Source organism: Cornus florida, unplaced genomic scaffold (assembly GCF_030987335.1).
Source record: "Cornus florida cultivar Cherokee Brave unplaced genomic scaffold, ASM3098733v1 CherokeeBrave_3.0.0_Hap2_Chr10, whole genome shotgun sequence".
Taxonomy (NCBI): domain Eukaryota; kingdom Viridiplantae; phylum Streptophyta; class Magnoliopsida; order Cornales; family Cornaceae; genus Cornus; species Cornus florida.
The window spans coordinates 84,203,293-84,275,381 of record NW_026775580.1 but is presented as its reverse complement, the minus strand read 5'-3'; the positions used below and the strand labels follow the sequence as shown (position 1 = coordinate 84,275,381).

General features: G+C 36.6%; 3 protein-coding genes across 3 annotated transcripts in view; 1 reads left to right on the top strand and 2 right to left on the bottom strand.

Moving 5' to 3' along the window:
- LOC132278027 (protein ALP1-like) overlaps positions 1-332 on the bottom strand; it is a 1,260-nt gene extending 928 nt beyond the window's left edge. The window contains exon 1 of the mRNA XM_059779859.1: positions 1-332. This exon is cut by the window's left edge and continues 401 nt beyond it. Within this exon, the coding sequence (XP_059635842.1) occupies positions 1-332 (332 nt within the window).
- A 443-nt stretch (positions 333-775) lies between these two features.
- On the bottom strand, positions 776-1,807 carry LOC132278025 (uncharacterized). Its single transcript, XM_059779858.1, has 2 exons — positions 1,430-1,807; positions 776-1,342 (listed from the first exon to the last, which is right to left on the bottom strand). The coding sequence occupies exons 1-2, from the start codon at positions 1,805-1,807 to the stop codon at positions 776-778; spliced, it is 945 nt and encodes a 314-aa protein (XP_059635841.1).
- Positions 1,808-16,083: 14,276 nt separating this feature from the next.
- On the top strand, positions 16,084-64,687 carry LOC132279493 (calcium-transporting ATPase 10, plasma membrane-type-like). Its single transcript, XM_059781481.1, has 34 exons — positions 16,084-16,590; positions 17,771-17,887; positions 17,970-18,009; positions 19,288-19,397; positions 19,508-19,639; positions 19,775-19,864; positions 26,134-26,194; positions 27,849-27,919; positions 27,999-28,082; positions 28,171-28,248; positions 28,324-28,395; positions 28,616-28,699; positions 28,813-28,895; positions 28,994-29,084; positions 29,184-29,239; positions 41,028-41,070; positions 41,229-41,312; positions 42,427-42,564; positions 44,821-44,886; positions 45,011-45,109; positions 51,744-51,854; positions 52,256-52,426; positions 53,430-53,489; positions 57,870-58,034; positions 58,184-58,300; positions 58,862-58,960; positions 59,596-59,733; positions 59,875-59,975; positions 62,484-62,529; positions 62,729-62,863; positions 63,632-63,739; positions 63,815-63,906; positions 64,303-64,442; positions 64,583-64,687. The coding sequence occupies exons 1-34, from the start codon at positions 16,588-16,590 to the stop codon at positions 64,615-64,617; spliced, it is 3,120 nt and encodes a 1,039-aa protein (XP_059637464.1). The 5' UTR covers positions 16,084-16,587; the 3' UTR covers positions 64,618-64,687.
- The last annotated feature ends 7,402 nt before the right edge of the window (positions 64,688-72,089 follow it).

The window sequence follows — 72,089 nt, the reverse complement described above, 5'->3', positions numbered from 1 at the left end:
TTCCTTTGATTATGAGATAAAGTGAGCAAAAAGATTGCCACTTGTTCATAAACAGTTAAAAATTTAGAATCCTTCAGCCCTATACCTTTCAGGGTACTACACAATGTTCTGAAAACTTCAGGGTACATCCTAAAATTTTCATAACATCTTTCTCTATGGCCGTTTAAAATCTCCATAACATATGTTTCCCCTTGTAAAATGGAATCCCTACAACGCCTCTTTTGATAGAAGTTCTGCTCTTCTAAAAGAGCAGCAAATATTAAGACACTCTCATTATCCTCCTCATCGTTATATAATTGAATTATTCTTCTTATATTGTTCCACATATCCATTACCCTAATTAAAGATTTAATACAAGCAAAACATTTAAGTTAATAAGCAAATCAATTAAATAATAAACAAAACATTTAAATAATAAAACTAACATTTAAATAATGGTATTAAAGTATTTGAGTACTAACAGACATCCAAGAAATAAAATTATTTAAGTTATTATAGCCATCCAAATGTAAGATAATAAAAGTATTTAAGTTATTACAACAATCCAGATGTGAGATAATAAAAATATTTAAGTTATTACAGTAATCCAAATGTGAGATAATAAAAGTATTTAAGTTATTACAGTCATCCAGATGTGAGATAATAAAAATATTTAAGTTATTACAGTCATCCAAATGTGAGATAATAAAAGTATTTAAGTTATTACAGTCATCCAAATGTGAGATAGTAATAAGTTAAACGATGACACAAAACACAATCATCCATAAAGAAAAACTCAAACATTCAATGCCCAACCAATTCTTACATCCTCAGGTGCCGAAAGAAAAAATTTCTGCCACTTCTCAGAATCATGTAATAACTTCGATACCTTAGCGAATTGGGCTATCTCAATTCTAGGTATTTTTTGTAAAAGGAGCATGGAGGCATCAAACATTTTATAATCTCTATCATTTTTTAAGGGAGAGAGAGCTTCATCATCTCCTTTCTCACATGAAGATACACGAGTAGAAGTAAAAGATGCTTTAGCTGCTTTCTCTATTGCAGCTTCCATTCTCTCAGCTCTCCTCTCAGAATTCTCATTCATGTTTGACAAGAGTGCAGCTATACCAGGAGATAAAACATCTCTTTTGGCTTTCTTACCTTTACGTAAAGGTGGGGGACTGACCTCACAACCCTCTTCCTCATCATCGTCATCATTGGGAGTGGGCAAAATGATTGTGGGTGGTGCTGTAGTGGATGGGTGGGCATGCATCCCTTTTGCATATGTGTCCCCAAATATAGTCGACATCTTGTCAAAATACTTACATCCATACTTTTTATACTTATTTGCATTCGTAACAACCTACAAATTTTGTTATAATATTAACCACATAACCAATAATATACAAGATTTTATTATTTATTTAGGACTAATAATTAAATTACTAACCTTGCACAACCTGTCCCATCTCTCTTCCTCAACTATAACCATGCCCGTCTCATTGTTATATCCCACGCCAGTCTCCGATAATAATTTCTTAAACTCAGTATAAATTTTCCTCAAACCACTAAACTTATTCCGAAGTTGGGTTAAACCAAATTTTTTCCCCGTTTGAACATTCATTTGTTTGACTAAATTACTCCAACCACTTTTACTAAATGTTGTGCCACTACGATTATTAGCTTTAACTTCTTCCACCATAATATTCACGAATTTTTCAATGAGTGACTCATACCATAACAATTTTCCATCGTTCGTAACTTCAAACACTTCTTCAATTGTGAGAGAATCACCGCATTGTTCCACATTCTCAACATTCATATCCATCTAACATATTAATAACAACACTAAGATTAATAACAAAAAAATAATAATTTTAAATTAGGAAAAACTATTGATGGTATTAAAGTTACTCTATCACAACTACTGATTCATGAATGTTTATACTATTACAATATGTTTATTCCCCTTTTATACATTTGCTAGAAAGAGCTATGATTTTAAGTTTTACTTAGTTCCTAGGAAACGTACATATAGTTAATATGGCATAAGTGCTGGAAAGCCCTACGAGAAGTTCACACATTTAATAAAGAATACTGAATCAAAATATAAAAAATAAAAAACAAGAAGAGAAAGGAGAAATTGGTGATAAATGTTATAATATTAGGTATTTTACTAAAGGAAAATATGGTCATTTCATTGTAATAGCAATTGTATATATATACACATATGTGATAGGAGAAGGGAAACACTCTTACTCACAAAATTTCACTAATAATTGAAACCCTGACTCAAACTAATAAATTAAGAATGAACCAAAAGTATAAAAATAAAACTGGAGAAAAAAATTACAATCCAAAGTAAACTTACAAAGAGTAAAATAAAAACAAAAGAAAAAATAATAATAATAATGCTTCTAAAAAGAAAAAGTAAAGAGAGTGTTTAATGTAAGAGGTTAAAAATTGAGTGAAAATTAAAGTTTTGAATTAAAAATGGCCATATATAACGTACCTTTTGAACGAGAGTGTTTGGACGTAAAAAGTTAAAAATTTGGAGTGAAGATGAGAGTTTTGAGATTTTGATGTCCAAAATTTGAAACTTTGAATGAAAATGAGAGTTTTGAACTAAAAATAACCTTATTGAAGGTAACTTATCAAAGAACGAGAGTTTTTTTATGTAAAAAGTTTAAAACACGAAATGAAATTGAGAGTTTAGAATTAAAAATGAACTTATTAAAAAACTTGGAAGTAACGAGAGTGTTTTGAAGTAAAAAGTTAAAAACTTGGAGTAAAATTGATAGTTTTGAGTTAAAAATGGCCATATTCAAGTGAGCTTTGAAGTAACGAGAGTGTTTTGAAGTAAAAAGTTAAAAACTTGGAGTAAAAAGTTAGAAGCTTGGAATGAAAATGAGTGTTTTGAATTAAAAATGGCCTTATCCAAGGTACCTTTTGAAGGAATGAGAGTGTTTTGATATAAAAAAGAGAGAAACATAGAGTGAAAATGTATGTCTTGAATTAAAAATTACCTTATTCAAGGTATCTTTGAGGAAGCAAGAGTGTATTGATATAAAAAGTAATAAATTTTGAGTGAAAATTAGAGTTTTGAGTTAAAAATGACCATATGCAAGGAACAAGAGTGCACAGATATAGCATTTGTTTTCTTTTCCCACTGCTTAAGGGATTCATAATGGTCAATTACAGTCACAAGTAAATCAATTAAGAAATAATTCATGAAAGGAAATGCGGAAAAGAAATTTGAAACTAATGGTATATAATATTTTCACAAACCCCATGTGTATAAGATTTCTGACCATTAGAGGGCATAATCAATGTATATATTTAAATAAACAAATGAAATACAATTTATCCATATGGATAACAGCTCCTTTTTTTTCAGAACACATGCTACTAGTACTCGACTTTGACCAAAAATAGCTTCAACACTAATTCAACGCAGAAAAACTCAAAACATTTACAAATGAATAAACCTATGTGGAAGTTTCCAAATATAATCTAGTTATAGCTTCACAATTCCCCATAAGCATAGCTAAGGAAAGATTCATTAACATATATAGAACTAAAAAAATAATTTGCCAAATTTAACATACCAAACTTCAATTTTTTTCTCGCTGAAAGAGTATATAACATATATAGAACTAAAAAAATAATTCACATCCAGTCTAATCAATAAGCATAACTAAGGAAAGATTCATTAAAATATATGAATACAAAGGGCAATAAATAGCAGAGACCCATTTTAATTTGAATTAGTGGGTTATAAAATAATAATTGTAAAGAACCCAAAAAAAAAAATCAAATGAAGGAGGATTAGAGAACATCGAGACCTTATAGGGGTAGTGCCAACAACAAGAGCTGAAGCATGAGAGTGGCGATACGAAGAGCTGTGTCGAAGCTTGAGGCAGTGTTTCACAAATGGGTTTGATGTGCTTGTGATGGATTTCAAATGAGAAGGCAGAGAAATGGTCACCACTGAACTCTCACCATCATCATCATCATCATAAGCATTAGGGCTCCTAGGAAGTTGAGTTCTTGTTTGGGAAAATGGCAATTTGGTCTGTGAATTTGATGCTTTGATGAGTGGCAGATGAATGGTTGATACCCAGGAAGTGTTCGCACATTGCATTCTTCTTCTCACACACACTTCTTAGAATTCACTCGGTGTCCCTTTTTTCTTCCGTTTCTTTTATGAAGTAACGAGAGAGTTTTGATGTATAAAGTTAGAAACTTGGAGTAAAATTAAGAGTTTTGAGTTAAAAATGACCTTATTCAAGGTAGCTTGGAAGGAACGAGGTGTTTTGAAAGTAAACAGTTAAACTCTTGGAAAGAAAATGAGAATTTCGAGTTAACAATGACTTTGTTAAAGACGCATTTGAAGGAATGAGAGTGTCTAATGTAAAATTTTCAAAACTTTTAGTGAAAATGAGAGATTTGAATTAAAAATGACCTTATGCAAGGTCCCTTTTGAAGTAAAAAAGTGTTTTGATGTGAAAAAAGAGAAACCTTGAGTGAAAATGAATGTTTAGAAATAAAAAGGGCCTTACTCAAGGTATCTTTGAGTATGCAAGAGTGTTTTGATGTAAAAAGTTAGATATTTTAGGTGAAAATGAGATTTTAGACTTAAAAATGACCTTTTTTAAAGACACAATTAAAGGAATGAGTGTGTTTAATGTAAAAAGTTCAAAAATTCGATTGAAAATGAGAGGTTTGAGTTAAAAATAACCTTATACATGGTACCTCTTGAAGAAAATAGAGTGTTTTGATGTAAAAAGTTAGAAACTTGGAGAGAAGATAAGAGGCTTTAGTAGAAAATGACCTTATTCAAGGTACCTTTGAAGGAACGAAAGAATTTCAATGTAAAAAGTTTCAAACTTTGAGTCAAAATGAGATTTTATAGTTGAAAATGACCTTGTTAAAGATACTTTGAAGGAATGAGAGTGTCTAATGTAAAAGGTTAAAAACTTTGAGTGAAAATGATAGCTTTAAGTTAAAAATGACCAAATGCAAGGTACCTTTGGAAGGAACGAGAGGAACTTTGACTAAAATCGAGACTTTTGAGTTAAAAATTACCTTATTCAAGGTACCTTTTGAAGGAATGATTGGTTTCATGTAAAAAAGAGACACACTTTGAGTGAGAATGAAAGTTTTAAGTTTAAAATGACCTTATTAAAGGTAGATTTGAGGAAACCATAGTGTTTTGATGTAAAACGTTAGAAATTTTAAGTGAAAGTGAGAATTTAAAGTTAAAAATTACCTTATTCAAGGTACGTTTGAAAGAACAAGAGTGTTAAAAGTAAAAAGTTAGAAACTTTGGATGAAAGTGAGTTTTAAGATAAAAATGACCTTATTCAACTTATTAAAAAAAAAAAAAAAGAGAGACCTTGTTCAGAGTACCTTTTGAAGTGTCTAAAGTGTTTTAATGTGACAAGTTAGAAACTTACCGTGAAAATGAGAGTAATGACTTTATTCAAGGTACCTTTATAGAAACAAGAGTGTTTTGATGTAAATGTAATAAACTAGGAGTGAAAATGAGATATTTGAGTTAAAAATAACCATATTCAAGGTACCTTTGTAGGACGAGAATGTGTTCATATAAAAAGTTAGAATCTTTGAGTGAAAACGAGTGTTTTTGGTTAAAAATGACCTTCTTCAAGGTACCTTTAAAGGAAATATAGTGTTTTGATGTAAAAACTTACAAACTTCGAGTGAAATTTAGTGTTTTGAATTCAAAATGACCTACAAGAGTTTTTTTACATAAAAAGTGTTAAACTTTTAATCAAAATGAGAGTTTTGATTTAATACCTTTTGAAGTAACGAGAGTGTTTTGATGAGATGAAATAAAAATGAGATGAATGACTAATATAAGACGACTTTCAATCAAAGGAGAAAGAAAAAAAAATTCTATTCTGTAAGACTATAATTTATATAAACAGCATAACCAACTTTCATTTGGTAAAACCGTGTATTTAGTACATGGAAATGCTAAAGTTCAGACATGCAACTTATATGCAATCACTTGAAACAGAGTTATAAATTGCATGTAAATTATTGAGCGAGATGTTGAACCTTTTGATTGCTGCATGAATTTGAGGTGCTAGATACAAATTTGCCTGAAAGAGTAGCCAAAATATATTTTAGGAAATAATATATGCATAACAAAAGTAATTTGTAAGCACGTGTACTGCATTTAATAAGGGTCCAAGGTGCTATGCCACATATAACTCTGATCAAGGCCGAGATAACCGTAATTATTAATGCAAACAATTCTGATTCCTTGTCTAACATGCTTTGTGATGCCCTAAAATTATAAAAACAAAACAATATAAAATAAATAAATAAATAAATAAAGACATTGCACCTCTTTGAAAATAATTACATCATAAAATATTGAAGTACACTTAGCTACCTATCTAAGCTACAATACAAGTGTACAAGCAAACAAAGTGGATCAATCCATATTATATACATCTGCACTCTAATTCACTACTCAAGCGAATTTTTTTTCCCTAAAACAGTTTTCTATTGAGTTGAAGTTCTTGAATTAGCAATTTAAATAATTTGAATGCAATGATTCACATTATAATCGTATTTTCAGAGCTTCATCCTGATCTTTCAGTTAGTCTTAAACGAGCACTAGCTCTTTGAACCACGTCCATCTAACCTGGCTCAATTCTTACAAATCTCCTGTTCCAGGTTATTCTTTTGCCCTTGATCTTGATTCTCAATTCATATAAGCTCTATCGCAGCAATTTTGCTCATTTTTGCTTACAAAACGTCCTAAAATTTTGGGTTCAGCTTTTCCATCTAAAAAGGGGAAAACCCAGTATTCATTATGTGTCTCATATGTCCTTATGAGTTCATCCTTATGGATTCAAACTCAACAATGCAATCGGATTTTGGATGCAAGAATGCAAGTGAACAACTTTACAAGACATCACCAATGTCAAATTTTCATATCTAGATATATAACATATTAAAACAAATGACCTCCGTATTAATTATTATATAATCTGAGTGATGAAAATATCAATTTGAGTTGCATTAGCCAAAAGTACAACACCATTATTATTTATTTTAAATTTCTTTCAGTTAATCATCTAAAATACGTGAAACATAATTCTTATTGTTATTCTCATTAAAGAGGATCATAATATATGCAGTGATCTTTCATACAACAACTTTACAATTGATCAATCAGGACCATCTCCAACATGTCAATTACAGAAAGTGTAAGATTACTCGCAAGTTCTTACTTTTAAATCATTATTATTTTTCTTCAAACCAGCCTAACTTTTCACTCCGTTTATTTTCTTCAGAAACTTGTTCAGCAGCTCTTTAGCGGGCAACACATCGTAAATTTCTAAAGCATTAGAAGAATTTCCATCATAAAATTCTCCATCATTTGCATTAAGTTACTGAGTACATGCTTCAATTTATTATATTAATTGAAATAGTACCAAACAAAAAGCAAAGAAAGCATCAAGTAATTAGTAGAAATAAAAACAACAAATCTGGAAAACTAGTTCAAGAAGACAAAGAAAGAGAAAAGAAACAGAAAATACCCTAAAAATAATAAAAGACTACGATATGATCAAGCCTGCACAGCTGTACAGAAATGGGTTGATAATCAAGGAAGAGAACGATAACTCTACATGAACAACGGCTTAGAGAGGGAGAGAAATGAGGAGAGAGTGGCGGGTAGGGCGGTGGAATCCTAGGGTTTTGATAAGATAAACACTACAAAATATACAAAAATGGGTTGATGATCAAGAAAGAGAACCATACCTCTACAAACTCTGGTGATAATAGGTTTTGATTCTTGCAGACAGATAGATAAACTGAAATAAATGGGTTCTGAACTTCTGATTCTTGTAGATTTGGGCAAGTTCAGAGTAGAGAACGAGAATAGAGATGGAGGCGATTGGAAATCGCCCTTGAATCGTAGAGAGCGTATCGGGTGAGGAGAGAGAAAATTTGTGCAAAAATAACCTAAAATGTTTGTATAGCTGAAACAAATTGGGCCGACTGTTTCATCCGCTACAGTGCTTTTTATTGGGCTACAGTGTTGAAACAAGAAAAAACACCAATTTGGTGTTTCACTGTTGGGCCAAAATTTGGTACTGTTTAAAACATTGTTTTTTACTGTTTAAAACAAAACAAGTGCTACCAAACATGTTTTTGGGCCTGAAATGAAGCTCTGCAACAAAAACACCAAAGTAAAACACCAACCAAACAGGCCCTAAGTTTTTCGATCTGCACTATCAACTTTGTGCTTGGTGAAAGCAGAATCGTCACAAGGCGATCATTGCGGGCGACAAAGATAAATGTATGAAGGAAAAGAGAGAAAATAAGAATAATAAATTGCGTGGAGAATAATCTGCTAAGGTGTAATTTCGTCCAAAAATTTGCTTCAAAAAATCACTTAAACGAACATCAATTAAAAATATAAAAATAATAATAATAATAATAATAATAATAAACTCTTTTGGAATAGTCTAGATGAATTTTTCATCAAAAATATTTATAAGAGAAATTTTTCGCAAGTAATTAATAGGTGGAGTTTTTTTTTTTTTAAAAGAATCCATTGATTTGCCTTTTATTTATTTAATTCTTTTTAAGAAGGCTGTCCCCTTTGTAGCAAGTCTCCATAAGCCACTTGGGGAGATCGATACCACTGTTGCATTATAAAATCTGTTAATATTTGGTAGTGTAAGTATTGTAATGTGACTTAGATTTAATCTAATGTCATTATAGAAGAAGGGGTACACAAAATCTCTTGAGCAAAAGGATCATGATTCAAATATAAATTATCTTTCATTTTCTTGAAATTAAAAGATTCAATTTATAAAAAAAAGCAGTTAGTATTTCAAAACTCCATTAAAAACACCCGTGTTTTACATTGATTTCCTTGCACTTTCTTGAAATTAAAAGATTCAATTTCTAAATAGAATGAATGTGTTTCGTATTTCCTGGGCAATACAATTTTTTTTAATGAATGTGTTTCGTATTTCCTAGGCAATACAATTTAAAAAAAAAAAAAAATTTATTTATACTTCTTACTTATTTTAACAAAATAGTAGTGGTCCCACTTATTACTACTGTAACTGGTCAGTTACCGCAGTTTCCTGGAAGTTTCGTGATCTGCAGTTTCATGGAAGTTTCGTGATAGAAGAAAAGAAAACGCGTTTTCATTGCTGTCTCAGCTCTACACTATAAATATTCACACAATCTCTTTGTCAATTACATCAAGAGGAAATGGATAGAAGGACTTCTCTCCAAAACATACGTTGCATTCGTTTGCCTACCTTTGAGATCTATTTGTATACATTTGAGATGATCAATCTATTTGTATACATTTGAGATCTAAGGAGGCGTTCCTTTTTAGCCAGATCGAACTCAAGGGTGAAATCAAATTCATGATAGTACGTGGTCAAACCTGGTGAACCGGACCGGGGACGGGTGGGTAATTGTCCCAAAACTTAATTGCATTTTTGGTAGTTTATAACGCGTGCGCAAAAATATTTGTTAATGAGAGACAGTTCCGGTATCCGGTCAGTTTAGACCGCGATTGCGATCTCAGTCGCAATCGATAGTGCGAACCGCGGCGGAATACACACTGGTGGGGTTGATTTTAGGGGTGGAGACGGCGGTGGTTTTAGTGGTGAATACGGTGGTTGTGGTTCGTGCCGAAATACACTGATGGTGGTGGTACGTTGTCGTCGAGGTGTGAATGGAGGTAGTTGTGGCGGTGTTGGAGTGGTGGTGGTATGCAGACGTTTGCAACGTCCTTGATTCACTAGATCAGAAAACTGCTCACTCACGTCTGAGTTGTTACTTGATTCTTTCCAGTTAGTTGGAACACAAATAAAATAAATTAACAAAATAACATTTTAGGGTAGAATGGGGCAACGAGATCTGGTGGTGGTGGTGGTGGTGGTGGAAGTGGAAGGTGAAGGTGGCAGGAAGCGTAGATGGAAGGTGGAGGCAGTGATGGTGATAACGGTAATGGTGGTGTTGGAAGGCGTTGCTGGTGGACGGGGTGTGGTGGCGGCAATAACGGTGGTGAAAGGCGGTAGAAGTGGTGGTGGTAGAAGGCGTTGTGGGTGGATATGGTGGAAGCCGGTGGCAGTGGCGGCGGCGGCAAAAGTCGGTGGAGGTGGCGGAAGGTCGCTGCGGTGGTGATTGAGAGAGCAGTGTGGTGGTAGAGGTGGCAACCACGATGGCAGTGGTACGAAGGAGTGGTGGTGTTTTTTTTTTAAAAAAAAAATTTTGATTTGGAAATGGAATTATCAGAATTTTCAGTTCCACTCAACAGTCAACACCCACCTTTATCTCTCAACAATAAATCGTATATACACTAATAAATATATATATATATATATATATATATATATATCCACCTTAAAACGTTGAATGATTCAATTTCGTCGAATATTAATAGATATTTATCTATATATCCAAATCATATATTTTTTATTTTTTTTATTTTTAAACACATGATCCAAATCATATGGCATATGGGTACCCTACCTTTTACCCTAGTAGAGATCTCTAATATCTATCGTCATGATACAGTGCTATATATATTGAGAGAGTTATATAGCTTTATACGTAGAGTATAGAATTAGAGGTCTTTGTACTAATTTTTTCCGACCAGACACAATGATCGAAGATTCGAATCTAATGCTCTATAAGTTCTAAGAATGTCCACGCCAGTTTGTCATGGATAGTGCTTGGAATCCAATTTGGAATTAAATAAATTGAATTAAAAAAAGTCAAATTTAAAAAAAAAAAAAAAAAAAATTGCACCGATTTGGATTACAGATTAGGGCTCTCAGTGAATTACATTTCTTTTTTTAAGGGAGTGATATTGAACTTTAGGGCCAATATTGTCTTTTCACACTCGACAAGAGCAGACAGTCATTTTGAAGTCGCCAAATCTCAAGGTAGGAAGTCAGAAAGCATCACACTTCACCTATTGTGATGCATCGAACACCTAAGGTGCCGTGTCAGACATAAATTGTGTGTCGGATAAAGAAAAATACTTACTATTTATTTTGTACACTTTCAACATATAATAAGTAATTTTGTAATTATTTTTTTAAATAATAGGATTCAATACAATTAAAAATATATTATGAGTTAAGTAAAAAAAAAAAACATAAAATTTTAAAAATAAAAATAACAAACATTTAGCTCTAAGATTTAAATTAGTAAGTTCAAAGATAAAATGAGTGAAAAATATTATTTAATATATAATAATATATATTTTTTGTACTCCTGGCGCAATTTTTTGTATTTTTCTTTGTAAATTTGCCGTATATTGAGTAATAACTACCAAAAAAAATGTTTTAATTGTGTATAATTTGACAAAGCAGAATAATTTAACTTTAAGTTCAGACCAAAATTTGACCCTGAAACTGTGTTCTCTCTCTGCTGCAGTTTTCTTTTGAAAAAGAATGAGTGAACAAATCAAGGGCTGGCCGCCACATCAAAATATTGACATTGAGGCAGGAGGCAGCAGCTTCCGCACCGTTGGTGACCACGATGAGATTTCTTCTTGCCCTTTCGACATTTTCAGGACAAAGTATGCCACACGCGACCGGTTAAAAAGATGGAGGGTATGTTTAATTTCATTATAAATTTTTATTTTTCTATAGGGCTGTTTTTGTGATGTGTGTCATTTTAAATTAACATAGGGATAATAATGTGAATATAATGTTACTCCGTATTTTGTTTGACCTCCTTGATTACAATAGGAAACAAGTAGTCCGTTGTTGAATATTCTCACGTGGGTGGTACTTACCAAGAAACTCAGCACAATAATTTGGAAGTACTTGAACTCCCGCGCTAGATTCGCCTTGGGCAAAAACGACCCCCACGCTTAATCTTTTACACTATATGGTTCTTAACTAATTATATTTGTTAAAATACTCTATTTTTGTAGGTGGTGTAATCTTGTTAATATTAAGTTATAATGCAATTTTAAAAAAGTAAATAAAAATACATATGATTGCATTATATTCTTAAGATCAGAATAGAGTCATTTTTAATTGTCCTATCCCCACAAATAGAGCCGTTGAAGAGACCCAATAGGAGAAGACAAGTGTTGAATATCAACAATCTCTTTATTTTCTACAGAACCTACGGACAATGATATCAATAAAATATTCAATGACTCATATGTCTGTCATGCAACAAAGTGGGGTTGGGACAGGATCCCATTTTAAGCACAGCTCTCCCATATTTATAAAAAACTGTTTATTAAACGCGCAAGGAGGGATGGGTTTAGGAGATTATTTTTGTAATAGTATTAGAATTTTGTAATTGTATTGGAATGAAGATAAATAATAAAATAAAATTTTAACTATAGTAATAATTATTTATTCTTATGTAAATAGAACAATATTCAAATTTTTAATTAGGATTTATGATTTAATATTATTGTAAGAACATCATAATAATAAGTAAAGATTCTCAAATAAAAAAAATTAAATATAAAATATATTATAAGGACAAAAGTATAATTTAGTAGTATAAATAAATAAATAAATATATATATATATATATATGTGTGTGTGTGTGTACACGTGTCCCAAAACTAATTTTTAATCTTAATTCTCATGCTCGCCCTTAATAGCTTTTAACTACCCTATAACATCTCTACAGGAGGAAAGGCCAATAGCCCACGAATATGGTGTCATCCCTAATCATTAAGTATACGAACTAATGAAAATTCTTTGTTTTTCTTGATAAACAAGAAATAACAAATCAGCATTGGTTGGGTAATGTATTCCCAATGTTAGGGGATTGAATACTTTCTCATCCGTATTCGTTGTGTTTTTAATAGAAAAAATTATGAATACATAAACTCAGGGACTCCATTTTACGATCACATTAAGTCAGATACAACTTGTGCAGGATGAAGATGAATTTGTGAGCTAATTTTTTTTCACCTCTTGTCTTACAAATGTTTATTACTATGATTAACATGAACAAAAAAAGTTTAAAATTTGTTACCACTTCTACCAATCAAACTGCCTTCCGTGTAGGACATGAAACGATGAAAAAAAAAAAACGCCAAATTTGGCGGTTGAAAAAAAATATATAAAAAATTGTAAAGTATTAGAAATTTTTTTTTTTTTAGGGTAAATTGCACTCACAAGCTTTTTCTCACACAGCCGACAATCAATGCACTTATTTACATTGATATCCTTGAGATTTCAAAATCATATTTATTTTTGATTATTTTATTAAGTTAATTTACAATCTATCAAACCTATTAATGGACAAACCACCTTAATCCACTCCATATATTTCTTCTCTGTAATCCCCCCTCTCTCAACCACCACCAACACGCACATGCAACCACAACCACCACCACCGCAGCCACTAATAAAAAAACAAGCCAAACCCAAAAAAAAAAAAAAACACATAACTCACTCTCTCTGTTCGATTCTCTCTTCCAAAAAAGACAACCTTTTTTCTTTTTTATTCACCACCAACTACGGCCTACACCCACGCCGCCGCCTCATCCCACCGGAAATACACAGAAAGGGTATGAGAAAGAAAGGGATTGGAGATCACGACTATCTCTAATCATCATCCAACCAATAATTTCATCTCAATTGCTTGGAAGCGCACTACCGAAAATTTCGCTGCTTCAAATCATTCCCGACGACAACATCGCACAACAGGTCCAACCTAGTGACTTCCTTTGCCTTTGCCTTTGCCTTTGCCGTCGATATCCCCAGCTAAGTCATTTCAAACCCCAAGACCACAACGTTGGTCCCAAGTGACCTCTGTAGGGGTTCTTTTTGATCAAACAATAAAATATCTTCATAATTGGAATATAGGACATAAAATGTGAAGGAAACAGAGGAGATGCTTAGTGTAGGAGGAGGAGAAGAAGACCAACTAACAAGATTTTTGATGGTGGTATAGTAAGTATACAGATTCTTATGACAGCTCCTTCTTCTGAGGGTTGGTTTATTCTTTCATAAGACAATGCTATTTATAGGCCCGGATTCCATTGGTCATTATCTAATGGTCTCCTCCATGCATGGTTTCTCACATGCATCACCTCCAATCTAGATTTCATGGGTAATCCCGGAGGTTTAAGAGTCTGAAGGGTCTAATCCCCTCATCGAGCCTTGCATTACATTGCTGTGTCATTCCTCCATTAATCAAGGGCATTAAATGTTGCTTGGCCGCCGGTTGGTGAACCTGACACAGATTCAAATGTGATTTTAAGGTTTGCTGTCATAATATGTATAATTCCATCATCTTGTTAATTGGGCCTTGCTAAGAGCGAAGGCACCTCTTGACTTCTCATCCACTAATCCAAGATCCTCCTAAGTTACCCAAATTTAGATCCTTTATAGCTGCGAAGATCCTACCTTCTCTTCGCGCTTATGTGTGAACTTTGCCAGCGAGCCCCTTAAGGCTCTGTTCTTTCGCGATGATGTTACAGGCTTAAAGTGCTCGAGGATTGGTCCTCCGAGACTTGGTGGGCCTGGCTTGAGGCCAGGCTTAGAGTGCTTGAGAGTTAGCTTCTCGAGGTTTGATGGGCCTAGCTCGATGCCAAGGCTTAGGGTGCTCGAGGGTTAGCTTCTCGAGACTTGATGGGCCTGGCTCGATGCCAGGGCTTAGGGTGCTCGAGGGTTAGTTTCTCGAAGCTTGATGGGCCTGTAGCGATGCTAAGGCTTAGAGTGCTCAAGGTTAGACTCTTGAGGCTTGATGGGCCTGGAGCAATACCAGGGCTTAGAGTGCTCGAGGGTTAGCTTCTCGAGGCTTAATGGCCTGTAGCGATGCCAGGACTTACTATGCTCAAGGTTAGACTCTTGAGGCTTGATGGGTCTGGAGTAATGCCAGGACTTAATATGCTTGATAATTGGTCTCTTAAGACTTTTAACTTTTCAAATTGCCACGGGGGATTTGGTTGGGATCGTGTTGACTTGTCAACATGCTATGTCAGCTTTCAATAGATGACACCCACAACCTCTTTTGCCTTTGTCGTCAACAGTACGGGTAAAACTGTTGCTAGATTAGAGCTTCGTTGAGAAGAAGTTGATGGAGAAGCTAAATATCACCGCTCATGATGGCCCGAGCAAGTTATTGGACCACCCGCTTTAAGTTTTGAAGTCATTTGAGCGGTTCGCCATCAATGGAGAGCTGAACTTGGACCTAACGTACTTCGATCTGATGGCTTATTCTTCTCTCTGGTTTGCGGCCCGCTGTTGGAACTTGGACTTGTTGTTGAACCGACTGGGTCTGAAGAACCAGGAGTGGTAAAGCTGTCCATTCCTTGATTCTCGCAGCGTTCATGTCTCGTTTGGGTTCACGGCGAAGATACAGTTGGCGACGACGGTGTAAAGGTGTTCATAACCCCGATCAAAGAGAATTTGTAGTGGTTCAAGGTCTGCCACAACAAAGCATGGTTGTGGCATTTAGGACAGTGGTGGTGTGTATAAATGTATTGTGTATATATCTGCATGTTATGATATTTTGGAGAAAGAATGAAAAATGGAAGTTATTTTGGTCCTTCAAAATTTAGTTTACAAATTTATACTTTTTATGTATTATTTGACCAAGTTAAAAGGTTAAATGATCATTTTTTTGTTTTTTTGGATGTAAGAGGTCCAGAGGGGTGTGTACGTAAATAGTACAAAGGGCATTGAGTGATATTGACAAAAAATTCAGAAAATATGAGAGTAATTTATTCATTTTTTAAGACAATAGGACGTTTCTTTAACTTTGAAAGAAAATAATAGAAAAGCGTTATCAGATAATCTTTTATAATTTTTATATTTATCTAAAAACAGATATTTTTATAATTAAATTTCTAAATAATCAGTTTTTACAATTTTCTGTTTTGTTAATTTATCCATTTTTTAAGACAATAGGACGTTTCTTTAACTATGAAAGAAAATAATACAAAAGCGATATCAGATAATCTTTTATAATTTTTATATTTATCTAAAAACAGATATTTTTATAATTAAATTTCTAAATAATCAGTTTTTACAATTTTCTGTTTTGTTTCATAGTTACTTATATTTTTAAAAATTCAAGACTTTGACTCGGTAAAATGGACAATTTTCCCTAATTACACATCTTCTGCTCCGTCCGGCGACCTCCAACGCCGTTCTTGTCGGCGCGGTCATGTGAAGTTCTGGTTCACCATGACGGCGCTTTTGAGGTCGTGGGCGTGCTCGGAAAGCGATACTTGTTAGGATACTCATTGAGATCGTCAAGGGTTTCATCAATTGTCTCGAGACAATCGTGAAGCGTGGTCTTTTCGCCCTTCGTGAGGTTCTTCAAAGTATGAGCTTCTGTATTCTGAAGAAGTTGTGCTCTACGGCGGTGATGATGGCGATGGTTATATGGCGGATAAGCATAATTCGGGGTAGAATGTGGAGCTACACGAGGATTTGACAATGGAATGAGTTGGAGAGGCTTCGATGTCTTCGGCATCGGAGTTTTTCAACAATGCCAATCAAGGCGACGACGAGGAGGACGGATGGAAGGAACTGGGTGATTTAAGTGAGGATAGAGAATGGGAAGGAAAGGGCGACGAGATGTTTGGATATGGTAGGGGTTTTTATCAGTAGTGAGCGGAAGGAGTGTTTCATGTCTTGTTATTGATTCAGTGATTTCTTCATGCAAATTTAAATACTTTTCAAGCCATGCAATTAGGTGAAATGCGCACTCTTGCTTTCTTTTGCATTTTATTTGCCTAGGTTTGCAAGAATTGACTATTATATTGCTATATTGAATTGATGGGAAGCCATTAAAATTCTATATTAGCCTATATTGAATTGATGGGAAGCACCATTAAAATTCTCTATTAAGCTGCTGGCCCACTTTCATTGATTAATTTCTATGGTACTTTGATGCCAGGCGTAAAGATCATATAGTATGCACTTCAAATGCCTTCCAAAACTCTGTGGGAACCCTTGCCATTTTATTCTTGGAACTACTATTATAATGTGAATGTCAATGAATTGCATTATTTGAGATGCCATTAACATTTCAGCCTCGACAAGTTGATACTAAGTCGTCTTGTTTGGGGACATCACACAATTCACGTAGATTTCAAATTCCTTAGCTGCTAGATTTGCTTACTTAGCATCAATGTGTTTTTTTTGGTATCAATGTGGTCCTCTGGAGTCATATTTGCTATTCTATTAAGTGAAAACTCCATGTCTTTTTTTTTTTTCCTAATTTTTCGGCATGTCTTTTTCTAAAATGATGCATGCTTTGCAATGTGAGAGATACTCTATTAATATCAGAAGAGATTGTGAGAAACAATTTAATTCATAGAAGAAAATGTATGATTAAGTTTAGGAATATGCACAGTGTAGTCCACCATCTAGTTCCATATCTTGGTGGTAGATTACATTCACAAAACTTAGTTAGTTCATCTAGGTGATTTAGTTTGGTGAAACTTGTTAATCTTTAATTTTCTACTTGTATGCCTAGTTTTAGATGCGTGCTGCTGATGTACAGCGTACACGACTCTCAAATTTGTAAAGCATATGATAGCGACCAGATGTCTCTGATTCCATTATTTAGGCATGTAAGTTTTGGCACTAGTTATGTAGCTGTTATTATGCCAGAAAAGCCTAATCTACTTGTATTTATCTTGTATTTCTTATTTCTTATTTGTTTTTATAAACAGAATTTTTTTTCATGCTAATTTGTTCATTTTGTTGCTATCTAATATAGCCCTAATTTTTGGACTAACTGAAATGAATGCTCTCTTTTTTAGCAAGTGGAGCTTGTGTTAAATGCTTCTCGTCGATTTCGATATACCTTGGAATTGAATAAGGAAGAAGAGAAGCAACAAACAATAAGGAAGATTAGAGCACATGCAAAAGTCATACGAGTAATATTGTCTGTAAATGAATTTCCTTAAATATTTTTAGTTATTTGATCAAATTTTTAATCTATGATTCTTGCTCTGTTAGGCGGTTTATCTTTTCCAAGCAGCTGAGAAACAAGTAAATGGTACTGCCCTTTCTTTCCTTTCTTGTGTTTAATTTTCTCCAATTTTTATCTAATTACCTACAATGTGGCATGGTAAGTGTAGGATTCGGAAAACAATAGGTTGTCTTTACCCTTCAATAGCATTTCCTTACTAGAATGGTATTCTTATTTGAGTAATTCTTTCTTTATATATCTGTTTGCGTTACTGATAGGAAAAGGATATGCATTTTTTTTTTTCAATTATGGTCTTTAACCTTTCTATGCTTTATTGATTTCCCTTTTTGGCTTCAATTAACTTTTTCAATAAACTTTAACTCTTACTTATTCACAACCCTTGAGTTTCTGCAACTTCAAACTCGTTTGTTTGTATTGAATCAATTACTTCTTACCTATGTTGGACCTATTCTCTGGTTTCCTCTGTTTTTTTATTGTCTTAGCTCTATTATATTTGAATTTGGATTTACCCAGGACCCTTAAGGTTATGCAACTCTCTAAAATTGCTGATTCACATTGGGCCAAAAATTTGCACCCCTGTGAACCTCTATCTCCATTTATTATTATTAATATTTTTTGGTGTGTTTTTTGATTGTTCAAAGCATGTCAATAGACTCAATACTGCTATTCATTCTTTAGTTAGTCCTAGAAATATTTTAATAGTGAGTACTCTTAAATTGCTGTCATTTTTATTTGATTGCCAAATATTGTTGCATAACATTGTTTTAAAAGCTAAGTGGAATGGTGAACCAATTTTTGTAACTGACCGTAATAGTTGGGAAAAGGCTTTGCTTAATTGATAAAGGAGGCCGATTATTTGGATGATCTGTGTGGTCCAATTAGATAGTTAGTGTTGAAAGAGTACGGAAATTTGAAGTTTTGTGAAAAGTTAATTACGTTTTAGAAATCGAATATAATTCTGTTGCAATGTTTTTGATATTGAATTCTTTCGGCACAAAAGAACAGATGTGTTTTTACGTATATATTTCTAGAAACTTCAAGCAAATTTTGCCTTCACATACAATTGTGTGTATTTCACTAAATATTATGTTATTTACTACTTCTAATCTTTTTGAATAGAAAACAACTTGGTGTAGTTGTCGGGCTGTTGAGGCTGATCCTCTAAAATATACTGTCACATGATTTTTAGATGTAACAAGGTCACATTTTGCTTCCATTTATGATGGAAATCTTAAAGCATCGTCTTATGGAGCTTCTAATCAGTCTATTGTCTTTTCCTATGACTATAAACATGTTAGTTGCTTACATGCTTCTGTGGATTTACTTGGTTCATCTTGGTATCAGGAACTCCAAAGTTACCTCCAATTCCAACCGGTCATTATGATATTGGACAAGAGGCACTTGCATCATTGACAAGAAAACATGATTTGTCCGCTTTGCAGCAATATGGAGGGGCAAGTCTAATTGCAGCTCATTTATATATGTGTATTGTAAGTTTTCTTTATACTAATTGTCCTTTAGTTCTAGATCATCATTCTGCATCCTGGCTGCGTTTCTACATCAGGTAAAAGGACTGGAAGATAAGTTAAAGACAAATCTAGAAAAGGGAATCCCTGGTCATGACGATGATATATTAGAGAGAAAAGAAGTATTTGGATCCAACACATATCCTCGGGAAAAAGGACGGAGTTTTTGGGTATGTATTGCAATTAATTTTGACTTTTGGGCATTATCTTCTTCCTACTGATTTTTTAATTAAGTAATATGTGCCATCTTTTTGTAATGGAAAAAAGGTACAATGAAATTCATTTTGCTGTTAAATGTTCTGTAGAGGTTTCTTTGGGAAGCTTGCCATGATACAACCCTGATTATTTTGATGATTGCCGGAGCTGTTTCTTTAGGGCTTGGTGTAAAGACACAGGTGAGATGAAGTCGAGATTAGTCATTACGAGTATTTATTGTTGTAGTATGTTATGTCCTAGAGTTGCCTTCATCATGGTGTTGCCTGTGGATTGTGCATAAATTGTAAAGTTTGGCCCTTTGCAATTCCTTACAAAACCACCATACAATTAATTTGTTACATCACTCAAAAAATTGAATTCATTTAAGACAAGACCATTTAATCTCTTAACATATTTACATGCACCACACTTGCTATTTCCTACTTGCTAAAATATTCCCACTACCGATATAAGTATACAAGATTTTGGGTTTTGGCTTACTCAAACTGAGAGTCAAGAGCTATATTTATATACAAGAATAGGGTACAAAGAAAGAAAACCAAATCAAAGAAAAATAGGAAATATGCCAAAATCTACTTGATCCCATGATAATAGGGATCTTACGTAAAACACCTAGCTGAAAACAACTAATAAAAAAAAATAATAATACAGATATTTCAACACTCTCCCTCAAGCTGGGCTGAAGATCTTAATCAAGCCCAGCTTGGTAATCGAGGAATGAAGCAAAGATGGACCAACAGATTTGGTGAACACATTTGCCGATTGATTAGAGGACCGAACAAAGCACGGCTTGATAATTCCTGAACGAACCTTCTCTATGATAAAACAAATGTCCACCTCTAATCAAGTTTAGTCCTCTCATGAAGAACAAAATCTGAAGCAAGCATGATGGCTGACTTATTTTTACAGAACAAGTCTGAGGATTGTTTTTCACTTAGCCCTAGCTCCTCCAAGAAAGATCGAAGCCAGAGAATCTCACAAGTACCCTGGCTATGGCACGATACTTAGCCTCTGCTGAAGATCTCGAAACTACAGGTTGCTTCTTACTTTTCCAGGATATAAAATGATTTCCATAGAAAGTACAGAAGCCAGATGTAAGGTGGGTTCCGGCCGAATCAGTGGGATAGAGGTTTCACCGGAAGCGGCCGTCAGTCTTTTTTGCAGAGTTGGGATCAGAGAAGGCATCGCGGTGAGATTCACGTGCAGCATACGCGCGGGTGGGGGAGGAACCTTATCCATACACGTGGTTGGCGTCCAGGACATGGCCGTTATAAGACTAATCCAGCTGTTCCCACGATCTTTTCAAATTCTGCTCTAAATTCAGTTTCATTCGCTTGGGCTAGGAAGGGTCCAAAGCCTTCTCGTGATGATGGGCCTGGTCTTGGGCCGCGGAGTGGGGCTTCGGTTGTTAAAGGGACTAAGGAGGTTTCTAAATTTTCTGGTGGGCTGAGTGAGGGGACTAAGGTTTGTGGGTTGGATGGAGGTCTTATTTCTCAGTCACTTAATAATGTTTCTGTTGACGGGATTTCTGGGTCGACGAGTGGGCTGGACTCAGTCCCTTCTTGCTCTGGGGTTGCGTTGAGCAACAGATTTGGGCTGTTAGCTTTGTCTTCCTCAGTGGACGGAAGATGCTCTCAGCCATCTGGTTCTCTCAGCGCGAGCGTCAGAGAGGAACGGCGAGGTAAGTCTGCGCATTACCATCGTCTGTCTAAGAAGAAAGTCCTCCTTCCTGCGCTTCGTAAGAGGTGGAGTCGAAATGGGTGTTGTCTTCGCAACTGGGTTCTGATCCGGGTAAGTCAATAGCTTTTTCTGGGTCTTCTTCTCTCCGTGATTTCTCTTCTTCCCCTTCTCCTTCTGTTGGGGGTTCGAGTAGTTCGTTGGGGTTGGAGAAGGGTGGGGTGGTCACTGTGTCCAATTCCTTGGCTCCGGTTGGTAAAAGTGACTCGGTGTTTGAGTCAGATGTTGGTCACGACGGCGGATCTGCGAATGGGCTTGGCCTCGCTCGTTTTTCAGAGTTTTTTGGTGAGGGTGTTACGGTCTGCGTGGGACGGAATGTTAGGGTGAAGATTAATGAGGCTTCTGCCACTGTTCTGTTGAAGGAGATTCGGGATCTTTTGGCATCCAAATCTGTCCAGTTTGAGGAGGAACTTGATTCACTGTTGACTGATTGCTCCCTTTCCTCTTCTGTCCTTGATGATTGTGAGGGTGATGCTGGCTCTGCACATGATGGGGATTTGGGTTTAGTTTAATGGAATAACATTGAGCAAGCAGTGAACTTGGCTGTCCCTTTGGCTGTTGTTCGTCCGGAGGAGGATTGGATGAGAGGTTCTTTTGTTTCTGAAGAGGTGAATGATGTGGAGGAGGAGTGGGTGAGGGAGAATGGGATGGAAGTGGGCTCACTGCTGGGAGTTTCTTTCGAGGGCAGGGAGGATGAGGCAATGCAGTTGTTCCCGGGAGTTCTCAATTCTCAACTCAGGGAGAGGGTGGGAGGCAGGGACAGAAGTCAGGAAGGGGTGGGTGATTCGGTGTTCCATAATCCTACTGGTTTTATCACTTACGAAAGGAGGAACAGGGGATCCAGGGAGAGTGATGGTGGTAGGAGGGGTGGTTTCTCTAATTCTGTTGTTTTCCCATGAAGCTACAAATTCTTTCATGGAATGTCTGGGGTCTTAATGACTCGGTCAGAAGAAAAGTGGTGAAGTCGGTCATTCGTAAAGGGGGAGGTCATGTGGTGTGTTTGCAAGAAACCAAACTCGCTTCGACGTCGGATAGGTTGGTGCGTAGTCTTTGGGTTGGAAGATTTGTGGAGTGGGTTGTTTTGGATGCTGTTGGCTCTTTGGGTGGCATTTTGATCATGTGGGATAACAGATGGGTGTCTAAGGTGGATTCTCATGTTGGGAGATTCTCTGTCTCCTGCGTGTTTTCTTTGGTGGAGGATGGTTTTCCTTGGGTTTTTTCTGGTGTTTACGGGCCTACAGAGGATAGTATGCGTCATTTGCTTTGGGAGGAATTGGGGGAGGTTCGAAGGAGATGGTTGCTTCCCTGGTGTGTTGGAGGGGATTTCAATATTGTTCGATCTCCTTTCGAGAGATCGACGGGGGGTAGATGGACTTCTGATATGGAGGTTTTCTCGGATTTCATTGATGAGTTTAGATTGATTGATCTGCCTCTGGAGGGTGAGCCTTTTACCTGGTCTAGTGGACGCTCTCCCCCTACTCTCTCTCGGCTTGACAGGTTCCTTGTGTCCGGGGAGTGGGAGGAGAAATTTTCTGATGTTGTGCAAGCTACTTTGGCCCGTCCTATCTCTGACCATGTCCCGTTGATGCTGGATTGTGGTAGGTTGCGGAGTAAACGCTCTCCATTTCGTTTTGAGAATATGTGGCTTCGGGATGAGGGTTTCTGGAAAGGGTCCGATCTTGGTGGGCGGGGTTTGGGGTGATTGGCACCCCAAGTCATTTGCTGGCAGGTCATTTGCGTCGTTTGAAGGGAAGTATTAAGATTTGGAACAAAGAAGTCTTTGGGAATCTTGTGTGAAGGAAAAATCGGGTTCTAGTTGAGATCGCTGATATTGATAGGATGGAGGGTCAAGGGGATTTGGCTGACGCTTTGAAAGTTAGGAGGGCGGAGTGTAAGGCGGAGTTTGCTGAGATTGCGATCATGGAGGAGATCTCGTGGAGACAAAAGTCTAGAGCTTTGTGGCTTAAGGAGGGGGATAGTAAACACGAAATTTTTTCACAGATTGGCCAATGCTCATAAAAGGGGCAACCATATTGGGAGGATTCAGGTGGAAGGGGAGCTTCTATGCAAGGAGGAGGATATTTGCAAGGGCATCTCAGAGTTCTACGAGAAGTTGTTCACTGATACTGTTGAGTGGAGACCCTTGCTTGAGGGGCTTCAGTTTGCCTCTATTTATAGTGAGGAGTGCTCGGGTCTTGAGGAACCTTTCTCTGAAGAGGAAGTTCTTTCTGCTTTGAAGAGTTGTAACGGGGATAAAGCCCCAGGTCCCGACGGTTTTACCATGAGATTTCTTTTGGAGTGCTGGGAGGTGGTTAGAGGTGAGATGATGGGTTCATTTCATGCTTTCCATGCTCAGGGTTCGTTTGAGAAGAGTTTGATTGCCACTTTCATTTCTCTCATTCCGAAGAAAGGAGGGGCGATGGATATTAGGGATTTTTGCCCTATTAGCCTAGTGGGGTGTTTCTACAAGTTGATTGCCAAGGTTCTTGCTTCTAGGTTGCGGAAAGTCCTAGATGGTGTCATTTCTGATTCTCAGAATGCTTTTGTGGGAGGTCGTCAGATTTTGGACTCAGTTCTTATTGCTAGTGAATGTGTGGACTCCCGATTACGCGGTGGGTCCCGGGAGTTTTGTGTAAGCTTGCCCTGGAGAAGGCTTACGACCATGTGAATTGGAACTTCCTTCTTTACCTGATGAAGAGGATGGGGTTTGGTGATCGGTGGAGGAGATGGATTCATTTTTGTATTTCCAGTGCTCGCTTCTCGATTCTTGTGAATGGTGCTCCTATCGGTTTTTGCTCTAGCTCGAGGGGTTTAGGACAAGGGGATCCGCTTTCTCCTTTCTTGTTCCTGTTTGTGATGGAGGCCCTCAGCATATTGATGAGTAAGGCTATTGAGTTAGGGTTTCTGAGAGGCTTTCAAGTGGGCAAGGATGCTGCTCCCCAGTTGGAGGTCTCCCATTTAATGTTTGCCGATGACACTTTGGTTCTTTGTGATGCGAATGTGTCCCAGCTTAGATATTTGAGGTGTGTCCTGATTTGGTTCCAAGTTGTTTCTGGCCTTAAGGTGAATGTGGGCAAAAGCGTTTTGGTGCCGGTGGGAGAGGTCCCTGAGATTGGGTTTTTGGCTGATATTCTTGGTTGTCGTACTGATTCCTTTCCTATCTCTTACTTAGGGATGCCAGTTGAGATTAGTCATTATTAGTATTTATTGTTGTAGTATGTTATTTCCTAGAGTTGACTTCATCATGGTGTTGCCTGTGGATTGTGCATAATGGTAACGTTAGGCCCCTTGCAATTCCTTTATATTAAGCATTAATTTGTATTATTATGATCTGAGCTACCTAATTGCAATTTTTTTGGATCTCCAGTCATAGCACGTAATTTTTGTTGTATTCCAATATTTACTGTGGGATTGGATGCAGAGAAGTTTTTCCCTTTTACAGCTTAAACAAAGTCCTATATATTCTGTAAGATCTGTTGTGTGCGAGAAGTTCATCTGGTTTCTCATTCGGCAAATACTTGTCTCATTTCTTGTTTCACTTTTGCATACTTGTAGAAGATAGGCAAAAGACTTGGGTGTATGTCGAAAATTTTCTTTATATGCTTAGTCGTTTTAATTAGCTTTTAGGTCTAAAGGTTGACAGAATGGAGTGCAAATTTTAGCAACTTTTGGAAAGCTCATAAGCAGAAGGCTTAAATTGGATTTAATTTGGGTATGCATATGGTGGGGACCCGGTTTGACCATTATACTTATAAATTCTTAATAACTCAATTAAAGTGCTTAGAGAATCATGGTTTTGGTTCAAGAACTCATGTGATACGTCCCTTAAGTTACTGGATTTGGTGTATTATTCCACTGAGAATCTATTTCATTTGAATGTGATTAGTAGAACTTGAATCATAATATTGGTTGCGTCTCAACTTGTGAGCTAAAAATTTCGATGCTAAGAGGATTTTTGATTACTTGATATTTCTTCGTATTTTTCCCACATCCAGTGGATTTTCATAGATGTTTTGCTGATAGTTTTAATGGATGTTTTCAATTTATATCATGTAACATCCTTTTCACTTTTATTATTTGGTTTGGCAGCATGGATCTTTTAATGTCTCATAATGTGAGCAGGAATCCTTGAACAACTCACCAAAGAAAACATTTTTATTGAAGCTCGGATAGTCTGCTATTTGTATTGTTTCTTTTCTTCTGTGGTATTATCATTTACCTTCCTGCTACAGAATCATACAGAGTCACATTGTTACAGTGGTGTTGGATCTTGGAACTTCTTTAAAGTCTGACAATGATATTAGTTGGTACATATATATATTTTTTTGATAAGTGATATTAGTTGGTACACACACATATATATATATTCTTCTTTTCTCCATATTTAAGAGCAAAACAGAACTGTACAAAGACAAAAAGCCCAAACAGAAATGCTGGATATTGCTTTACTTAAATCTCTGAACTAGTCAGTCAGTTATGAGTTAGCATTGGTAAACATCCGTTTAGGAGCTTCCAACCTTGTATTTTATGAGTTATTATTCATAATCTGTTGTACAATTTTTTCTCTATTTTTAGCCCACTCTATTATGCAAGGTTACTTCTTTGTAAAATTTAAACCATAGTTCTTGACTATTCTTTTCTTTCGTTTTTCCCCTTAAAATTAATATCGGTTCATGTCTCTGAATTAAGTATTCCCTTGTATGGTATTAAGGAAGGATGGTACGATGGAGGGAGTATCACATTAGCGGTCATCATTGTTATAATCATTACAGGTATTGATCATGTTCATTGGAATATTTATTTACTTTGTGTTGTTTTCCACGTGTACGTTTATCCAGATTCTTCTGTGCTTCGACCTTGTTGACCTTTGGTATGTGGGTAATTTATATTGGATTGAATAATGAGATTCATAATCATATTGATAGTGAGGTTTGTGCAGTTATAGTTGGTTTGATTTGTATGCATTATTGTCCATCTTCATCACTTTTGGCTAAAGAATTATGACACATTAAGGCATAACAGGTGTAATGTCTACTATTCATAACTTTAAAAAAATAATAATAATTGTCCACCATACATTGAGTCCTTGTAACGCAACAGTTAAGAGTCAGCTACATATGCTAGCAGTCACTTTATAAAGGTTCATCATCATAATTGTCTAACCTTAACTGGTTGACGAGCGTTGTTATCATGGGGTGCTGTTCATGGTCCCAAAATAGTTACATTTTTATTCCAAAAAATCTATCCTACAACCTTTAATTAACCAAAACCAGTTTGAAAATCTAGCTACCTGTCACTTCGAAATCCTACATCCAAGCCATTCTGATCCTTTCCAGTTGAAATATTTCCAATCTTATTATCCTCTTTTTTAGCCCTAAACTTAAAAAATGTTGGCATCTTTTTGCAGCATGAACCTAACAGGAGGTAGCATTATTTTATGTTTTCTAGTTCTTTCCTACATCCCCTGCTGGCTGTCCCGTACAATGGAGTTTTTTTTTTTTTTTTTGATAAGTAAAAATGTATTAGATAGCGTTCAAAAGGGGAACGCGTCCCAAGAGCTGTACAAGAAACAAGAACAAAAGGAAACAAAAGGAAGACCTATGGACCCAAAGACCCCAAAAAGTCCATAATCTCCTCAACCGAAGAACAATCTCTCCCCATACCCCAACTAAAAAGAGAGCAAATAATAGAGTACTTCAAATACAATGGAGTTTGTATGCTCATTGAACTCCTCTCACCCTCACGCTATGCTCTTCCAAAGGTCTACTGCATGCGTTATTGTAACTTTCTTCGAAGTTCACCCACCCGTATTGCTCCAGTACTTCCCTTCCACTACACTACCCCATGTCTTTTCTTATCTTTTCTTAACTTTATATTTTGCTGGCTGTATATTATTTGTTTGTGTACTAACCTAGTATATTTTCTGTATGTATTTTGTTTACGGGAATACTGAAATTGGCATTCTACAGTTATGCTTATTTTGGTTTGTTTTGTTATTGATAAACATCAGTTTTCTACAGAATATTTGTCATGTGTGATTGGTAGTTCAAGTTGAGGGGCTGTCATCTTTGGTTGTCATATAGACTCTCCAGAAAAGAATTGGCTTTCACAAAATACAGCTATCATTGCATATTTGATTCGTTATCAGTTATCCTTGGTGATGCCATTAAAAACGTGTTTCCCATGATTGCATCTTGAGTTGTATTGGTCAATTGATGATGATTTACTGGTTCACAGCTGGGCGCATAAATCTGGCTCTTTCTAATTGCCATCTTTGATGTATTTAATGGATGTTCTGTATCATGCTATGTCATGCATTTGCTTAACTATTGGTTGTAATGAAAAACAAAAACATTGTTTCATTGTACTGAATGCCATATTAGTTTCTTAACTTCTTTCATTATTTATTTATTTTTTATCCTGAAGCTACAAGTAATTATAGAGAATACCGTCAATTCCAAGCTTTAAGCAAGGAGAAGCAGAATATGCACTCGGAGGTGCGTCTTATGCAGTTTGGCAATGTCATTGACCTACAATGTTTTTCTTTTCCTCACCGTTGAAGATATGCATACACAGGTCAATAGAGGTGGTAGAAGAGTTGAGGTTTCAATATTTGATCTTGTTGTTGGCGATGTGGTGCATCTTAAAACTGGTGATCAGGTGAATGGCATAAATTCATATTTTCACTGTGTTTGACCCTTGCATTTCCAATGCTTTTACTAACTTTTGTACTTCAATTCTACCCCAGGTACCTACAGATGGAATTTTAATTTTTGGTCACTCTCTTGCAATTGATGAATTGAGCATGACTGGGGGGAGCAAGATTGTAAGCGTTCTATCCTAGTATATTGTTCTGTATTTTTGTTTCCCTAATTCACTAGCATGATCTCCTTCTTGGTAGGTTGACAAGCATGCGAAGGCACCATTTCTAATGTCTGGCTACAAAGTTGCATATGGCTATGGCTTTATGCTGGTAAAATTTCAATCTATATTATTTTATATTTTTGGTTGTGGATGTAATTTTCAATCTATATCAGTTAAAATAGCATCTATGCAATGCATGCTAATGACATGGATGACAAAGTTAAATTAGGTATTAAAATTATTTTAATGTTCAATTGTAGTTTCTATGTTTTGTGTAGCTTGCTTCATTTGCTATAATATGCTAACTTATGTGTTTTCATTATTTTTAGGTAACAAGTGTTGGAATAAATACAGAATGGGGGTTGCGAATGGCAAGTCTTTCAGAAGATACTGGTGAAGAAACACCATTGCAGGTTCATCTATTTAAATATGCAACCTTCTCTAAATGGTAAAACTGGAGCTTGTCTCTACACTTTATCTTTGAGTGACTGGTTAGAAAAGACTATTTGTGAATGACTTGTGCTAGGTACGTTTAAATGGAGTTTCAAAATTGATTGGTGTCATTGGACTGGCAGTAGCTTTCTATGTTTCGTATGCCCGTCTTATCAGGTAAATTGAATCTTATTTGATGTCCTCATCTACGCCCCCCCCCCCCCCCTCTCATAAAGTGTTTGATATATAAAGCTTATAAATTTGAGTATCTACAGATACTTTACTGGGCATACCAAAAATCTGGATGGAAGTGTTCAATTTGTTGCTGGCAGGACTAAAATTGGTGACGCCATAATCATTGTTACAGTATGTTTCCCTTTAAGATGACAAATTGATATATGTGTGTGTGTGTGTTTTTTTTTTTTTTTTTTTTTGAGTTTCTGACCAATGGCAGAAGAATTGTAGGAAATAATTGTGATTGTTAGACTGCCTGAGGGGCTTCCCTTAGCTGTTACATTAACGTAAGTCTGATCTTTCTGTTGTATTTTAATTTCATTTTATTAGTTTTGTTGAACATAATTTGTATTCAGCATTGTAAGACTGAGTTTCCTTACGCAAACACTGTAAATTTTTTTTTTCCTTTTCTGAAGAATAAATCATCAACCTTTTTTAGGTTGATAACCATTTCTTATCCATGTCAAGCTTGTTCAAATTTCTATTAGTTCTTCTAGCATGTTTAAGATTTTACTGGTTTCTCTGTGTCCGTGGTAGAGACGCGGAAGGAGTCTTCTACTCCGACCAGTCACCAAAGTCCTTAACTCCGGTGAAATCCTCTGCCACTCTTCTTTCTTTTCTTTCTTTTTTTCCTTTTTCTGTTGGGTTTGTTGTTTGTGCTTTCTTTTTTCTCATTCTCTTGTGATGCGGATGTTCTTGGAGGTTGCTAGGTTGCCTCGTTTGTTTCAAGGCGGAACTGTAAGATCTTCTTTCACTTATCGAGGGCATTCGATTTTTCTGGATTCCGACTCGGTTGGAAGGAGAAGAGAGGACCTTCGATCGTGTTTGGTGGGTGTTCAAAGTTATATATATGAGAGAGAGAGAGAAGTTTCAGACTTGTATATATTCATCATACTCAAACCTAATAAAGTGTACAAGGATTATATAAAGAGTACAAGTCTTACTTAACTACACAAGGGCCCCTATCAACTTTTTGTAATTACATAATGGCCCAACACTTATATATATATATATAAAACATTCTAACACTGCCCCTCAAGCTAGAGAATATATATCAAATAATCCCAGCTTGGAACAGATAGTTCTTAACCGGTTATGACCCAATGCTTTGGTAAACATATCAGCTATTTGATCTTCAGACGTCATAAATGGAGTAGAGATGCTCCCACTTAATATTTTTTCTCGAATGAAGTGACAATCAACTTCAATATGTTTAGTCTTCTCATGAAACACAGGATTTGATGCAATGTGAACTGCTGCTTGATTATCACAGAATAATGGAGTAGGAGCCCCAACTATCAATCCAAGTTCTTTTAGAAAATGTTGTATCCATGTCAACTCACTAGTGGTATGGGCCATTGCCCTATATTTAGCTTCAGCACTAGATCGAGCTACCACCGTCTGCTTTTTTACTTCGCCATATAACAAGATTTCCTCCTACAAATGTGCAATAGCCTGTAGTAGATCTCCTATCTGAAGGAGAACCAGCCCAGTCAGCATCTGTAAAACCTTCCACCCTGAGATGACCATTTGATTTATATAGTAACCCTAAACCTGGAGCTTTCTTGAGATATCGTATAATCCGAAGAACAGCAATCCAATGTGGCATTCTAGGAACTTCCATGAACTGACTGCATATGAAATATCAGGTCGAGTGATATTGAGATAAATTAATTTCCCAACAAGGCGACGAAACCTGCCCGGGTCATTAAATAGATCACCCTCATCAGATACAAGTTTTGTATTTGAATCCATAGGAGTATCAACCGGACGACCACCCAACATACCTGTTTTTTCTAATAAATCCAACACATATTTGCGTTGTGATAAACTTATACCCTTCTTGGATCTAGCAACTTCAATGCCCAAGAAATACCTAAGTTTACCCAAGTCTTTAGTGTGGAATTGATATTGCAGACACAACTTCAACTTAGCAATGCCTTCAGAATCATCACCTGTTATCACAATATCATCTACATGCACCACAAGAAATATGAAGCCAGCTTTAGTGCGCTGGTGAAACACCGAATGGTTGGTTTGACATCTCTTAAGACCAAATTTTAACACCACCTTAGAGAATTTTCCAAACCAACCCCGTGGAGATTGTTTCAATCTATACAGAGCCTTTTTAAGGCGACAAATAGTGTGAAGATACTCCCCCTGAGCAACAAACCCAGGTGGTTGCTCCATATAAACCTCTTCTGCTAAGTCAACATGTAAAAAGGCATTTTTAACATCTAACTGAAACAGAGGCCAATGTCTATTAGTAGCAAGAGAAATCAAAACACGAATAGAAGAAATCTTAGCAACAGGAGAAAATGTCTCGTCATAGTCAATACTATAAGCTTGGGTATAACCTTTGGCAACAAGACGTGCTTTTAAACGCTCAACAGACCCATCTGGAAGATACTTCACAGTATATACCCAGCGACAACCAACAGGTTTGACATCCGGAGGTAATGGAACAAGATCCCACGTGCCATTCTTATGCAAAGCATCCATTTCATCTTGCATTGCTTTCCTCCAGCCCAAATTAGACAACGCATCCTGCACAGTCTTAGGAACGAATGTAGTAGACAACTTAGAGGAAAAACAGGAGAATGATGGCGATAAGGAATTATAAGAGACATAATGAGCAATGGGATGGTTAGTAACACGAGCGAGGAGCTTTACGAAGTGCAATAGGCAAGGAATTAGACACAGTGGAAGGCGCCGGATCCAAAGACTCTGAAGACGATGGAGGAGGCACAACAACAGATGGCTTTGGTCTTCGAGTGTACACCTGTAACGAGGCAGATGAAGGAACAAGAGATCGAGGTTGAAGAGAGAGTGAGGGAAGAGGAACGGCAGAAGGAGGCAACTCAAGAGTGATATCAAGAAGTGAATCAGTATCTGAAAAATATGGGATGGACTTAGAAAACGTTACATCTACGCTAATAAAATACCGTTGAGAAATAGGACTATAGCAGCGATAACCTTTATGAGAGCGAGAGTAGCCAAGAAATACACACTTTGTGGCACGTGGGTCTAATTTATCAAAACTAGGACCAAGATTGTGGACATAACATACACATCCAAAAACCCTAGGAGGAAGAGAAAACAAGGGAGAATCAGGAAATAAAATAGAATGTGGAGATTTGCCATCTAATACAGATAATGGCAAACGGTTAATAAGATGACAGGCAGTAAGAACAGCATCACCCCAAAACCGTTTAGGCATACGCATATGAAACGAAAGAGCACGAGTTACTTCTAAGAGATGTCGATTCTTACGTTCTGTAACTCCATTTTGTTGTGGAGTATAAACACATGAATTTTGATGAATAATTCCTTTATCACTAAGATATGTATCAAATGGAGTTGAAGAATATTCCTTAGCATTATCAGAACGTAGAATACGAATTGGACATCCAAACTGAGTTTTGATTTCTTTGCGAAATTTTTGAAAAATTAAAAATAACTCAGAACGATCTTTCATTAAAAACAACCAAGTCAGGCGAGAATAATCATCCACAAATGTCACAAAATAATGAAATTTATTGATTGAAGAATGTTTTATTGGACCCCATACATCTGAATGAACCAAATGAAAAGGACTAGAGACACGATTATTAACCCTAGACTTGAAAGACACGCGATGGTGCTTACTAAGTTGACAAACTTCACATGACAAGAATTTCAAATGACTAAGACTAGGAACTTGACGCTTCACAACTTGAAGTGACGGGTGACCAAGGCGACAGTGCCACTGGAATGGAGACAGAGAAGACTGAAGAGCCACAGGAGAAGGTTCGAAATCAAAATAATATAAGCCACCAGCTTCATGCCCCGTACCAATCGTCTTCTTCGTTTTGAGATCCTGAAACACACAAGAAGTAGGATCAAATGTAACAGAGCACTGGAGAGATTTAGTAAGCTTACTAATAGACATTAAATTAAAGGGAAACTGCGGAACATGTAAAACAGACGAGAGAGACAATGAATCATTAAGTTGAGTTGTCCCCAAACCTGAAACCTGAGTGGATGAACCATTAGCAAGAGTAACACTTTGAGAAGGATGTACAGAATGAAAATCAGATAGAAGAGAAGAACATCCGGTCATATGATCAGATGCTCCAGTGTCTATGATCCAAGGATTGCGAGTGGAAGACAATAGACATGTGTGTGCAGTACCTGACTGGGCAAAAGTAGCTGTGGAAGATGAATTAGATGCTTGCTTATAAGACAAAAACTGAGTATACTCATCCCGTGGAATAGGAACTGTATCTGATTCAGCTATGTTGTGCGATCCAGAAGCAACATCTCGGAGAAGAGGAAACTTGATTGGCATAACTAGATGGTTTCCCATGAAGATCCCAACAAAAGTTCACAGTATGATTAGCAAGACCACAATGGGTACACTTTCTGAATTCCTTGCCACGGCCACGTCCTCCACGTGAATCACGACCACCACGTGTGGAGCGTCCCCTACGACCTCCACGGTAAGTATTATGTTCACCCTTTGAAACCACTAATGTTGAACGCTCACCACTCTGTCCAGTATTCAAATTTGAGGTATCACTTGCAAGTGTAGCACGCTGAAGTCTAGAAAACACCTTAGCAAGAGATGGAAGTGTTGGATTGCTCATAATTTGTGCACAAAAAGGCTCATATGCTGATGATAAACCAGTAAGAAAACGGACAACATTAAAGTCCGCACGCTGTTGTTGCATATTGCGAACATCACCTGTAATGGGCTGATACATATTCAGCTCTTCACAGACTCCCATAACTTTGGAATACTGCTTACAGAGCTCATAAACACGAGTGATATTACTTGTCCCAGAATACAATTGCTGCAATCTGTCCCATATCTCCTTGACAGTATCCAAATAAAGTAGAGTTGAACTAATTTGGGGTTCAATACTGTTTATCATCATAGAGATGATTTGAGTATCTTCCTTTTCCCATGCATCAAAGGAGGCATCAGTTGCCTTGGGTTTCTCTTTAGTCAAATGAGAACTAAGACCTCTGCCTTTGAGGAAAATGGCAACAGATTTAGCCCACAATATGTAATTCTTCCCATTGAGTTTAACTGAAGTCATGGGAGAATTAAGACTGTTCGTGGGTGAAAGTAAATCTGAACTAGATGCCATGTTGAATCCAGCAAAACAGAGAAGAAAAACGGGAAAAAAAACAGATTTTGTATTTTGGCCGAACCTGGAAAACAGGTCGGATCTGGACAACCGGGTCGGGTTTGGTCAACGGACCTGGTCAAACGGGTTGGACTGACCTGGGCTATCCAAGTTTAGCAAACCAAGGTTGAAGTAGCTATAACCGTGTAGCCAAACAGAGGTTTTCTTCTTCACGCCTTCACAGACGCCGGGGAATAACGTGGCGGCGACGACGGTGACCCAATCACAAGTAACGGCCGAATCAATAAACAGCGATCGCTGCAACTTCCGGCCAACAGAGATGAACCTCATCTCTGCGAATCAAGATTGCAGAGGTCAGCGAGCTCGCTGGCAACCAAAGAGAAGCTGCCGGCGACGACGAACACGGCAGAGACGACGAACAACTCCCAGATCTGACGACGCTGCAGATCTGACAATGATGAACAAGCCGCTGCTAATGACGACAAACAAGGAACCGACGGTAGAGATCACCAACACCACAACTGCAATTCAAATCTTATACAATAAGAACTCAATTACAGATTCTCACACCCATGATCGTACGCTCTGATACTATGTTCAAAGTTATATATATGAGAGAGAGAGAAGTTTCAGACTTGTATATATTCATCATACTCAAACCTAATAAAGTGTACAAGGCTTATATAAAGAGTACAAGTCTTACTTAACTACACAAGGGCCCTTATCAACTTTCTGTAATTACATAATGGCCCAACACTTATATATATATATATATAACATTCTAACAGTGGGTAAGTTCGATAAGGATGTGGGTGATGGGGCTCAAATTGCTGCTTGGGCGTCGAGTGTTTGGAATGTCTCCTCTGGTGTGGGGGTTTCGTCGTTGCCGGATTCTCTGCTTCTCTTTCGGCTTCCTTCCGGCAGAGGCAACTCGTGTTCTTAAAGTGGGTCGACGTGACTGGGGAAAGGCAACTCTGAGTGTGGAGGCTTGGAATTTTAGGGTTGGGTGTTCGGAGGTTCTAAAAGAGAAGGAGCTGAAGAAAGTTTCGGTTTACAATCTCCCTCTTCATCTCTGGAGCCATGCTTTGTTCGTGACAATCGGTGATTTGTGTGGTGGTTTTATTTGGGTGGACGCTGATGAAGCAATTGATGCTGAGAGAGTTCGTATCACAGTGGCGGACGGTTAGGTTTGCCCTTCGTTTGTGTTCATTCATGATGATCGGTTTTGCTTTGAGGTGGCTATTTGGGAGGAGAAGCCTTCTGAGCTTGTTCCGACGACAGATAGTTTGGAAGGGGGTGATGGTTCTCATCTGTTAAAGGAGAAGGAATGGTTGCGGTGGGAATCGTTGGGGGTGAAGGGGATGGCAGAGTTAAGAAAGTGGAAAGAATGGAAGGATGCGCTGTGGATCCGGAATACGGAGTGCTTTAGAAGATTGTATGCTCAGAAATGGCGGGACGGTCCTTCTTTAATGATGGATCGTTGCCGGTAAGATGGGTTTCGGCCGAATCAGGGGGGTGGAGGTCTCACCGGGAACGGCCGTCAGTCTTTTTTGCAGAGTTGGGATCAAAGAAGGCATCGAGGTGATGTTCACGTGCAGCAAGCGCGTGGGAGGGGGAGGAACCTTATCCATACACGTGGTTGGCGTCCAGGCCATGCCCGTTACAAGAGTTCTAGAGCTATACCCACGTTATTTTCAAATTCTGCTCCAAATTCAGCTCCATTTGCTTGGGCTCGAAAGGTTTCAAAGCCTTCTCGGGATGATGGGCCTGTTCTTGGGCCAGGGAGTGGGGCTTTGGATGTTAAAGGGTTTAAAGATGATTCTATATCTTTAGGTGGGCCGAGTGAGGGGCCTAAGGTTTGTGGGCCGGTTGGAGGTTTGATTTCTCATCCATTTAAAGATGTTTCTGTTGAATTTGGGTCGAAGTGTGGGCTGGAATCAGTCCCTTCTTGCTTTGGAGTTGGGTTGAGCAACAAGTTTGGGCCCTTATCTTTGTCTTCCTTAGTGGACGGAAGATGCTCTCAGCCATCGGGTTCTCTCAGTGCGAGTTTCAGAGAGGATAGGCGAGGAAAGCCTGTGCAACGTCATCGCCTATCTAAGAAGAAAGTCATCTTTCCTGCACTTAGTAAGAGGTGGACTCGAAAGGCCAAGCAGAAATGGGTGATGGCTTCTCAATTGGGTTCTGATCCGGTTAAGTCCACAGTTTTTTCTGGGTCCTCTTTTCTCCATACTTTCTCTTCTTCTCCTTCTCCTTCTGTTGGGGGATCGAGCAGATCGTTGGGGTTGGAGAAGGGTGGGGTGAGCACTGTTTCCAATTCTTTGGCTCTGGTTGGCAAAAGTGACTCGGTGTTAGAGTCAGTTGAAGGTCATGACGACGGGTCTATGAATGGGCTTAGTCTCGCTCGTCTTTCAGAGAATTTTGGTGAAGGTATTACGGTCTGTGTGGGACGGGATGTAAGGGTGATGATCAATGATGCTTCTGCCACTGTTCTGTTGAAGGAGATTTGGGACCTTTTGACCTCGAAATCTGTCCAGTTTGGGGAGGATCCTGACTCACTGCTGTCTGATTGCTCCCTTTCCTCTTCTGTACTTGATGATTGGGAGGGTGATGCTGGTTTTGTACCTGATGGGGATTTGGGTTCAGTTCAATGGGAAAACATTGAGCAAGCAATGAACTTGGCTGTTCCTTTGGCTGTTGTTCGTCCGGAGGAGGATTGGATGAGAGGTCCTTCTGATTCTGAAGAGTTGAATGATTTGGAGGAGGAGTGGGTGAGGGAGAATGGGATGGATGTGGGTTCTCAGTTGGGTGTTTCTTTTGAGGGTAAGGAGGATGAGGCGATGCGGTTGTTTCAGGAAGTTCTCAATTCTCAACTCAAGGAAAAGGTGGGAGGTAGGGGAAGTAGGGGAAGAAGACAGGATGGGGTGGGGGATTTGGTGTTGCAAAATTCCACTGGTTTTATCACATATGAAAGGAGGAATAGGGGATCTAGGGAGAGTGATGGTGGAAGCAGGGTAGGGCTTTCTAATTCTGTTGTTTCCCTATGAAGCTACAAATCCTTTCTTGGAATGTCCGGGGTCTTAATGACTGTGTCAGAAGAAAAGTGGTGAAGTCGGTCATTCGTAAAAGGGGAGGTCATGTGGTGTGTTTGCAAGAAACTAAACTCGCTTCGGCGTCGGATAGGTTGGTGCGTAGTCTTTGGGGTGGGAGATTTGTGGAGTGGATTGTTTTGGATGCTGTTGGCTCTTCGGGTGGCATCTTGATCACGTGGGATAACAGATGGGTGTCTAAGGTGGATTCTCTTGTTGGGAGATTTTCTGCTTCTTGTGTGTTTTCCTTGGTGGAGGATGGTGTTCCTTGGGTTTTTTCTAGTGTTTACGGGCCTACAGAGGATAGTGTGCGTCATCTGCTTTGGGAGGAATTGGGGGAGATTTGAAGACGATGGATGCTTCCTTGGTGTGTTGGAGGAGACTTCAATGTTGTTCAATCTCCTTTTGAGAGGTCGATGGGGGGTAAATGGACTTCTGATATGGAGCTTTTCTCGGAATTCATTGATAAGTGTAGGTTGATTGATCTGCCTCTGGAGGGAGGGCCTTTTTCTTGGTCCAGTGGACGTTCTCCCCCCACTCTCTCTCGGCTTGACAGGTTCCTTTTGTCTGGGGAGTGGGAGGAGATGTTTTCTGATGTCGTGCAAGCTACTTTGGCTTGTCCTATCTCTGAGCATGTTCCGTTGATGCTGGATTGTGGCGTGTTGCGGAGTAAACTCTCTCCATTTAGATTTGAGAATATGTGGCTTAGGGTTGAGGGTTTCTTGGAAAGGGTCCGTTTTTGGTGGGAGGGGTTCGGGGTGTTAGGCACCCCGAGTCATTCGCTTGCAAGTCATTTGTGTCGTTTGAAAGGAAGCATTAAGATTTGGAACAAAGAGGTCTTCGGGAATCTTGTGTGGTGGAAAAACCGGATTCTTGCTGAGATCGCTGATATTGATAGGATGGAAGGTCAAGGGGATCTAGCAGATGCTTTGATGGTTAGGAGGGCGGAGTGTAAGGGGGAGTTTGCTGAGATTGCAATCACGAAGGAGATCTCGTGGAGACAAAAGTCTAAAGCTTTATGGCTCAAGGAGGGGGATAGTAACATGAAATTTTTTCATAAATTGGCCAATGCTCATAAAAGGGGCAACCATATAGGGAGGATTCATGTGGAAGGGGTGCTTCTTTGCAAGGAGGAGGATATCTGCAAGGGCATTTCAGAGTTCTACAAGAAGTTGTTTACTGAGTCCGTTGAGTGGAGACCTTTGCTTGAAGGGCTTCAGTTTGCCTCTATTTCTAGTGAGGACTGCTCGGGTCTGGAGGTGCCTTTCTCTGAAGAGGAAGTTCTTATTGCTTTGAAGAGTTGCAACGGGATAAAGCCCCGGGTCCTGATGGTTTTACCATGAGATTTCTTTTGGAGTGCTGGGAGGTGGTTAAAGGGGAGGTGATGGGCTCTTTTCATGCGTTCCACGCTCAGGGCTCTTTTGAGAAGAGCTTGAATGCCACTTTCATTTCTCTCATTCCGAAGAAAGGGGGGGCGATGGATATTAGGGATTTTCGCCCTATTAGTTTGGTGGGGTGTTTCTATAAGTTGATTGCCAAGGTCCTTGCTTCAAGGCTTAGGAAAGTCTTGGATGGCATCATCTCTGATTCTCAGAATGCATTTGTGGGAGGTCGTCAGATTTTGGACTCAGTTCTTATTGCTAGTGAGTGTGTGGACTCCCGCTTGTGTAGTGGGGTTCCGGGAGTTTTGTGTAAGCTTGACCTGGAGAAGGCTTACGACCATGTGAGTTGGAGCTTCCTTCTTTACTTGATGGAGAGGATGGGGTTTGGGGATCGGTGGAGGAGATGGATCTATTTTTGTATTTCCAGTGCTCGCTTTTCGATTCTTGTGAATGGTGCTCCTACCGGTTTTTTCTCTAACTCGAGGGGTTTGAGACAAGGGGATCCGCTTTCCCCTTTCTTGTTCCTGTTTGTGATGGAGGCCCTTAGCAGATTGATGAGCAAGGCTACTGAGTTGGGGCTTTTGAGAGGCTTTTGGGTGGGCAGGGATGCTGCTCCCCAGTTGGAGGTCTCTCATTTGATGTTTGTCGATGACACTTTGGTTCTTTGTGATGCGGATGTGTCCCAGCTACGTTATCTGAGGTGTATCCTGATCTGGTTCCAAGTTGTTTCTGGCCTTAAGGTGAATGTGGGCAAAAGCATTTTGGTGCCGGTGGGAGAGGTTCCTGAGATTGAGTTTTTTGCTGATATTCTTGGTTGTCGTACTGGCTCTTTTCCCATTTCTTACTTAGGGATGCCTTTGGGGGCCCCATCAAGATGTGTTGGGGTTTGGGATCCTGTGATGGATAGATTTGAGAAGAGGTTAGCTGGTTGGAAGAAGTAGTATCTCTCCAAGGGCGGTTGGGTCACTCTGATTAAGAGCACCCTTTCTTGCCTTCCTACTTATTTTATCTCTCTGTTTCAGATTCCCTCTTTAGTTGCGGAAAGGATTGAGAGATTGCAGCGTAATTTCCGCCCGGGGGGGGGGGGGGGGGGGGGGGGGGTAGAGGCAAAGAGTTTAAGTTTCATCTGGTTTGTTGGGATCAGGTGTGCAGGCCAATTCGTTTTGGTGGTTTGGGTCTTGGAAGACTGGTGCCTTTCAATAAGGCTCTTCTTGGTAAATGGTTGTGGAGATTTGGGGTGGAGAGGCATTGGCTTTGGAGGAGGGTCGTTGCTTGTCGTTTTGGGGAGTCTAGAGGAGGGTGGTGTTCTCTGGAGGTGCGTGGCCCTCGGGTTGTGGGGGTTTGGAAAGTCATTCGGAAGGGATGGGATGAGTTTTCCAAACACGTTCGTTTTCGAATCAAGGATGGTAGGAGGATCAGTTTTTGGGAGGATGTGTGGTGTGGGGATTCTCCTCTCGCCATCTCTTTTCCTCATCTTTTTAGGATTGCTACGGATAGGCAGGCCATGGTGGTTAACTGTTATCATCTTCATAGTGGGACTCTTGTTTGGGATGTTCGATTCAGGCGGTTGTTTCAGGATTGGGAGATTGAGGAGGCCATTCGTTTTTTGGAGTTGTTGTATCGCCAGAGGATTGTGGATGGGGTTTCTGATTGTTGGTCCTGGGTTGCAACCTCTTATGGGCGCTTTGAGGTTAGATCCTTTTTCAGATGCCTCATGGATGTTACTAGAGCTCGCTTCCCTTGGAAGGCTGTTTGGTGCTCCAAGGCTCCTCTCAAGGTGGGTTTTTTTGCTTGGACTGCTGTTTTGGGAAGGATCTTAACCCAGGATAATTTGAGAAGGCGAAATCAGGTGGTGGTCAATCGTTGCTATTTGTGTCTTTGGGATGAGGAAACTGTGGATCACCTTCTCCTCCATTGCACCATGGTTAGAGACTGCTGGAATTTGATGTTTGGCTTGTTTGGGATTCTTTGGGTTATGCCTGGATCCGTTAGAGGGTTGATTGAGGCTTAGAGAGGTTGCCATGTGGGGCCTCACATTCTGGATGCTTGGAGGGCTACGCCTCTTTGTGTGTGGTGGTGTATTTGGATCGAAAGAAATAGAAAATATTTTGATGGGAAAGAGTTGTCGATTTCTACTCTTAAATTCTCTATTATTTTCACCCTTTTTTGTTGGGTTTCTGGGAGAGATCATAGATCTTTAGAGGAAATTGTCGATTTTTTGGCCTCTTTGAAGGCTTAAAGGTCCTTGGTGGCCTTGTATATATCTTCAGGGCTTCGCTCCCCTTTTGAGCGCTTTTATAAAATTTTCTTACTTGTCAAAAAAAAAAAATCATTAGTTTTTTCTGTACATGCCCAACTCGTCTCGGTGCTACCTCTAACATCTTAATGATGCTTCTTTGTGTTTGTTTGTTTCATTTCTTATCATTATTTCCTTTTTAATTTTATTTCCTTCATTTCATTATTGTATTACAGACTTGCCTACTCAGTGAGAAAAATGATGGCAGACAAGGCCTTGGTATGCATGACCTTTTTTTTTCTTTTTTTTTTTCCTCAGAAATTTTTTTTTTTTTTTGATAACTAAGATTTTATTGAAATTTTCTTCTCCGACTTTCTGGTAGTGACATTGATACAGACGTGCATTTGTTCTATGGTTTTACTACTACTGAACTGCAGGTCAGGAGGCTTTCTGCTTTTGAAACCATGGGTTCTGCAACTACAATTTGTAGCGATAAAACTGGGACCTTGACTTTGAATCAGGTGATTATTGTGCTGTTTCTTGAGCACGTATTTTGCTTCTCTAATATTCCAAATTGGTTTTTTAGTGGACAATTCATGGTTTCAATTTTTGGTCAACGAGTGTTCTTTTATTTTTGAGTTCACTTGGAGAAGGATCTTTGCAACTCGTAAATATAGTCTTCATTAAGAACCGCTTTAGTGCTTTGGCTTGAAGAAATTGAGAGATCCCAAGAAGATGTTATATAATATCAGATCTATCTAGGTCTTATTGGTTACTTGGAGGTTGATGTCAATAGAATGTTTAGACATTCTTTGTTTTCTTTCTTTTCTTTCTCTACGTTTTTTTTTTTTTTTTTTCCTTTTGTTTGTTTTGTTTTATCAGTTGATGTTTAGTTGGTGTGTATGACGCAAGACAAGTAGTGTGTAAATAGTAACCAGAAAAAAAGAAGGGGATGAGAATGAGAAGATGAGATGCGACTGATGAAGGAGGTGAGAAAATAGACGAATGAGATGAGAAATCTGACAGGAGGAGGTAGGCTAGAGAGACTGAGGGATTAAGAACAACAAGAACACAAGGGAGAATAGATACAACGAGAGAGAGTTCGCAAACTCAACGATAATATTCAATATTCCAAAAAACTGAGTTCTCAAATTACATAGGAGCCTTTAAATAGGCAAATTATTAAGCAAACCCTGAAACATAAAAAGACCAAAATAACCCTAAAATTCAAACATGATCAAATAGAACAATAAGCATAAATAAAACCCTAAATTACAAAAATCCTTAATTTTATTTCTCTTTCCCTCTTCTCCAAAAGTAACGTTGGAACACGTGCAGCTCATGTGTGCGAATTACACCCCGTTCCCCATCAGTGTGTGACATGAAACTCACCATCAATGCCAGAGGTCATTTTGGAGGATCGGGAAGGTTTTTTTGTTTGTTTCCGTGAAGATTGAGAGAAGGTTTTTTTTTTTTTTTTTTTTGGTCCCCCTCTAATTGTCACAATTTCTCTATGTTTTCTTTTTTCTTTTTCTTTGTTTGCGTTTTATTTTTTAGGATGGAAGAGGGGAAGTGGCAAGAAGATTAAGAGAAATGTCTTTTTTTCTAATTGTCAAAATTTTTCTTCTGTTACAGATGACTGTGGTGGAGGCCTATGTTGGTGGGAGTAAAATTGACTCTCCGAACGATAGGTCGCGGTTGCCCCCTACCGTTAAATCGCTGCTTATTGAAGGTGTAGCACAGAATACAACTGGGAGTGTCTTTATGACTGAGGTGGGTGAAAGAGTTAAGTGTTGATTTTGTTTGATTGGAGTTTATTGTCATTTAGCTTGAACTTTCTGCATTGATAATTAGAGATTTTAAGTTGAAAATTATAATATGAGTGCATCATTCTCACATTAACAAATTTCCCTATACATGGGTTGTGACCAATAATTTGATATTTGTATTATTGGCATATCTTAGTGCAGGTTGAAATGATAGCTGTTCCTTGGATAGGTTTTTTTGTTTTTTATTATTGTGGCGATTCTTCTATGTTCATATGAAATTGATGCGGCTTATACAAAAGCACTTGAAGAATCCCATTCAACATTTGCATCGTTAAAGTATTTGGAAAGTGTGTATGTATGTATATATATATATATATATATATATATATATATATTTTCTCCCAAGGATAAAGATTTTTACATTTCTTGGAATTATTGATATGCTTTTACAAAAAAAAAAAAAAAAAAAAGGTTTGAAAATGAACTGAATTCTTGATTTGGACTAGGATAGGATAAATGATGAAGTTAAAAATGACTCTAAATTAGAGGCAGTGGAGGACAACATTTTAAGATTCTAATGGATTTTTATTGTTTAAAAAATTTTCCGCAATATTGTAGAAGTTAATATGAGAACCGAGTAAGAACAATTGGTTTTGGATTTTTTAGACTTATTTGGAACTTTAGTTACTTGAGGAAAATAGACTTCGTTGCTCAAAAAATTTGTGTTGCTGTATCATACTTGGGAGAATTTGGTGGGAAACACTGGTATACAATTTTATTGAATGAGCACATCACTGCATATAGCTTGATATATGTTTTTAATGTAGGTCAGTGTTTTGGGATTATGCAAAAATATAACTTACACTAAGCAGGTCATAAAAGTAAATTGGTCGCACCCAGATGTACACTTAAGAAAGGCATATAATGCACTCTGTTGACATAGCCTTGGCTTATGAGTTGTATGTGGGTGAGATTACTTGTTCAATGTAAAAAGCCTCCTAATTATCCTTCTTATATGTCAAGGTTTTCCACCTATTTGTTCCTCATTATTGGTATAAAGGGATTTTCCCCCATTTTGGTGGGAGAGAGGAAAAATAAGTGGAAGGGAGAGGAGGAGGGATGGAACAGGCATCGCTAGGGATATGAGAATGTTCATCCTTGTTTTGTTTGGTTGAGTGGAAGGGAAGGAAAGAGATAATTATTTTACAAGGGTAAAGTGCAAAAAAAAAAACCCTCTTATATACCCTGGTGTTAAAAAAAAAAAAAAAAAAAAAAAACTCTACATTTTTCAAATTGAGCAAATAAGGACATTTTGTCAATTTGAAGACTGAAATACCTAATATGCCCTTAAGACAAAATAAAAATAAAAAACACTGATTTCATAAAACATTGATTATTAATGGTATTTTGGGGTTTTAATAAAAAAAATATTGGTCAAAATTGACGGCCAAGGGGCATTTTGCAAATATTCTATGTGATGTTGTGGCCTAAATTTGGTTCTAGGTCGTGGACCCTGTTCGGTACTCTCTTGTAGCCGTTTGGGGTGGGATATTTAGAGACACTCAGATACTGAAAGCTAGAGCTAGGGTTTGGGGGCTGAAACTTGTAATGTCCTGTTTTTCGCATGGTGAAACCTTTTGTGGGATCTTCACCGTGGACATAGACACAACTTGTGTCAAACCAAGCTAAATCTTTGTGTTCATTGTGTGTGGCGTGCTTGTCTTTGTCGTGTGACTGTTTCTTGGTTGTTTGTCATTACATTTTAAATGTTAGGGATTTATATGCAGTTATGCATACTAAATAGCAGGGATGTTTTTTTCCACAGTTTTATATAGCTGGGTTTTTTTTGCACTTTACCCATTTAAAAAATACTCTCTCAAATATATAAATTTGTACATGTAAGTGAAATGTCGTTTAGCTGATGTTGCATGCATTTTTGCTCCCTGTATTTGGTTAATTAGTTACAAGGTCTTGCATGTTTCAAGGGACTAAATATTAGATGTAAATTTTTCTGGTCCTTATTAGTCATTCCTACGTAATTAATTGTTTCTCAGCTAGTCCGCTGGCTTTTATAACTGAGGCCCAATCCAGCAATTAGAGCAAGTAATTGAGGTCCATTTTTACTGTGATCTTGGAACTGTTGTGTGCCTGTTTGGTATTGTCCCGTTTTATAGTATATGATATTTGTGAAGTCTTTTCTTATCATTAAAATTTTTGAAGCATTTGATTCTATCATGTTGCTCTTGTTGATGTTTGACAGGGCGATGGAGATGTGGAGCTTTCTGGATCACCAACAGAAAAGGCCATTCTCCAGTGGGGGGTCAATGTACCTTTGCTAATTTTTCTACTTTATTGCACTTTTCTTTTTCTTTTTCTTTTTCTTTTTTTTATTTTTTTTATTTTTTAATATCAAAAAGTGATTTAATTCCATGTCTTAATTTTTTTTGTAGCTTGGAATGATTTTTGATGCTGTCAGATCAGAGTCTTCAATTGTCCATGTTTTCCCCTTCAACTCAGAGAAAAAACGAGGGGGCGTTGCACTTAAACTGGTAAATGAATTGCTTTCTTTAGGCAAAAAGAATCACCTTTGTGTTGAACGGTTGCATGTCCTTTCACTTTAATCATATTGCTTCAACATTACAGTTGTATTCTTCTTTTGTTGTCACATTGGAGATTGATTTTATTGGTTGTATGCTTATGGTTTCATTATTTCAAACACTGGGAGGTGACTAGGAGAAAAAATCGAAAAATAGTTCAAGAGGGAATTGGTTTTTTGAGTGAATTTTTAAGATTATTAACGAGTGAAAAGAAAGTCATGAATCGAATAGGGCTGGTTTTTTTCTCATGATTAGTGAGGTTAGTTGTCAGATGATTGCTTGGAGCATATCTAGATTTTTTTTTTTTTTTGGTCAACACTGAAAAATATTGAACATTTGAAGATTGGTTGGTTGAGAAGATATTGGGCAAACAGTAAAAGAAGTAAACAACAGAAAAAATACTCGGTGCATTTCTCAACAACATGTTTCTGGTTGCACAAGTTTCTACCCCTTGTGAAATTCCAGAAACTGAAATTCATGTGAAATACTTCGTTTAATAACACCCTATCATCATAAAACCAACAATGTAAGTCTCGAAAACCTTATGCGTTAGATGACTCTATCATCCACTAGACCACTTGCATTAGATAAATGACAAGTCCGGGTGAAATTCGAATCTGAAATGTTTGTTTCTTAAGCCATTGCCTTGACCAACTCATCTGCCTTTGTAGGTTAGATAATTGGGTATCTGCTGATATGGATTTTTTTTTTTTCAAATATATGGCCAACACTGAAGTAGTAAACATAAGATTGGTTGGATGAAAAGATACTGGGCAACACTAAAATAACTAAACTATAAAAGGTTACTTGTTGCATTTATGTGTGCATTAGGATTAGATGACATGTCTTCCAGCTCATCTACCTGGGAGAAATTTGAACCTGAGATGTTTGTTGCTTAAGCCATTGTCTTGACCAACTCATCTACCTTTGTATTATAGTTAATTAAGTATCTGCCGAGAGTTGACACTCCTGCCTTAGGTCTGTTAGAAAAGTGACGGAGTTATTGTATTTTTGCATTTAAATTTTAGAAATCAATAAACTGTAGATAATCATGTTGAATGTGAAAATAAGATTATTGACTAGTGTTATAAATTGTCATTATGTTGAAACTCCTAATGTTGAGTTTTGATAGAGATTGTAGTTGTATTAGAAAAGTAGCCTGGCTGAATACCAGATGTTTTATTGCAATGAATCTATGGTATCATGGATTGTGATAAAAAACAATGGTATTAAAGGCTTTAAAATATATCTGTGGTCCAGTTAGAAATTGTTGTTTATCATGAGAGATAGAGAGAACAGAGAGAACAAATGTATATATTTCACCGACCCACAACCAAATTAGCCTATATAGGCTTATATAAGGGATACAAGCCTCCTTAATAACACAAGGGCCTACTAATATAATGTAATTACATAATGGCCCAACATATATATATATATAACATTCTAACACTCCCCCTCAAGCTGGAGAATATATATTAAATAATCCTAGCTTGGAACAGATAGTTCTTAACCGGTTATGACCCAATGCTTTGGTAAACATATCAGCTAATTGATCTTCAGACTTCACGAATGGAGTAGAGATGCTCCCAAGCAATATCTTTTCTCGAATGAAGTGACAATCAACTTCAATATGTTTGGTCCTCTCATGAAACACAGGATTTGAGGCAATGTGAACTGCTGCTTGATTATCACAGAACAATGGAGTAGGAACTTCAACTGTCAACCCAAGTTCTTTTAGAAAATGTTGTATCCAGGTCAACTCACTAGTAGTATGAGCCATTGCCTTATACTCAGCTTCAGCAATAGATCGAGCTACCACCGTTTGCTTTTTACTTCGCCATGTAACAAGATTGCCTCCTACAAATGTGCAGTAGCCTGTAGTAGATCTCCTATCTGAAGGAGAACCAGCCCAATCGGCATCTGTAAAACCTTCCACCCTGAGATGACCATTTGATTTATATAGTAACCCAACACCTGGAGCTTGCTTGAGATATTGGATAATCCGAAGAACAGCAATCCAATGTGGCATTCTAGGAGCTCCCATAAACTGACTTACAACACTAACTGCATATGAAATATCAGGTCGAGTGATAGTGAGATAAATTAATTTCCCAACTAGATGACGAAATCTGCCCGGATCATTAAATAGATCACCCTCATCAGACACAAGTTTTATATTCGAATCCATAGGAGCATCAACCGGGCGACCACCCAACATACCTGTTTCTTCTAATAAATCCAACACATATTTTCGTTGTGATAAACTTATACCCTTCTTGAATCTAGCAACTTCAATACCTAAGAAATACCTAAGTTTACCCAAGTCTTTAGTGTGGAATCGATATTGCAGAAACAACTTCAACTTAGCAATGCCTTCAGAATCATCACCTGTGATCACAATATCATCTACATATACAACAAGAAAGATGAAGCCAGCTTTAGTGCGCTGGTGAAATACCGAATGGTCAGTCTGACATCTGTTAAGACCAAATTTTAATGCTGCCTCAGAGAATTTTCCAAACCAAGCCCGTGGAGATTGTTTCAATCCATATAGGGCCTTTTTAAGGCGACAAACAGTGTGAAGAGACTCCCCCTGAGCAACAAACCCAGGTGGTTGCTCCATATAAACCTCTTCGACTAAGTCACCATGCAAAAAAGCATTTTTAACGTCTAACTGAAATAAAGGCCAATGTCTATTAGCAGCAAGAGAAATCAAAACACGAATAGAAGAAATCTTAGCAACAGGGGCAAACGTCTCATCATAGTCAATACCATAAGTCTGGGTATAACCTTTGGCAACAAGGCGAGCTTTTAACCGCTCAACGGACCCATCTGGAAGATACTTCACAGTGTAGACCCAGCGACAACCAACTGGTTTGACACCTGGAGATAAAGGAACAAGATTCCACGTGTCATTCTGATGCAAAGCATCAATTTCATCTTGCATGGCTTTCCTCCAGCCCGAATCAGACAAAGCATCCTGCACAGTCTTAGGAACAAATGTAGTAGACAATTGAGAGGAAAAACATGAGAAAGATGGCGATAAGGAATTATAAGAGACATACTGAGCAATGGGATGTTTAGTAACACAGGAGCGAGGAGCTTTACGTAGTGCAATAGGCAAGGATTCAGACACAGTGGAAGGTGTTGGATCCAAAGACTCTGAAGACGACGGAGGAGGCACGACAGCAGATGGCTTTGGTCTTCGAGTGTACACCTGTAACGGGGCAGGCAAAGGAGATCTAGGCTGAAGAGAAAGTGAGGGAAGTGGAACCGCAGGAAGAAGCGACTCAGAAGTAATATCAAGAATTGAATCACTATCTGAAAAATATGGGACGGACTCACAAAAGGTCACATCCACGCTAATAAAGTACCGTTGAGAAACAGGACTATAACAACGATAACCTTTATGAGAACGAGAGTATCCAAGAAATACACACTTTGTGGCACGTGGGTCAAGTTTATCAAAACCAGGACCAAGATTGTGGACATAATAGACACAGCCAAAAACTCGAGAAGTAAGAGAAAACAAAGGAGAATCAGGAAATAAAATAGAATGTGGAGATTTGCCATCTAATGCAGATTACGGCATACGGTTAATAAGATGACAGGCAGTAAGAACAGCATCACCCCAAAACCGTTTAGGCATGCGCATATGAAACAAAAGAGCACGGGTTACTTCTAAGAGGTGTCGATTCTTATGTTCTGCAACTCCATTTTGTTGAGGAGTATAAACACATGAATTTGATGAATAATTCCTTTATCACTAAGATAGGTATCAAAAGGGGTTGCAGAATATTCCTTAGCATTATCAGAACGTAAAATACGAATTGGACAGCCAAACTGAGTTTTGATTTCTTTTCGAAATTTTTGAAAAATTAAAAATAATTCAGAACGATCTTTCATTAAAAACAACCAAGTCAGGCGAGAATAATCATCCACAAATGTCACAAAATAATGAAATTTATTGATTGAAGAATGCTTTATTGGACCCCATACATCTGAATGAACCAAATGAAAAGGACTAGAGACACGATTATTAACCCTAGACTCGAAAGACACACGATGGTGCTTACTAAGTTGACAAACCTCACATGACAAGAATTTCAAATTACTAAGACTAGGAACTTGACGCTGCAAAACTTGAAGTGACGGGTGTCCAAGACGACAGTGCCACTGGAATGGAGACAGAGAAGATTGAAAAGCCACAGGATAAGGTGCCACATCAAGGTAATATAAGCCACCAGCTTCATTCCCCGTACCAATCGTCTTCTTCGTCTTGAGATCCTGAAACACACAAAAAGTAGGATAAAATGTAACAGAGCACTGAAGAGATTTAGTAAGCTTACTGACAGACATTAAATTAAAGGGAAACTGAGGAACATATAAAACAGATGAGAAAGATAAGGAATCACTAAGTTGAGTTGTCCCCAAACCTGAAACCTTAGCGGAGGAACCGTTAGCAAGGGTAACTCTTTGAGAAGGAGGTACAGAATTAAAATCAGATAGAAGAGAAGAACATCCAGTCATATGATCGGATGCTCCAGTGTCTATGATCCAAGGACTGCGAGTGGAAGACAATAGATATGTGGGTGCAGTACCTGATTGGGCAAAGGTAGCCGTGGAAGATGAATTAGATGCTTGCTTATAAGACAAAAACTGAGTATACTCATCACGTGAGACAGGGACCGTATTTGATTCAGCTACATTATGAGATCCAGAAGCAACATCATTCGGAGAGGAGGAAACTTGATTTGCATAACTAGATGGTTTGCCATGAAGGTCCCAACAAAAATTCACAGTATGATTAGAAAGACCACAATGAGTACATTTTCGTAATTCCCTGCCACGGCCACGTCCTCCCCGTGAATCACGACCGCCACGTGTGGAGCGTCCCCCACGACCTCCACGGAAAACAGTATTTTCACCCTTTGAAACAATCAATGCTGAACGCTCACCACTCTTCCCAGTATTCAAAGTGGAGGTATCACTGACAAGTGTAGCGCGCTGAAGTCTAGAAAACACATCAGCAAGAGATGGAAGTGTGGGACTGCCCATAATCTGTGGACGAAAAGACTCATAAACTGAGGACAAACCAGTAAGAAAACGAACAACATTAAAGTCCTCACGTTGTTGTTGCATACTGCGAACATCAGCAGTAATGGGCTGATACATATTCAGCTCCTCACAAATGCCCATAACTTTGGAATAATACTCTTCTATACTGTGACTACCTTGTTCAAGATGAAAATACTGCTTACAAAGCTCATAAACACGAGTGATATTACCTGTCCCAGAATACAGTTGCTGCAATCTGTCCCATATCTCTTTTGCAGTATCCAAATAAAGTAAAGTTATACTAATTTGGGGTTCAATACTGTTTATCATCACAGAAATGATCTGAGCATCTTCCTTTTCCCATGCATCAAAAGAAGCATCAGTTTCCTTGAGTTTCTCTTTAGTTAGATGATTACCAAGGCCTCTACCTTTGAGAAAAATTTTAACTGATTTAGCCCACAGTATATAGTTCTTCCCATTGAGTTTAACAGAAGTCATGGAAGAATGAAGACCAGAAGTGGGAGAAAACAAATCTGAAGTGGAGGCCATGTCTTACCCAGCAAAACAGAGAAGAAAATATGAAGCAGAATTGGTATTCGGGCCGAACCTGGGCAAACGGGTCGGATCCGAGAACAGGTCGGATCTGGACGAGCGGGTCAGATCCGGATAACGGGTCGGATCTGGACGAACGGGTCGGATCTGGACAAACGGATTGGGCCTCGGATCGGATCTGGTCAAACGGGCCGAATCTGGGCTATCCCGGGTTTATGAAACCAGGGTTGGAATAACTATCCCAGGTTTAGTAAACCAGGGTTGGAATAGCCTCACTCCTGCAGCCAAACACCACCCTTCTCCTTCACAATCAGCGCCGGCGAGAACCAGAACTCTGCCACCGACAAGAAATTCCAGCACCCGAGATTCGCAATGGAAAAACAAGGCTAGTACACACCCTAGCCCTTGCAGTGGTGACGACAACCCAACAACAACAAAAAAAAACAGCAATCTAACAACGGAGCGGAAAGGGATCGTGATGATGGAGCTTCTGCAACTTGCGACAGCCAAGGAAGCCTCGACCAGCAAAACGAAAGGCGTCAGATTTGAGAACGACGAACAAATCTTCAGCGAAGAACAGAGTTGGCTTCGATCTTGATTTTGATTTGTAGAAGAACAACCCAACCCAGATGCAATCACAACTACAACCCGCTCTGATACCATGTTGTTTATCATGAGAGATAGAGAGAACAGAGAGAACAAATGTATATATTTCACCGACCCACAACCAAATAAGCCTATATAGGCTTATATAAGGGATACAAGCCTCCTTAATAACACAAGGGCCTACTAATATAATGTAATTACATAATGGCCCAACATATATATATATATAACATTCTAACAGAAATAATAATGATGTTGCATGGAAGTTGTGGAATTCTAAAGATATTCAGACCAGTCATACTCTGCCCTTGCAACAATACAATTATGTTGTTACTCATACTTTCTTCTATTTCTGTATTGTTTACAGCCTGAATCTGAAGTTCATATTCATTGGAAAGGTGCTGCGGAAATAGTTTTGGCTTCGTGTACAAGATACATTGATTTAAATGATAGTGTTGTTCCAATGGATGATGATAAGGTTGGAAAAAAGCACTCTTTTCAAGATTTTAAATTGTGTTCAGCAGTAATGGTTAAAAATTTGAGGCTTTCTTGGACTTGAAATGAATTTTAGATTCCATTTGTTTATGTTATCAATGAGTTATTAATTTTGTATGTCTTTTTGGCCTTTTATTTTGGTTGAAGCTATTTCTGTTTTGCTTCTCAAAAAAATAATTTTTAATCACTTACCCAAAAGAAGAAAGGTGATTGTTCTGTTAGTTGAAGGTTTTTTATCAGTTAATAAAACTTTTTTTAAAAAAAATCCTAAAATAGAATGGTTCTTGAATCTTGATTTAACATTTTGTCCTGCGTACAGATTGTCCTTTAATTAATGTATGATATATAGCTGATCCTGGTTTTGAAATTTGTGTTTTTCTGTAGATGATTTTATTTAAAAATGCTATTGAAGATATGGCTGCTCGAAGTTTGCGTTGTGTTGCTATTGCTTATAGATCATACGAAGTGGAAAAAGTTCCAACTGATGATGAAGAACTGACTAAATGGAAAATACCTGACGATGACCTTGTGTTGTTAACTATTGTTGGTTTGAAGGTATTATTCTTCCTTTGATCGATATGCTTGCAAAGTGCAAAATTCAAAATTTTAAACCGGATTGCAATTTGTTATTATTTCAAAATATGCCGATGATCTTGATTTTTTACCTTTTCTTTTAAAAAATTATCTTCATATGTATGTGCGTATATATGTATATATATTGTTTATCAAGTGATTTTCATATTTGAGGTACTAGGAACTTTTCTTTTGCACTTCGATTTGTTGTGAATTGTTCTAATGCACTGCTCTCCTTTTTTTTTTTTTTTTTTTATATAATAATTTTTATTTATCACTTTTTGGTCAATATGTATCTTTTTTTTCAATATACGGGTATAATTATGAGTCACAATCATGCAATTCATGTAAGAAATAATGCTATAACTACTTTTAGTTTAGTTCTTTTCTTTTTCCAAGAAATACCTCTACTATTTGCCTTCACTGACAAAGATGTTTGTGGTTCAAAAGTCCGATGTGTTACTTGGAATACATTTGTGGTTTTGGTCATGATTCCAATTTTTTTTGTTTGGACACACTTTTGTTTGGATCTGTTTTCTACTTGGAATATTTCATGATGACATAGAAATTGTACAGTTTGTTTGGGTAAATTTGTAAAACATTATTGATAAAAGAAACAGATTTCTTCATTTCATTACTCCATTTCTTTCAAATCTCAGTTTCTATACAAGAGTAGACCTCATATTTTAGTTGATGCGTAAGTGTAATAATTTATTTAACATCTTTTGTAAGCTTTATTTTGCGCTTGCTTAACTGCACTTGACAGCATATTTAATAAAGCCAACACAAGTCCTAATCCAATGTTCTTTGAGTTTGTGTCATGTGAGTTATAGTGTTCTCTTCTCTTCAGTGTGTCATTTGAACATTATACTTTTTTATTTCTGTAATATTATTGTTTGAATAAACACTTAATACTTTCAAGTTACGTATTACCCAATAAAAGAAAAAGAGTCATTTTCACATAAATGGATATATTTTAACACAGGATCCTTGTCGGCCTGGTGTGAGAGATGCAGTTAAATTATGCACCGATGGTGGTGTTAAGGTATGTTTTGTACTTTTGATTTATGATACTGATCACATATAGAATTTGTGAAGGTGAATGGTTATGTGCTTTATATACTTTATGATTATGTTCTTCATCGTGGAGCAGTAACATGGTTGCTTGTTGGATGCCATTCTGTGCCCAGCAGCATGACTACGGCTTTATCTTTTCTTTCTCATGTCAGTGTATTAAAAAATTATCTTCTCAAAAAATTTGCCACTGACGGATAAAAATGTAAACCACTACCCTTATACCCTCGCTCCCCTTAATCTGGGGATTGTTGTACCTAAGGATCTATGCTGGTTTAGATCCTCGAAAAGGATTTATGAAGGTTTAGATCTTCAAAGTGCAGGGGATCTCTTCCTCTATCGACCTGTGGTGTCCTCACCCATTGCTCTGCAGAAGGCCTCGTTTGGATTGAGGGAATAATAGAGAGAAAAAGGAGAAGTTCGTATCCATTTAGCAAATGAGAAGAGAAAGGGAGGGTTTGGGTTTGGGAGGATGATGGATACCCTAACCCTTTGAATAGTGATTTTGCTGTCCTTCCCATGGGAGCAAAGAATAGGAGAGTTGGTGTTTACCCATTTTGGCCCTATTTTTTAAAACAAGTGAATTTCTGTTTTTCCCTTGCTACTCACAGAATAAAACAATCATTTCCTTTCTTTCTCTTTACTATGTTTTTCAGACATGATGAATGGCTACCTCTATCCTATCATAAGAAGTCTTGTGGTAACGGTGATTTTAACCTTTATAGCCGGATGCAATGGGAAGGATATGATTAGCATGTGATGGCAAAAGAGGCAGTAATGCTTTAACAAGATTGTCCACATGTTAGGAATTTAGAAACAAATCATAGCGTAATACTGTATATTCTCTTTTGGACTGAAGGCAAGTATATCAACTATTTTTGGAGAACTCTTTACTTCTAAGACTGTTTGGGTACATTGACAATTCCATGGTTCTTTCTTCACTAGGACATGTCGTCCGTAGAGGGTTTTTCTACATGCCACCTGCTTTTTTGTTGGTACGGAATTTAGATGATCCTCAATTTGTCACAAAAAACTGAGTGTCTGGGGGAATAAATTCTGTGAACAATTATGTGATAGGGGGGCAAACTTATATAGTGGGGTTTATCTGTAATTCAGTGGAGACAATTTCAAATTTTTTTGGGTAATAATACAGAAACAAAAAAATTCAGTGGGGGCGGACACCCCCACTGAGCCCTCAATAGATCCGTGCCTGCTTCTTACTCTCGGACGTTGTATCTTACTAGCTCAAGCTCATGTTGCTTGTCAGCTGCGAAAGGTGACATCCGGATTATGGACTTTGAGATGAGCAACTGGCTCAACATTTTCTAATTTTGTGTCTGAAAATTTAATTCGTCTTTTCTGTATTGCTAAGGTGATTCTGTCACATAATGATACCCATCAGACCCTTTTATCTCCAGACTTTTCAGATGACTTCTTGCATCTTAAAACATTACTCATTATAATTCTACACCCTATCATTATCTTTAGAGAGAATGGACAGGCATAAGCCACTTACATAATAACTTTGCTAAAAGTATCTGTAGGACCTTCTTAGAGTTCCCTTGATCTTATACAGAACAGCTTCTCTTGATCCTTGGGCCAACTGGTTTTGGAAGAGAACTTACTCAGGCACTCCATTCTCCTTGATTTTGCAGCTGAGGCTCTTCAACCTGTTTATTCAAATTAACGAAGATAATACCTTCCTTTTGTCAATCATTTGCTTCTGTTTCATTACTCAAAATATATTATATATGGGAGCACTACAAATTTTTATATAAATAAGCAAAATTAGCAAACTAATTACAAGCTATCCTCAAGGCACTAGCTTGGTGATACGTCACGCCATTGTTTTTCCATTCCATTGTTTGGATGTTAACTCCAAGGCTATGTGCTGCAACTCAAATCTTGGCTAGTCTCTTTTTGACCCAATCAGCCTGAACATAAGATCTATCAAAAAAAAAATCAGCCTGAACATAAGGCCTTGCGAGGTTTATCTATTTTCTCCCTTAACCAATTTCTCATTGACCCAGTCAACTGCAAACCAGTTATTCCTTAAACCGCTTTGCATGGAGGGGCAGGGGTTTCTGATGGCATTGCCATTCAAAGACGACTTTGGAGCAATGGAATCACAGAAGTATCTCTTTAAATTATGCCAAAGTGATGTTTGGAGTAATGTATGTAATCTTATATAACAGTTTCTGAAGGGGGTCAATTGTTCACTTTTTTTCCGGTTCGGTTATTATTCAAATTTTCACTTTGCATTTATTGATTAACCTATCAATCAATCAAGTAAAAATGTACAATCACAAAGCTGTAAAGAGATGAGACATTTTGAATGGAAAACAAAACAAGGAAAATTACACGATCTCGTTCAGATGCTGAACAATACATTATGAATGAATGAATACAATCTTATCTATTGGCTACAGACTTTTACCATGCCAGGGTTTATGGTCTTTGTGAAAGGCTGTTTGTCAAGGTGTTTCCTTTGCAGTTTACAGCTTGATGCCCTAAATGGAGAGTCACATTCGCCACATTGCAGTTGGCATGCTCGTTGTGTTAGCATCTCAATTTGGCATTGTTTTTTCTGGCAGGTGTACCTCCAGTTGTCCTCCGTACTAACATTTTCCTTTAAATTTAGGTCAAATTCTACAGTTCTACTTAGGGTTGCAAACGAGCCAAGTAGTGGCCTGTTTGAGCTCTGCTCAGCCTGCAGTAGAAGTACTCGAGCTCCAACCTCAGTGCTCGAACTCGGCTTGAGTTGGTTCACGTTACAAACGATGCTATATATTATACAATTTACCGATATGTATACAATATGTGTGTATATGTCGTTCCTAATCATTTCAATTGGTTGGGGGCAGTTTTGATCTTCAGTACCAATCTCCAATCTCCACAAGTTTGTGCCATCCAAAGGCACTCACAATTCTACCAGTGATGCCATATGATAGGGATGGAGAGTGGTGAGTGCAGATTAGGAATAAGATGAGAGAGAAAGAGAGAGTGAGCGACTCTTGCCTTCAATTCGTTGCAGTGTTGATGGAGTGAATTTGATTTTGCGGTTCTGTGACTTGCCGAAGAGAAGCTTTGTGTGTGGTGGGGATTTGTGCGGCTAGGGTGGGTTTGTATGGTGGCATTGGTGCGGCTAGGGTTTGTTTGTAAGGAGTGAATATGAGGATTTTAGGTTGGATGGAATATAAATAAGATGGGCTGTGACTTGCCGAAGAGAAGGTTCGTGTGTCCGGTGGGGACTGGTGTGGCTAGAGTTTGTTTGTGTTGTAAGGAGTGAATATGAGGATTTTAGTTTAGATGGAATATATATAAGATGGGCTTAGATGGTTATGGGCTTGACTTATTGTGTTTTTTAAAATAGTGAAACTAATTGGGTTGGGCTGGGCTGGGCTTTAATAGACAAGAAAAAATATTGACCATATTATGGGCTAAATCCTACAGATATATATATCATATTTTTACATAGTTCACGGACAAAATAGCTGAGCATAGGTACGTTTGAGATTGGTTTGTTTAATAAATGAACCTAATAATTTTGTTTGGGTTTGGTTTGTTTAATAAATAAATGAACACGAACCGATTGCATATCGAGCCAAGTTCAAGTAGTTCGTGAACGGCTCGGCTCGTTTGCAGCCCTAGTTCTACTCAATCTTACTGTGAGTGGTTTTCTCTCCCCAATTAGAGATCTTGTTTCCACAATCAGTTTTATTCTTAAGGGAAATAAACAAAATTTAACCAAATTTTGAAATGGTTTTTTTTTTTTTTTAACATCAACGAAAGGGAGGACATGAGTGACCACAAACTTCTCCCAGTTCTGTACATCATCTCTCTATTCCCCTAAAGTCAGTTGGTTTTCACCCTAATACAGTTTCTAGGTTTTCATCTTCCTTGGCACTGAACATCCATCTACACAACAGAACCCTGTTACCCACAGTTAGACATTTTTTTTATCAGTCTTCAACATTGAATTTAATATTCTTGTTGCTCTATAACCAAGTTAAATTACCTTTTCTCAGAAAAGTTACTGACAGCAACATGCAATTAAGCTTTTCATATGAAGTCTTCTATCTCATTGAAGTTTTGATGCTTTTTTGATTAACTGAACTTGTTCTTCTCAAGCATTTGAGGAGATGCTTTCTTGGGCTCTATATGTTGATTTTCATTGCAAATATTTGACAAGAAGAAGTTCTTATTTGTTTATTGGCTTAGGAGGTTTCTTCAAGTTTTCAGCTTGCTCATATTAAATAAGTTAATGGATTTGGTGATATATGCATATGTATAAATAGTTTTGTATGTTGTATTATCTGAAACAATTGGTTGGAAAAAATTCGATGTACAGGTACGGATGGTCACTGGTGACAATCTTCAGACAGCTAGAGCAATTGCTCTAGAATGCGGGATACTGGGGTCAGATGCAGATGCTACTGAGCCAAATCTCATTGAAGGGAAGGCATTTCGTGCCTTGTCAGAAGTGCAAAGACTAGATACAGCTGAGAAGATATCGGTATTATCTCAATTTGTACTGCAATATATGTAAACTATTATAAGTGTTCATAGACTTGAAGTTGAAGTGAAATGTGTCGAGAAAGCCAATATTAATAATAACAATAATTATAATGAATAAATAAATAATAATTTCCATTTGATGCACAGGTAATGGGAAGGTCTTCTCCTAACGACAAGTTCTTGCTTGTGCAAGCATTGAGGAAAAGGGGACATGTTGTTGCTGTAACTGGTGATGGCACTAATGATGCCCCTGCACTACATGAGGTATGATAGGATCACGATGGACATGTTGGATGGATGGTAGAAGTCTGTAAATCTGATCTTTGCAATTGGATGAGTTATATGTTTTTTTAAATGCAGGTTCCATTGTTTATGTGTTCCATTTACATGTTCACCTCTTGGAAACAATATTACTCAATCAATTTGAAACACTAAACTTATTTGTTCAACAACTACAGCTTAGGGAATTCTTTTTCTTGATTGTTAGCCGTAAGAATTGTTACATTTGTACCCTATTTTCCTCCCCTCGTTTTGGATTCCATACAAAAAAGTTTCCACTTTTCACCCAAGTTTTGTTTAATAAATTTCCTATGGAACATTGCTTGCTTTGAAAAAAAAATTAAAAAAATCTATGGAACACATAAATGGTGAGACTTTACGGGTTTTCCAGATGTGCAACACGTTGTCGGTTGATGGACTTCAACTGTCAGCTTGTTCTGGCATTTTTTTTTCTTTGCTTATTAGTTTCATCTGTCTTTCAAAAAGGCATTAACTTTATTTCTGATATATTCACATAAATTAGTTTGCAATTACTTTGGAGTTTAGGCCGATATTGGTCTTGCCATGGGTATCCAAGGAACGGAAGTAGCCAAAGAGAGCTCAGGCATCATTATATTGGATGACAATTTTGCTTCCGTTGTAAAGGTTAGTATGATATAATCAGGTTGGTAGGATCAGTTTGATGAATCTTGTTTCTGTGAGAAGCATTTGGTGTGCCTCTTTTCTTTTCTTGGAAGGGGAATAAACCCAAGTTTTGCCTCTTGAATAAGAGTTCCCAATAATAGCATCAACGAGGTAGTGATTTCTACCCTGTTGGACATAAACTGGGTAATGACTTTTTTCTTTTGCTTTTCACTAGCACAATTGCATACAGTACCAGCCAAGGATCAATACTAGGACCTACTGAAACTTAATTGCACCCAGATATCTATGCAAGTTGTCTCTAGGCATTTTGGACAGTCAGTATAGGAAATATCTTTTACAGAATTATTGTATTTTTTATTGTATAGCGTTTGGTCCTTTAGAGAAGTGATTTTTAAGGATGGTTGGTGGTTGAGGTCCTTGAAATTATCCTTCAACATCTCAGAGTAGTTTATTGCTTAGCCATCCTGACTTGGATCCACAATTCCGCAGGAAATTGCTTGTCTAGGCCAAATTTTATTTATTTATTTTTATCTATATGTTGTATTCAAGTGTCTCTATTTGAATAAGTTGGAAGCTCAAAATTAAAGAATAAGAATTTAGGAACATAAATAAGTGATTCTGTCTGTCAAATGCAGGTTGTTCGATGGGGCCGATCTGTTTATGCAAATATTAAAAAATTCATTCAGTTTCAGCTCACAGTTAATGTTGCTGCTCTAATAATTAATGTCGTGGCTGCAGTTTCCTCTGGTGATGCCCCCTTAAACACAGTGCAGGTATCCTCTCTCTCTCTCTCTCTCTCCCTCCCTCCCTCCCTCCCTCCCTCCCTCCCTCTCTCCTTGCGTGCCTTTCTGTCTCTCTGTGTGTGTATGTGTGGGTCAATGCCTTATATTGTCCTCTTCTTTTTGTCTGTACAGTTTCTTTGGGTTAACCTTATTATGGATACTCTTGGAGCGCTAGCGCTGGCTACTGAACCACCAACGGATCACCTGATGCACAGGCCTCCAGTGGGTCGGAGGTTAGACCTCTAGATTTTGAAATTTTTTGGAATAGACGTTTTTATCTAGTCTTGATTCAGTCTTATCCAACGTAGAGCTGGCTAAGAATTGGTATGGGTTTGAGTCCATGTCTAGAACTAATATATATTTGACAGGACAGAGCATATTTCAAAATATCAGGCTTAAAGAATTTGGAAAAGTTGTCTGATTTATGTTTGCAAATTGGATGGATATGATCCTAGCTATGGTCCAGTTCTGCTTTGATTTGGTCCGGTTCCGGTTCCGGTTCCAGAAACAGAGAACCAACTCACAGTTCAGTTCTGGTTTGACTCATTTGAGGTCCATCAGAACTGAACCGGACCATTAACTAAATTTATATATATAATAATGGTGTCACTTTTTTGTTAAATTATAATTTGTTCACATCTATAAAGTTTGTCCTTTGTTTTATAATACATGCACCTAATAGAGCTTTTGTCACTACGTTACATAGTTTGAGTCTCAATCTCTTGCTTTCTTTCTGGAATTAAAAATAAAAAAATCTCATGCTTTTTGAAAAAGTATATAAAAAATGTGAAATAGGAGATTAAACTATAAAATCCAGCAGGTATGCAATCACATGTTATGATGATGGCATATGTTTCCATTACTAATTCAGAATCGTGGATAGAACCAGACCGAACCATTCTTTTATGGTTCGGTTCCACAGTTCCAACAGTCTGTTTCCAGGTTCAATTTTTTTAGCAACTGTTCAGATCAGTTTGTTTCTGATTAAGCCCAAAACCGGACCGAAACCGTTATTTAGTTTACTGTCGACTTTTTTAAAATTAATAAATGTGGGACAATTTCTATCAACTAATAGAGTTAGTAAAATTTTCTGAGACTTTTGATAACTTACTTTTGGAGCAGAACTCACTTCACAGAAGAAAGGTCTGATGCTCATCTTTTTTAAAATGTTTCTAGTGTTTTTGGCAAAAATATTAAAAGATGTTTTATCAGGTTTTTTAGTACTATTGTTCTTCTTGCATTCTTTTTTTTTTTTTTTTGGCCATTTCCCAATGCCTTTTATTTACTGTTGACTTTTGTAATTAATAAATGTGGGATAAACCATTTCTATCAACTAATAGAATTATTAGTTAATTTTTCTGAGACTTCTGATAACATACTTTTGGAACAGAACTCACTACGCAAAAAAGGAAGGCCAGATGTTCATCTTTGTAACAATGTTCATTTTTTGTCAAAATTAGTGGCTGAACATACAATGGCTCATGAAGTAATGGTTAGTTCTTATGTTTAGTTATAGGGAGATCGGTCAATGTATTTAATTGATGAAGGCATGTTATTTCTGATAGTTGTGATTGATCCGAGTTTTTCTTTATTACTTTTTTGTATGCATTTCTTTATATATTTAAAAACTTACTTATTATGATCGATTTCTTTTCTACGCATTATCTATAATATTATATTAAGCAGTTCTTTACCACATAAATACTGAGAAATACCCTCTCTTTTTTTTCTTTTTTCTTTTTGGTTCCTTGAATAAGGCCAAAATAGTAGGGCAATTTCAATGGAAACTTCATTAGATAACATAGCCATATTTTTTTTGAAAGATAGTTTATCTGGACATTTCTTACTTTAGGAAAAAAGTATCTAGACATTTCTCGTTTCCAAACTTTATTTCTCTGGTCTCGCTCTGTGTTTGTGTATTTGTGTGTCTTTCTTTGTGACAAATTTTTATTTTGAAATCTGCCATGTTATATTTTTTGGACCTTATCATAGGCTTTCTGCAAATCTATAAATTCTATGTAAATATCTTTGTTCTCTTCATATCTTCTCATTAGTCTGTTCAGTAAGTTTCCTAACTGATTTAGTTTCAAAATTTAGTAATTGCTAATGTATTAATTTCATAGTTCTATAATCTCCACGATATTGAGTATCCCATTTATTTTTTTATATATTTGTACTTGATCTTTTTTACACACTCATTAGACTTTCCTTTATTTGTTATTATGACCTTATTAAACTATTTTGTTGTCCAACACATGATCATCCTATAAAAAGGATGGTTATAAAGCTCTTCTTATTCTTTTGCAGTACGTTGTTTACCTAGCAAATCCTGATTTTATGAAAAAATAAATTGTTTTCTCTAATCCTTCCTAAGGCTATCAAATTCTTCTAATCGTAAATTTCTTATACAATTTTCATTTAACAACTTCTTAAAGTAATCTTTTCACCTTTCTATTTTCATAATTTTTCATGAAGATCCTTTGATAATTCCCATGATGCACTTAATATGATAAACTCAAGATGCCTCTTTACTTCGCAAATCTGTATGTTTTCTTCTCCGCATTATCTGTACACGTTTTAGAATAAGATTGGCACAGATGTTATAACTTCTGGGCTTTTTTCTTTTTTCTTTTTTTATTTCTTCATATATTTGATGTTTTATTCTTTACTTCTATTTGTTCACTGGTTGATAATTAGACAGCACTGATCCACTGATCACTATGCTTTTTTATCTTTCTCAGGGAACCTCTGATAACAAATATCATGTGGATGAACTTACTAATACAGGTATTCTCTCTTTCCAATCCAACATCAGTTGAATGTGTAATCTCTAATTCTAAAAAGTGTATGAAGAAGGAACGTCTATGTTTATGGCAACTATTCTTTGCTATAGAAATTTCATAATTTGAGGGAGCAAAAATTAATTCTTTTTGGTTAAATTATTCTTCATGATTGACGAGAATTGGTGGTGGTTGAATTATTACAGGCTTTATATCAAGTGACTGTCCTGCTTATTCTCAACTTTCGAGGTAAAAGCCTCCTTGGTTTAGAGCATAAAGACCGTGTGTATGCCAACAAAGTGAAGAATACACTGATATTCAATGCTTTTGTCCTTTGTCAGGTATGTTTCTTGACCAGAATAAAGGAAATGAAAATGGAAAATGACATGTTTATTTGCCATTTATTGGTATGCAGTGCTGTGAACTAAATGCATAATCTTTGGGATATCGTGCCTTTTGATTCTGTTCAAAATCTTATATGGATTGCTCCATAATTGAGGCTGTAGTTTGAGTTGAATATCAATGGTTCAAAGTGTTCTGAGTCCATTTTTTGACGAGTGGTGCTCGACCCATTCTGGCTCTGTAAGCTTATCAAGCTCCAATAATGTGCATATAGCTCATCTCTTTTTCAGATACTACAGGATAATGAGGTTGTCCTAATTTGTTCTCATTGTCACTGCATTAAAGGCAGGATAATGAGATTGATCCTGTTTTCCACTTTCTTCTGTGGTAGATGCTTAACCATCCTAACTTTAACTTCAATATATTCGTTTCACATCCAAATGCTTATTCATAGATGGCAAGAAAAATATAATCATTTATAAAGTAAATGTTAGCTTTGAAGGTAGACTTTGTTTACTGAATGTCAACTGAGCCAAGCCGAGATATAAAAGCTTTCTGGGACCAGATGCTATGGTCAATGAATGAAGCTTATTATGAGGCTGGTCACACTGCGAATTTGTCTTGCTGGTAAAATTTAATTGGGCTTAGGTGTTCTGCAATTCCTACATTTAAACATGAAGTTCTTGATATGATTTCCTAGGGATGTGCTGTATCACAAAATTTCCCCCCTTTTCCAATGGAGAACTTTCTAACCATTAATTTTGCAGATTTTCAATGAGTTCAATGCTCGGAAGCCTGACGAACGTAATGTATTCAAAGGAGTTACTAAAAACCGTCTCTTCATGGGGATAGTGGGCCTAACTCTTGTGCTTCAGGTCTGTGTGTGTGTGTGTGTGTGTGCTGGTTTTTACGTACATGGTTTAACATATCTTCTTGTCTTTATTTATCAGGTCATGATAATCATGTTCCTTGGAAAATTTACCTCAACAGTTAGGCTTTGCTGGAAACTGTGGTTTGTTTCCATTGCAATTGGCATTATCAGGTTAGTTTATTACTACTTGTAATTTCGATATGTCGCAGTTAATTAATGACATTCTTCTAGTGTCTGAGATGTACTTGGAGCATGCTACATTACAAATTCTAGATTACACTTTCCCTACCCCTTGTTTCTTTTCTGGATCCACATATGCATACTTCCGATGTAGTAGTATTGCTCTTGTTTAATTTGATTATTTAAACTGCAATCATGGAGGGGATATAGGAATGTGAAAACTTGGCACAGGTATTGCAAATATCACCATAAGCTTTTATTCAACTACTTCTCTCTCAACCAATTAATAATATTATGCACTTTTGGTTATAAAAATGAACATTCTAATAGAAATGATATTTGATGATTTGCATTCTTTTTTCTTTTTCTTTTATTCACTTGAACCAGTTGGCCTCTTGCGGTGCTTGGGAAATTATTACCTGTCCCAGAGACGCCCTTCAGTGAACTTATCATGAAAAATATCATAAGAAAAATCTGGCGACCAAGATTTATCGTGAGAAAAATGCGGCGACGAAGATCTTCTCAAGGTATAAACCTTTCTATGGTTTATATTTAGGTTATTGAGAATCAATTGATATACTTGTGTCTGAGTGATTCACTTACCTATTTACTAATCTTTTTTTTCTTTTTTCTTTTTTCTTTTTTTTTTTTTTTCTCTTTTCTTCAGGTTTGGTCAATAGAAGGAATGAGGATGCTGAATGACTTCAACATGTTAAACATCCAACTTTTGCTCTGCAGTTTTTGGTTTTTTTTTTTTTTTTTTTTGTTAATTCACATCCAGGGGAAATTTTACATTGTGCAGCACAGTGATGACGGAATGGTTATATTAAGTACTTATGGTTGTTAATAGGTGTTTTTCAAAATCACAGGGTGCTGAATACCTGGTATGTCATATATGTTTTACTTTCATTGTAAAGTAAAAGTAAGTTGTTGATTTCTACTAGGTTGTGGCCAATTTCTATTTTTTGTGATTCGTTTTGAACAAAAAGTTTCTGGTACCTGCATCTTTTTCTTTATTGAAAATGTGTTGTGGTTGTGGTTGTGGTTGTGGAATGCATCAGATTTTACAGAATTGGGGTTACATTGTTATGGATACAGCTTGGTTAAACTTCCTTTCTTACCTTTTCTAATTTGATCAACCCTTCTAATTTGATCAACAATGGTTGAACATCTTTATCCATAAAGATGTCCAAATAAAGAAAAGAAAAGAAAAGAAAAATTACAAATATAATACCACAGTATTAAAATATTGTCTGGTTCTTACGCATTCCCTATATCTATTGTGAAATTTATCACCTACAATGTAATGATAGGCATTTTTATCTCGGCGTGCACAATAATCTGAATGTCTTTGGAGGCTTCAATTTTATTAATTAAAATTTGAAGTTGTGTTAACCAATCTGTTGAAATTGTTACATTAATATCTAGCCATTGGATTCTCTTCAATAATTTCTCCTCAAGCATATATGGTGTAAATTCAACCGTTAAAAAAACGTCACACGAGTCCCATGATGATAGTCAAATGTGTGGATTATTTCGGTACTATTCTAAGAACTCTAACTCAATTCATTGGGTTTAAAGAATTCTCTAATTGATTGTTTGACTGAAGGAAAATTTTTAAGTTTATTAAGTTATTTTATTTCTGTTAATGTGTACCTCCATTCAAAAATGAGTTCATCTTTTATATTCCTCACCTACTGGATTTCGTTTTCTCTGAATTTAAATAATTGATAATCTGGCCAAAGGTAATCCCTTTCGTGTTATGATTCATAGGTATCAATTTTTAGCATAAAAGATCTTTATCTATTAGTAACAACTATATAATGCTAGTCATTTTAAATATTATTGACATCTCATTTTCTTTCCTCAGCAAACCCCAATTTTGCTATTCTTCTTGGGAAGTGAAAGAGAGTTCATGTCTTCCCAAGTGATAGTTTTTGGCAAGAAAAAAAAAAGTAATAAAATTTTAAATTTTCAACTTCTCAATAGGGATTCGCGACAAGGTTAGTAGGGAGTTATTACACGGAACTTCCTACATTAAAATATCACCTCTTTTACTTATCAAATATATATATATATATATATATATATATATATATATATCACCTCTTTCTTTAATGTTACAATACTATTAAAAAAAATTAAAAAATTTGTAAGAACCCTTTATATTAGAAGTATTGAGGTAACCATGAAATAAATTGGTCTAATTATATTACTTAATTGAGTATGTCATGAGTCAAGAGAGAAGTAAAATTGTCCTGAATGTGTCATTTGTAGCTGTCACCTGAAAAATAAGACACTTTATAAAGTCTCCAAAAGTACAAATTCTCCAGTATAAAGTTGGACAACTGCTCAAAGGGGTTTGGAAATAATAGGCCAGCCCAAGCTCAAGCCCAAAAGGGGTATATACAGAAATGTTATATTATATTTTAACTTTTAAGTTATGTGTGTGTGTGTGTGGTGCCCGGCTTAACAATGAAAACAGACTCCAGAGACCTCTTATAGTTCTGAGTCGACAAGTCATTGAAGTAATTGGAGGCACCTTGAAAAAACTGTAAACTTCTTCCACACACAAGCTCTGAACATTTTTCCTCACTCTCAGTCCCATAGCTAGCCGTGTGATTCATCCAAGGCAGGTAATTGAAATAGTTTTCATTCCTCCACTCAATTACCAGATTGGTTACTAAATGTAAGAGTCCACAATCCAGAAGTTTCCATGATCATGACAACGAAAAGCCCATAATTGACTTTCTTCTTAAACTCAAGCCCATGAAGGTACAAAGTCAATTCCTTACATAGGGGCTATAAGCGATCATGAGACCCTTTTTATTACATTAGAGTGGTATTTTGTTTGGATATAAAATATTTTTTATAAAATATATATATATTTTTTGGTGTTTGATTGTCGTAAAATATTTATAAAAAAAATAATAATAATATTATTAAAATCTAACAAAAATAACCATTATACCCATCAATTTTCGACAAGTTGTTTTATATATCTCGCTCGATGGACTTAACCTAGACCTTTGCCAAACACTAATAAAATTTAATTAGGTCTAAGTTGAGCATACCGTTAAATTTTAAGGAATGTCAAAAGAATAAATAATCTATTGAAAAACGCATGCATTCTTTATAACGTGAATAAACATTAAAAAGAAATTTGAGGAAATATGAAGAAAAAGTTTGAGATAATTAGCATAGCTAGAAGAGGTTAGGATAAATGAACATAGTTTAAAATATGATATAATCGGCAGCTCTCTAGCGTTTAAAGAGGTTCAGACGCCTACTTTTTATCTTTTTTTGTCGCCTTTCTTTTCGAATCATTTATCTTTTTCATCTTCTCCTAGCATTAATCATTCTGTTAATACAAAAAGAGTTGGAATAACAATTATATCACCGACCAAAATTCAAACCTTCTTCTCGTTTTCCCTTGACTTCAAACACTCAAACATTCAAACCGAGTATGAAGCACTTATAATCAAGGCAAAGCTCCTTGTGGGCTAACCTGAGCTATAGCTAGCCCAACTCTCAAAAAAAATAAAAATTTAGTACTACTATTTCTTATTAGCCATAGCCCAGCCTAGCCCAATCCATAATAAAACATAAATGATAAATGGCTCAACCAGAAAAAAAGCCTACAATTAAACAAATTAGAACTTGAAGATTGAAGAAGACCTAGGGCTGTTTGGCATAATGTGATATTGTTTTTGGTGTTTTGCTTTCAAAATTTAGGCCCAAATTTAGGGATATAAGATATATAGGTAACAATTTTCTGAAACATCGCATTTGTGCCCTCTCGTGCTTTGACTTAGTATCTCTCTCCAGGTTATCTCTTTCTAAAATCTGATACTGTGATTTGGTTTTTTTTTAATTTTTTATTATTGTCTAAAAATTTTGGATATCAGTTTCCCTACTTAAATTTTGATTGTTTTGTGTTGAATCACGTTGTTGGATCCGAGTTTCTTCATATTTAGATTTCTCAGAAGAACTAATAATTTTTTTTCCCTCCCAATAAATTCTCTGCTTGAATTTTTTTTTTTTTCTTTCCCCCTCCCCCCCCCCCCCCAAAATCCTGACTCCGCCATTCTTATAATCAACCTGAAAATAATGTAGAAAATGAAAGTCCGAGGCACGTATGTCATTGGGAATTTAGCCTGGTAATTAACCAACCTGAATATCATGTTTTCCTTTTATATAGTTATGTCATGTGAGTAAGTTAAAAAGGCTGAAAGCAAATCAAGTGAAGAAAGTTATATACTATTTTTATGATCCAATCGTAGAAAAATTAAACTAAAAACTATATCAATTGAGGAGACCTAAGTCGATCCTCCTTCAAGGAGTGATCCTTCCTAGAAGTTTTGTATGCTTTGGAAACCAACCCCACCATAATATATACACACAACTACTAATAAAGAACAATTGTTCCTTTTTATCAAATGTGTGAACAAAATTATTCCCAAGGTGAGAATAGATATTAGTTTTTACTTCAGTCATATACTTTTCGCTTTCATCTACCCGTGGATAGAGAATAGAGAAGCGTAAGGTTCGTTTGATTCAGTTATAAGAAAATATTTTTAATTTTAATTTATGATGAAAAGAAAAAATCTCTTAAATATAAAAGATCTGAGTTGTGGACATTTTTTTAATAATTTTGATAATATTATTTATTTATTTATTTTCATTAACAAGAAATACACACCTCAAAAGATAAAGAAAAAGCTATAACATTTTTATGATGGGACATAAAAACTTGACTCCTTTAAAAATTAAATTATGCAATGATTATGTAGTAATAGGTGACGGAGCATCGTCCACATGGACACAAAGTCCAAAAACATAACAGATTTCATCAACAGATACAGATTACATAGATGTAGATATAGGAACACACGCAGACCCCTATATATATATATATATATATATATATATATATATATATATTATTTTGAGTGCTGTGGAAGAGCGACAATTAGTCCACATTGCATCTCTTCTTTGTCAGCAGAACAAGTATAATTTGCATTTTTCAAATTGGAGCGAAAAATATTGGCAACTTCCTTGTGTTTTCACAATTTTCAGTTTAATACAGCTTTATTCTAGTAGTAGAACACCTAATGTATTTGATTCTTCGAAACTTGACTATTCAGTCTTTTCCTAGACACACATCACAACTTGTGTTATAAGGCTCGTGGAGCTAAAGTGAGAAAAATCAAAAGCAAAAATAATACTCCGTAAAAGATAAATGAAGCACTCTCATTTTAATTTTATATTAATTTAATGGAATTAGATATTTCTTCCGTCCCATAATAGATGGGTATTTTGGTGTGTGGTGCCCAGCTTAACAATGAAAACATACTCCAGAGACCTCTTATGGTTCTCAGTCAACAAGTCATTGAAGTAATTGGAGGCACCTTGAAAAAACTGTAAACTTCTTCACACACACAAGCTCTGAACATTTTTCCTCTCTCTCAGTCCCATAGCTAGCTATATGATTCATCCAAGGCAAGTAATTTTAAAAGTTTTCATTCCTCACTTAATTACCAGATGGTTACTAAATGTAAGAGTCCACAATCCAGAAGTTTCCATATGACAACGAAAAGCACATAATTGACATTCTTCTTAAACTCAAGCCCTTGAAAGTACAAAGTCAATTCCTGACATAGGAGGGGCTGGCTATCACGAGGCTCTTTTTATTACATTAGAGTGGTATATAGGTCGTTTGTTTGTTTGGGTGTAAAATATTTTTTATAATATATATATATATGTATATATATATATATTATCTTTTTCTTTTTCAAAAAAAATATTTTAAGTCGAAATAAACAGAGCACTAATGTGAAAGAAAACGTTCCACGTACATCACATTATTTTAGGCTTCACGTACATATGTCTATTATTGTCTTTTAATATAATGGGAAGGTAAAATTGTTATTTTATGCCGTCAAATTTAAGAAAGGTCAAAAAAATAAAAAATCTATTGAAAAACGCATGCATTCTTTATAAGGTGAATAAATATTAAAAAGAAATTTGAGGAAATATGAAGAAAATGTTTGAGATAATTAGCATAGCTAGAAGAGGTTATAGGATAAATGTTTAAAATATGATATTATTGGTAGCTCTCTGACGTTTAAAGAGGTTGTGATACATACATTTTTTTTTTTTGTCGCCTTTCTTATCGGTTCATTTTCCTTTTCCATCTTCTCCTAATGTTAACCATTCTGTTAACACAAAAAAAACTGGAATAACAATTATATCACCTACCGCAATTCAAATCTTCTACTCGTTTTCCCTTAATTTAAATGCTCAAACATTCAAATTGAGTATAAAGCACTCATAATCAGCCTGAAAATAATGTTAGAAATAAAAGTCGGAGATGCACGTGTCATTGGGGATTCTAGCTTGGTAATTAACCAACCTGAATATCATGATTTCCTTTGATATAGTGATGTCATATGAGTAAGTTAAAAGGCTGAAAGCAAAACAAGTGTAGAAAGTTATATACCATTTTTTATGATCTAATCGTAGAAAAATTAAAATAAAAACTATATATATCAATTGAGAAGACCCAAGTCCTCCTTCAAGAAGTGATCCTTCCTAGAAGTTTCGTAGGCTTTGGGAACCAACCCCACCATAACATATACATACAACTACTAATAAAGAATAATTGTTCCTTTTTATCAAATGTGTGAACAAAATTATTCCCAAGGTGAAAATAGATATTAGATTTTCCTTCATCCATATATACTTTTCGCTTTCATCTACCCGTGGATAGAGAATAGAGAAGCGTCAGGTTCGTTTGATTCAGTTATAAGAAAATATTTTTATTTTTAATTTAAGATGAAAAGAAAAAATCTCATAATTATAAAAAATCGAGTTGTGGACATTCTTTAGGTTATGTTTGGGGGAGTTTTTTGAATATAAAATTCCTTCTGTTCTAAAGGGCTTTGAAGAGTACCTTTCAATGTACGAATTTAAAAGAAAAAAGATGTTTGGTGGATGCAATAGATCAAATTTCTTCTACAATTACCATAATTTTAACTTGACAATTTTATCCTTAACATCTACCCTTAAAAAAAAATTCAGAAAGATTTTAGAGAAAAGTACAAATATGTTAGCAATTGAATTAGCATATAGCAAGAATGAAAAAAATGAAAAAGTGGAAAATAAATAAATAAATAAAGTGGTGAAGTATTAAATATCAGCAGATGATGGATTCATAATTCTATTATTGTTGTGGTGATCAATTGTTAATAACAACTTGATAAATAGAAGATCTCTCCACTATAAAATCACCTTTTATTTCCAAAATTATTCTCTGGATATTGTTGGCAAACTGTCTTTATATGACAAGAAAATGATGGGTGACACAATTAGCAAGTGTAAGATAATTCATAGAGAGAGAGATACAGGTGAATAGAGATTGGGGGTTTTTAAAAGTAGATATTAAGAATTAAAAATTTAGGGTTAACCTACAACTAAAAATTTAGCTATGTTTAAAGAATTGCAACCTATCTAGAATTTTTAGAAAAATAGTTAAAATAGAAAAAATATCAAAGTATTGGAATTTGGATGAGAGTAGAACACTCTCAGAATCTCTCATTGTTCTGGTTTATCTATGGAGCTCGGCTAGTTTCAGGGAATATAAAAGGATAAACTTGTTTATAAAATTTGTTATTTAAAATTAGTCTGGCTTCCTGATGATTCCGATAAATGAGTTTCAAAAGCAAGTATTCCTAATTTTGTTTGAAAAGACTTTTTAAAATTTTCGTGTTTGTTAGAATTCCTTTTTTATTATTTCGCCAAACATTAATATTTTAAAAAATAAAAACAACTTTCATAAACTTGGAAGCCCGTTTCAAACCTTCAAAAAGCTCCCCAAGCATGCACTTAATAATTTTGATAATATTATTTACTTATTTATTTATTTTCATTACCAACATATTCACAGGCACACCCCAAAAGTTAAAGGAGAAGCTACCATTTTTATGATGGGACATAGAAATCTTGACTCCATTAAAAATTAAATTATGCAATGATTATGTAATACCAGGTGTGACACAAAGTCCAATAAAATAACAGATTACATCAACATATACAGATTACATAGATATAGATATAGGACACGCACACCCCTATATATATATATACACATATACTACATCTTGAGTGCTGTG

Bases quoted from the DNA above. Each gene is read 5' to 3' on its own strand.
- LOC132278025 (XM_059779858.1), bottom strand. From the start codon at position 1,807: ATGGATATGAATGTTGAGAATGTGGAACAATGCGGTGATTCTCTCACA. The intron at 1,343-1,429 runs GTTAGTAATTTA...CAAAATTTGTAG, and splicing joins GATGGGACAGGTTGTGCAAG to GTTGTTACGAATGCAAATAA.
- LOC132279493 (XM_059781481.1), top strand. The intron at 19,398-19,507 runs GCAAGTCTAATT...TTTCTACATCAG, and splicing joins CTTTGCAGCAATATGGAGGG to GTAAAAGGACTGGAAGATAA. The intron at 28,700-28,812 runs GTTCATCTATTT...GACTTGTGCTAG, and splicing joins GTGAAGAAACACCATTGCAG to GTACGTTTAAATGGAGTTTC.